Here is a 72,089-nt window from a genome sequence, read left to right as displayed (position 1 = left end):
ATACAGTTGGAAAGCGAAGCTTAAATGAACTGTAAGTAAAGCATACCTCCGCGGGGGTGATGGTATCGAAGCATCGGCGGAAGAAGCCGAACGTCTCCCGTGGTCGCCGGGTGCATCTCCCGTCGAAGCGACTCGAGAAGGGAACGGCCAGGGGAGTCTCCGCAACTGGCACGGGGGCAAGCCTAGGAAAGTAGGCGTAAACCCACAACTGCAAAACAGATGTCAGTATGACCGGCAGAATAAAGCAGAAATAGCAGAGCCGTGTGTGGTGCAGTGTATTGTGTGCAGTGTACAGTGTGAGCAGTGTACAGTCAGTGTAAAGCAGAATGTATGTGTGTGCCGTGTGTACAGTATACAGCAAGTGTAAAGCAGACTACAGTGTGTGCAGTGTACAGAGTACAGAAAGTACGAGACAGAAATGAAAAAAGTGGGGAAGAAATGTACCTCTCAAGCCCGCCAATAGCCTCCGAGCAACTGGCCGCTGCCGCGAGAAGCTGAGCTCATATATCCATAAAGGGTGGCCAGAGCAGCACCACCCCAGTCGTAGTGCAGGATGTCCCGGACGTCCACCAGTGCGCTGAGAAGACAGAGAGGCACGGTGTTCGCCCGATCGGCGAAGATGGTAGTCCCAAACAGGAACATGAGGAAGCTGCGAGCATACCTCTCCTCGTCCTCTGGGGTCATCTGCGCCTACTCCTCCAACGCGGGCTGGACCCGAAACTGGACCTCAAACCAGGAATATCAAACGAAACCTGGGCGAGCTAGGGGTGGCGCCTCCCCCAGTAGATGGACCTGAGCGGCGGTCCACTCATCCATGTCTGTGTCAAAAGGGATCGGATCCCCCCCTACCCCGATGCCAGTGAGCATCGAGAAATCATGAGGGGTCATCGTCATATCTCCTGCAGCAGAGAAATGAAAAGAATCGGTGGTGTCCCACCATCTCTCCGCCAGAGCGGCAATGAGAGGTCTGCATGTGGACAATCTGGAGAGCCCTCGGCAGAAGGTCCCGAAGCCCGCTCGGTCTACGATGCGTCGGACTGTGTCAGGGAGCTCATCATACCACTCCTGCGCACCAGTATTCCCATACCCGCGAATGGTATGGGAACCCTCCTATAAACAGAAAATAACGGTGGCAAGACAACATTCAAAATGCAGTTTTGAAAGGACAGATATAGCATGTATGCAAGTTTGTCAGTTTCAGGCAAATACCGGGTGCCGGTGTGCTTACAGTGAAATAATACGTGTGCTGTGTCAACGTGCTTGGGTGTTTCAGAACAGATATAGCATGCATGCAGGTTTGACAGATTCAGACAAATACTGGGTGCCAGTGCGCATACAGTGAAATACAGTGAGTGCAGTGTGTTTGAGTGATTCAGGGCTAGTGCAGTGTGTGTGCATGTGTCAATCTCAAGCAGATATCAGTTGTATGTATGTTTACAGTCAACTACGGTCTACGGCATATCAAATTCAAGCAGTTAAAGAGTACAACTAACTATGACAGTTTTTGTATCCTACATTGCGGAAAGTAAAGCAGAAGACAAAGAGCTACCTCGAAAGTGCCGAATGAAAGGTGGGAGGTAGGCTCACGTAGCAGTAGCTCAGGCGCCACGTGCCTCTCGAAGCTCCGGAACTGACGCAGGCCGTCGGGGGGTAGAACATGGATCGCCGGCTGGTAGGTCGCCGGGTCGAACGGGTGCTCGCTCAGTGGTAGGAGCTCGACCCCAGGATCCATCTCGTGGTCCGGGGGAGTCCCGCCACGTGGAATTTTGTCCGCCATGTAGAGAATGGTGTGAAAATGGTCGGGAAAAGGAAAACCGGACCGGAATACGAAGAGTCAACCGGAAAGTCAACTCCTGAGAGGGTCGGAAAAGGCCGGGAAGGCCGGAATGTGAAAAGGCACGGAAATGAAGAGGAAAGTGAGGGGAACAAACCCCGAAAAGGCTAGAACGCCAAACGAGGCACCGAAACGAAAATGTGATTGGTGGAAAATGTCCGAAACGCGAAGGAAATCGCAAATCCGACGACAAAACGAGCGTAGAACGCGAAGAAACGGGCGAAAAACGAGAGAGAAACACTCTAGAGAGAGAGAGAGCAAGAGTTTTCGGCGGTGGAGAAGTGAGCAAATAGGGTTTGAAACCCTATTTTAAAACACCCGAGGTGAAAAGTCAAAACTGCCCCGCATCAGCAACTGTTTGCCGGTCGGCAATGTTTTGTGCCGATAGAATTGTTTTTATGCCGATGTCCAGCCGGTGGCCTCCCCCTTCGGCCGGTGGGGTTCCCACAGCCTTGTTTAGGCCATTTGAGTTGTTTTGGGTCTTCATAGCTCAAGAAAGTGCAAGAAAGTGCATCTCCGACGCTCAACCGGCTTCCGTTCTGACCGCGGGCCGTGTCTCCAGTGCGTGGCACTCGAATTCGTGCAAGGTGTATCCTTTTTGTATCCTTTTAAATTCAAAAGTTGCCCCATGTGTGTTGCGCGAGTTCATCACACTACTTCGGTGCATTACATCGCGCTGTCATGCACCACACATTTGCATTGTTATGCACGTGTTACATGCATTGCAACATGCACCCCTTTGCATTGTCGTGCACATTTCTCATGCATCATCATTGCATTTCCATTCCATGCATTGTCATTCATTCCAGAACACGTGCGTTGTTGCGCATTTAAGTCTTTTTTTTTTTTTTGTGTATCTCAAACTGTCGCACTGTTTTGTGCATTTCAAATTGTCGCTCTGTTTTGCGCATCGCACTGTTTCGTGCACCTCACTTGCATCTTGCATGCATCCATTCGCGCTATCTTGCGCACGTCGGTTGTACTTGTTAGTACATTGCATTGTTTTGAATACAAAACCGGCTTCGCGTAGCGTATAAGTCCAACTTTCAAAATCGGCTTCGCGTAGCGTATAAGTCCAACTTTCAAAACCGGCTTCGCGTAGCGTATAAGTCCAACTTTCAACCGGCTTCGTGTAGCGTATAAGTCCAACTTTCAAAACCGGCTTCGCGTAGCGTATAAGTCCAACTTTCAAAACCGGCTTCGCGTAGCGTATAAGTCCAACTTTCAACCGGCTTCGCGTAGCGTATAAGTCCAACTTTCAAAACCGGCTTCGCGTAGCGTATAAGTCCAACTTTCAAAACCGGCTTCGCGTAGCGTATAAGTCCAACTTTCAACCGGCTTCGCGTAGCGTATAAGTCCAACTTTCAAAATCGGCTTCGCGTAGCGTATAAGTCCAACTTTCAAAACCGGCTTCGCGTAGCGTATAAGTCCAACTTTCAAAACCGGCTTCGCGTAGCGTGTAAGTCCACTTGTATCATTTTGCATCTTATGAGACACACGTATCTCATTTGTTTCATTTTGCATTCCGTGTGGCATGTGTGTCACACTTCTTACATTTTGTGCACGGTCTGGCGAGACCTTAAACACGTACGGTCTAGGAGACCTTAAATCCTTGGAAGGTGCAAGACCTATAATGCATTGGTGTGCACACTATTGCTTTGTACATATCTTAAGCCGCGTGTTGTCGCGCATTCCATGCAACATGCATCGCTTGCATCATCTGCATTTCAAAAAAAAAAACAAAAACAAAAAAAACATGCATAGTCATACATACATTTTGCACCACGGTCTGGCGAGACCTTAAACACGTACGGTCTAGGAGACCTTAAATCCTTGGGAGGTGCGAAACCTCCGGTGCATTGATGTGCACGTTTTTTTATTTGGCATATAAGTCCATTTGCATCAACTTACATTCCATACGGTATGCGTGCCTCATTCTTGCATTGTCATGCATATTGCTAACAATATTGTACCTGTTAAGTTTGCTTTCTTTTCAGGAACGATATTGTATGTACGGTTCATTTGAGGCTGGAGCGACCAGACGAACCGAACAGGTATTCAGCGGTCTGGCGAGACCTTAAACACGCACGGTCTAGGAGACCTTAAATCCTCTAAAGGTGCAATTCCTTTGGTGTTTGTCGTGCCCGAACGACTTTCGGTAGTCTGGTAAAGCCACCTGCCTATGTTTGCGATAAGTTCCTAGAAGACCAACTGGGACGGTGGAAGCTAGAGTTCGAACGGCTTATGCCTAGAACGCAAAGGTTCGGGAGTTCCGAGACTAAAGTCTGGTTTAAATACCCAGAGGTTTACCCTCGGCTTGAAATCTGTATGGAAGCCCCATAGGTTGAGGCGGCATGTCTACGCCTCAATTCTGGATACTGAACCAACCTAGTATATCACCCTGTTGGTAAGATAGGGAAAGTGGCAATCATAGTCATTGCATCATAGTGCATTGTCAAGCATTTCCATTGTAGCTTGCATGCATCCATTGCATTTTCCCCAGTAGGTTGCATTGCACTGCATTGTCATGCATGTTGTAAATATCCATTCCATTGCATATTTGTAGATATTGCATTGTAGATTGCATGCATTCATTGCATCACCTTCCATCCATGGCTTGCGCCTTTCCAGGTTGAGCTTGGTCCGGTATGTGCCCTTACTTTTCATGTTAAAACACAGTTCTGCATGTGTATCGCGCCGATTCCACGCTGATATGTTGGTTGAGGGTTGCGACACCTTTTCTGTGTTACACATGGCCCGTATGTGTACATGCCTTTCCTAGGCAAAATTTGGTTTGGCTTGTATGCCATATCCATTGTATCAATATCCACTCCATTGCATATTTGTAGATATTGCATTGTAGATTGCATGCATTCATTGCATCACCTTCCGCCTATGGCTTGCGCCTTTCCATGTTGAGCTTGGTCTGGTATGTGCCCTTACTTTTCATGTTAAAACACAGTTCTGCATGTGTATCGCGCCGATTCCACGCTGATATGTTGGTTGAGGGTTGCGGCACCTTTTCTGTGTTACACATGGCCTGTATGCGTACATACCTTTCCTAGGCAAGATTTGGTTTGGCCTGCGTGCCATATCCATTGCCATCTTCCTAGCATATTCATCCATGTATTACATTGTAGTGTAATTTTTGCATCCGGCATTAGGATCGTAGTCCTTTCTCCAGCGGGTCGTTTCCCCACTTATGTCAATTCCACCCAATACTTGTTCTTGCGTCTGTCTACAATACTCATAGTTCAGTTGACCGTTCTTTGGTAGACAGACTTGTTATCACCATCAATCTATTTGACATAGGTGTGGTTTCGAACCGTTCGTGATTGGATCACGATTCAAATGCTTTCCATGTAGTTTGCATTGTTTCAATTACATTGCATCTTCATTTGCATTATTTATACATTGTTTTGTATATATTGCATATCGTTTTGCATCCATTTTGCATTGTCATGCATGTTGCTAACGATTTTGTACTTGTTAAGTTGTTTTCTTTGCAGGCACGATATTGTATGTACGGTTCATTTGAAGCTGGTGCAACCAGACGAGCCGCACAGGTATTGTATCCTCCGAGTGAGACGTACAGAGAATTCCATAATTCTCTTACATCCTTTCTGCATTGTAGTGTAGTTTGGTATGCTAGCTTAAAACAGTCGCATGTTTGCATCGTTACAGCTTTCTTTGCATGATCATGAGTTATGCTCGGCTTCGTGCATTGTCTTGCATTTTGCCCCTGCCTTCGGGCGCATACCTTGATTGTCTTGCATGTTTGTCTAAGTCTTCGGCCTTGTCAAAAATGGGTCGTCTCTGGGCTTTGACATTCACTCCCGTCATTGTTATGACTTTCGAGTTCTGTCAAAGAGGGGCAACTGTAGACACCCCATTTTTGACCGTCCTCAAGACTTGGACGTCACCGTTTGAACACTCGGTGATTATCCATGTTTGTGTTCGTTTGGAGTTCCCGGAGGTCTCGGCTCGCGCGCCTTGCCTCAGGATCCCCGAACTCAACCGTTTAGTGTCTAGTTTTGCACCAAACACTTGCATCTTGCCTTTGAGAGGCAGGGTGAGGCTTGTAGACCATCCCCACCCACCACCGGCAGTGGCTAGAGGCCACCGGCTGGTGTTTGATGCCACCGGCAATGTAGTTTGCCGGCCGGCACTATTTGTTGCTGGTCAGCACTATTTTGTGCCGGTCGGCACTCTTTTTGGCCAAGATGGCATTTTTGGCTAGCCGATTGCTGTTCATCTGTTTTTGCAGATATTTTTAGACAGCTGTCTTGCTTTTGCTTTCCTCCATACACGTGTGTGGAGAGATCTCCCTCTTGGAAAGCTTGTCTTGTAAGCTTTACAAGAGAGATAGAGAGAGGCTCTCTCTTAGAACAAGAAGAGAGGACTTAGGTTAGAGAGAGAGATTTTTTGGGAGCAAAAGACAGCCATTGTTGAGCTCTTGTTCTAGGGTTTGGGTGAGATACGTTTTCTATCTCTCTTTCCCTCCCATTTGTTCACTAGGTGCTTTGTGTCTTACTATTGCACACAAACACCTAGTGTTTCACCTTCCTCTTGAAACTAGGGTTCTAAGGGCTTGTTCTTGAGTTTCTTGACTGGTTTGGAGCCAAAGGAGGCCATTGGAGCATCATTTGTGAAGGAGGCTTCAAGGGTGAGAATCTAGTCCCATTTTCTCCCATTTTTGCATTGATTTTATACCCATCTTAGAGCTGTTTTTGTGCTTATTGTATAACATAAAAAATTTCTGTTTTTAGGCCCTCTTTATTGTTTATTAAGAGTGTTTTGTTGTTTGAGGGTTGTTGACCACCCTTCGGCCTTAAAAGGCCTCATTTTTGGGCCATTTTGTGCTAGCTCCGGGATTTTGGTGTTGGGGTCTCTTCACCACTGAAATCTTGAGGGATTTCAGTGGTGAAGATGATGCCTTGAAGTCCCAAGAAGGAAAGGGCCACCCCCTCTCCTTGTTGTCCTTGAAAAGGGCATATTTTGGCCTCTTAAGGAAGCCTATGCTTGAGTGTGTGTTGAGCATGTTTGGTCTGTTTTTCATGCTTATATACCTATAATATAACATGATTTTAAGTTGGTTTTGGAACTCCATGCATGCTTAGCATAGTTGCCATGTAATGCCGTATTTATGCCTTAACATGTTTTAGGTTGTTAGCCTTTGTTGGAGCATGTTTTAGGCTTGCATTTGTCAAGATTTTGTGCTTATCTTGACATGTTTTAGGTCTGTCCCTAAGTGTTTGGGTTGATTTCGGCATGCTTGATATAGCTCCTTTGTATTTGGGCTTGTTAGCCTTGAGTATGTGCATGTGTAGCATGACATCTTTGCATCGAATTGGTGATTTAGAGTCCCTCTATATGCCATTTCAGTCCCATTTCCATGCTTGTTTGATTGCCTTGCATGCCTCTTTAATGCTTTGGAAGCATGTGTTGCATGCTCCTTGTTTTGACCATTTGTGCATGCCTATGTTTTGAGCCATTTAGATGCCATCTAAGTGGTCTTTCGGGCCTTATGTTATGTGCTAAAACTCTGTTTTGGGTCAATAAGCTCATACCATGTTTAGTCTTGTAAGTGTATTTCAATGCTCCTTGGATTTGCTTTGAACACTTAGACTATTTGTTGCATGTTTAGCTTGATTTGTTGCTTGGTTTGGCACCATGTATTAGCATGATTTTCAGAGCTTATGTTGCATGCTTTTAGCCCATGAATGTCTCTTTCAAGTGTGCTTGAATGTTGCTTGCTTTGTGCCTACGTGTTGGGTCTTAACATGTGTGTGTGCATGTGTGCTTAGCATCCATTTTGGGCATTAATGGCCACTGTTTTAGGCCTTATTAGAGCTGCCTAATTCATGTATAAGCCCATCTTGCCATCTATTTGCATTGCCACATGTATGCTTGCATAATCGCATAAGTTCATTGCCATGCCATGTTGCATTCCTAGCTTGTATGCCTAGGTTGCATTGCATCTTGCATGCATTCCTTGTCCCTTGATATGGGTGATAGGGATTGGGAGTTTTGTTTGATTGGTTTGCATTGCATTTGAAACCAAAGCTGCATACTTGGTTCTTTGGGCCATCATGCATGGGAATGCGTGATTGGTGGTCCGAGAATCGAGGCACATGCCCCTTTGAGTCATTATCACGATAAGGGACATGGTTGGTGCATACATGCCTTGAATTGTGCTGCCATGCCTTGTTTTGCCCTCTGTTGCTGTGAGTTGCAGGTTCTGCAGGCTTTCTTTGCCGACCGGCAGTGTAAGGTGCCGGCCGGCAATCTTTTCTCTGCTGACAGCTTCAATTTTGTGCCGATGGCCACATACCAGTGCCGGTGATGATCCCACTCAGCCGGTGGTACTCCCCAGTGCCAAGGGATGTAACCCTGAGGTTTTGACAGCCTCCAGAGGAGTGAAGGAAGGAAAACAGAGGCAGCTTGTGCATGGCGGCGCGCTTCTCGAGGCGGTTTACTGTTTTTCTTAGTCTATTTAATTTGTTAATTAAATTAGGCAATTTGTAATATTAATTAGCTTGCGTAGTTAATTAATTTGTAATATTTATTCGGTCCCTCCGAGCGAGGGCAAATCTGTAATAAGTGTGCGTGAGTGTGTGCATGTCTTCCAACCTCACGTCTTTCTTCCCTTTTATTTACCTGCTTATGATGGTAGATTAGGGCATGTTTAAATTCAGCATACCTTATGCTATACATGCGTGCATTCATGCATTTTGTATTACATGCATTAGGCTCGGTACATCACGCTAACTGCATTCGTACTTCAAATCAAAAAGTGAATATGTGATAATTGTGCATTTTCACATGACATGTTTAGGATAGCCGAGCCTATTCTAGCAACATTTTGTATGCGATGCATTAGACACTTAACATGGACTTGGATCATGTATGTTTGCTAACGAGTTCTTTGTTTTGGCACGGAGTACGATGTAAGTATTTCCACTTTAGCATATCGCATGAGTGTGAATGTTGCCATGATAGCATGGTTAACATGTAGCTAGATGCTTATGTATTATAAACTGCTTGAATGCCTGTGGGTGAAGGTTGGATTGTTTGAGTTGGAAGAACTCATTGAAATCCGTGTTTCAGCCTACTTGCGAGTAGCAAATTCCAAAGCATTTTCAAAACGAACGGATATGCAATGTCTCTTTCCAAATTAGGCAATCTAGTCTATACTTGTTTGTTGCGCGCATAACGTAGTAATTCTAGGCTAATAATTGGTTTAAGAACACATAAAGTTTTCAAAAACGGATATCACGGTTAGTAGAGGCCAGTCTTCAGACCGGGCGAAAGGGGGTGCTCATAGCTGACCTTCCCCGATCGTACCCAAGCTCCCGAGCCGAGACAACTCCGGTGATGACGGACATGTGGCCTTCGGCACCGAGTCAGGGTTTCCTAAATTTTCCCATTTAAAAAATATTTAGGTGGCGACTCTGTATCTGGCAAAGCAGTCCATGTTTGGCACTACTTTTTCAAAAATCTGTTTCTCAAAACGATTTGCCAGATTTGGACTCTTTGGTTCAGATTAAGAACCGTGACACAAATCGAGAGTCCGAACTGCAGCGAGTCCCCCCCCTCCCCCCGCGGGCTTGTTACAGGTAACAACCTCGATTCGTAATTATCCCATAATTCATAATTAAGGATGCTAATTAAGTTTTAAGAAAGATATTATGTGTTAATTGTGCATTTTGTATGTGATTTGCATTCCTATTTATTAGTCGTAGGAACATTTGTTCTGAATTCTGTTTTGTTATGTTAATTGAAGGCCTTATCGACATCCAAACATAAAATTGACTGCGTTAATGTGTTAATTTGAATTTTTAGAATTGTATGGTAAGTTTAATTGGAATTCAATTCGGATCCAAATAATTAGAATAAATTAATTAAAATTGAGTGGGATTAATTACCCTTAATCACAATTAATTTACCTAAGCTAATTGGACCTATATAAGGCCAATATAACTTCTAGAACACAATCTCATCACCATTTTTGAGCTCAAAAACGTGTAGAAGAAGGAAGAGTGAGAGAGAGAGAGTTCAAATCAAGGGGGAAAGAGTAGATTGAAGAGAAAGATTAAGGAATTGACTTGGAAACTCAAGGAATTTGCTACATAAAGTCCAATTAAGGATTTTAGGTAAGAATTTAACTCATAAAATATGTATTTAAAACATCAAATATGGGAATTCAAGTGAATTAAGAGACTAGCATGAGAAATAAGTTAAGAATGTAGAATTTGAGATCATCACAACCTTGCATGCATAATTCATGAAGTTTGAGCTTGAATTCCACCTCATATCTCACATGCATGGAATTATTTTTGTTAAATTTTGAGAAACCAATATGGTTTTGTACAAAACATCTAATTTGTTCATGATTCAAAGAGTTTGAACTCAAAACAATGCATATAAGTGTTAGACATTAAGTTTAAGGCTTGGTTTTAAAGAATTGACATGTTTTTGATTTTGCGAAATGATCTTCAATTCATGATGTTACACAAGCTTTCAAGTGTTTGTCCCAAGTTTTACCCTAAAAGAATGAGTTTAGATGTGTTAAAGTTGAGTTTTGAACTTAGAACACAAATTTGGAAATTCCAGGGTTCGCAAAGTGTAACGCCCCAATTTTCATACCCACATGATAATACAATAATCATGGTTCTTTAAAGTAAGACTAAACGTAAATCTTCGCGCTTGCAATACATGATACAAATAATCCTCATGTGATACTACATTCACCTCAAATCAAGATAACATAAACAAATAAATACCCTCATGGGTTTACAAGTTTCCAAGGCTTAGGCCCGGTTACACAAATCGGTTATTCAAACCCACACAAGTATAACCCTTGGCTTACAAAGTAGAGTCACGCAAAATGAAAGCATTGTGCTCCCTTTACACACACACTTCCACACCCTTAGTTAGGCAAAATCACCACATCATTTCCTGCACAAAAATCCCATAGGGTGAACATAAAGCCCAGTAGGAAATTCCTAACAAAGTATATACATTTTATACAAGTCTCAAGAGATGAATGCACATGCCATGCTATGTCTTGTTGCAAATAAATCACATCTTCATCTTTTGAAAATCATCATGCTCAATGATGCCATGCAATACCATTGTTCAAAACTTAACAATTTAATTCATGGGGCGGTAAATACAACTCTGGTAGTCCCTAGGTACGTGTCTGCAAGTAGTCTATACAAGTGCTACCAATTTGTCATTTTTACCGGTATTAACTAGAAGGCTCGACACCTATTCACACGGGTTTTTCGGTCCTTCACCTGGGACACTCAGGCCAACTTATCAATTTCATCTACACCACCTTTCAAGACTTACCACCGTATTTACCCAAAAAACCATTTCATGAAAACTTGTTTCACGACATTCTTTTCTCAATGCAAGTTTTCCAATCAAAATTTCAAAGCTTCTCATTATCAAACAAATTGATATGCAAATGTAATGATAATCAATGTAATGTAATATTTCTTCCATGTTCAATTCTTCCACACAACCTTACCATTGTGATAAAAAATTCCAATTCCTCTTTCCAATGCCATTTCACAAGATGAATATATATATATATATACTTATATTTCAATTCATCCAAGGGATAACATATTTTCTACACTTTGAGCATTCTCAACAACTTAGCCATTTCAAGACTATAACAACATTTCTTTGCTTTAGAACAACATTTCCAAAATCACAATTCTCATACTTCATGAAACTCATAATTTATTTGAATACAATTACGACTTTTACAAAGCATTCATTAATTTGATGTCCAAGGTAAATATGACCTTTTCTTCCATAGTTTTTCAACATCTTTCACAAACCCCAATTTTTAGGTTTTCTCACCAAAATCATTCCTCTACAAAATACTTGAAGAAATCTCATCAAAAACATCATTCATCGATCAATATAGTTCGAAGCCCTCAATTTCTATTTTAAAAGAAACAAAAGTAAACCCACTTTCAAAATCACTTGTCTCTTTGAATCAACAACCAATTTTTAAAAAAAGCTATCAAAGGAGGGTTTCGAAAATCATCTAGATCTTGCAAAAAAACATATATATAACTCAAAGAAAATCCTTACCTCAAGTATTGAAGAAGAATAGAGATGAAACCCCAAAATCAACGAGGCCCAAACTCAATCTTCACCGCACACAAAGAAGCCCTTGAGATATTAACCAACTTTGATGAAGAACTTAGATCTAAATCCTAATGGATTTGAAGAAATCAAAGATCTTGAGAGGTTTTTGGTAAGAAATGTAGAGAGAAGGAATAGATGTTTTTAGGGAGCGAGATATATACAAAAGTGATACAACTTCAGCCCAAAAAGAGAAGAAAAGAGGAAAATTTCCGGATCCACCTACCTCCCGCACGTGCGGAGCCTACTCTCATAGGTGTGGTGTGTGCTCCCGCACATGCGGCCCTTTTCCCTCGCACCTCACTCCCGCACGTGCCTTTTTAGAAGTGTGCAAGCTGTCATACCCTGAAACATACCCTCCTGTTGGTGCGGCCCCTCTCCGGCACATGCGGCCCAAGGCCCCGCACATGCAGCCCTGGTCCTCAGTCCAGAAACCTATCGGTTCAATTCCTGACGCTCCGGACAGACCTCGCACGCTCCGGAACAAATGAAACTCAACACCGGGATAAACAACAAACAAGAACTTTTGAGAAAAATATTTGAACACAACAACCTCAAACAATCAACAAGACTCCAAGTCGAAACCAACACTATAACAAGTGTAAACCCGAAGGTAAACAGAGAGGAACAAGAAACGCACAACAAAACCGGTCGTCACAGCAAAGTTTGCTCGAGCGAAGGAACTATTGCTCAAGTGTACATTTCAAGCTCTTAGAAGTTTTATAGAGTTTGATGGTTGGCTCAAGCGATTGAAAGATTGCTCGAACAACCACCCTTTATTTTTTATCTTGGCTCGAGCGACCAATATGTTTGGCTCGAGTGTAAAATGAGAGCTCCTAGTACTTTTACAGACTTTGTAGACCTTTCAAGTGACCAAAGTTGCGCTCAAATGAACTGCCCTATTTTTTGAAATTTTACAAGTGTTTTCAAAGTACATTTTTGCATCTTCAATTCATCTAAGGTATTCTTAAGACATGATTTAGGCTACATTAATGGGGAAATGAATTAGAAATACACCAAGAAAGAAAAGTGATAGGTTAAGTGTTACCGAGTGTGTGTTTCAATGTGTATTTGTCACGTATTTGTGTAGGTCACATGCCGTAGTCCGTCTGATCTGTCTAATTCGTCTAATTTGCTTCTGGAGCTATCTGTGAGTAACAACTCTGTAAAACTATGTTTGACTCTAAGTATTTTCTAAACAATATGATATGATCTATTTTTTTGAAATGCTATTTTATGAATCATGAATGATTGTCCAATTCTCTGAAATGTATTCGTGGCATTCTTAGTATCATGTGATATTTGTCATTTGTTACTTGGTACTAGGGTTTTCACGTGGGTTCCATTTATGGAACTGGTTATGCATAACCGCTTATTTGCTCTGCATATGGGTCTTTATGACCATCTTCTATGTATATAGGTCTTTATGACCAATCTGATATGTTAGCGTTAATGGATGTATCACATATAACTATTTGTAAATTCTGAATACGAACATGAATTAGTTTCTGATCTAAACTCTGATTTCTGAATCTGTATGGACATTATTCATAAAACCTTTACTTTATTGTTATTCACTGGGCTCCAGCTCACTATTTATATTATGTAGGTGATAAAGCGCGTAACCAAGCTTGAGATTTCTAGTCTGGATTTGTTTCTGTCAAACCAACCAATGCGCCTCACGTGGAGGTTCCTTGAAGTCTTTGTGTTCAATGTTATGTCAAGTGAACAATTTTTATTTTCCTACGTCTTTTCGACAAGTTTTTGGTTATCAGTATTTGGATGACGTAAAGATGATCTGTTAATATACATATAAAGTTCTTAAATTTTCTGTTCCATATAAGTCTGCATAGCTCTATGGATAATGTATGTTGATATTTGCTTCAGCTAGCCCCTTATATTATGAATTTGTTTTAGAGGCCTTCGGTAATCTTAGGATTAATGGCCGATTACGATACTAAACCTATAGGGGTGGGTTTGGGTCGTGACATCCTCTTATTGGGGTTTCCAAGAAGACCAACGTCTTCCATTGTTTTCTTGCTAGTGTCACCAAGGTCAGTCTACTTCTTTTTTACCATTACTCTAAATTAGAAATGTTCCACTAGGCGTGCCAATCAATCAATAAAAGCCATTCGACGGAAAAAATATATTAGACTTAGGGTTTGAGTTCTATGCCTTAAATATATTAAAGACTTCTTTAGAGGTACAATAAAGAAGAAATATGGTGGAAACAAAATTGAATTTGTATTAATTAAGTAAAATGTCACTTATTACAAGTCACATAAACTTTAAACAAGAATAAAAAATTGAAAAATACACTGATCGACAGAGAGAAAAAGGGAAAAAAGCTATCACTAATCTACTCCTAAAATTATTAAGTTAACTACTCTTAAAATAGAAGTTATGCCTAATAATCTTGATATGTGAGTTGTGTTGGATTTTTTTTTTTCTTTTTTGAAACCTTATCTTTTATACTGGTATGGCCACCTTTTGATGCAACCATGATCTTTCTTGATTTTCTGCTTCATTTTATCCATATCCCTTTGTTTAGGAACTGCCTACAAACTCTACTCTAACTTGGTCTTCAATCTCTTGATTTCAGCAATGACTCCAACTCACTTGCAATAGCGAACTCTTTTGGTTTTTCCTGGAATTGATTTAATTCTTTAAATGCCACGTCACCATGCTACTTCATGCTATACTACTGGCACATCTGTCATGCCAAGCCATTATTCCTATCGATAGGTAATTTCAAAAATTAGTGTCAACGGACTGAAAGTGCTTTAATTATGACAACAACACGGCAAAAAATCACGACTTGCATATTTTAAAGAGTATGTATTATAAATTGTACCCATAAAATTTTGTAAAATTTACTATTTAGTGATAGTTATACAAAATTATTACATATTCATGAAAAAATTTATAATTATAATTATTAATATTTATAAATTTTATCACTTATTTGTAACTATTTTTCCAAAAAGCCCCCACTGAATTTGAAATTTTTTCATAAAATTTTTCTCTCTCATACTCTTGGTTTTTATCAATTTTTTTTAAACATCATAGTTAATTGGGTTAAATTAAAAAAAATAAAAAATTAGAAGGATAACATTAAAAACATTTAGAAAAAAAAAAACCCAATGTGTGAGTCTTGTAACAAAATAAATTATGAATTTTTAATTTTATCAATTTAAACACTAAACTTTTAAATTGCTTTTAATTTAAACTATTTGTCTATTTTTATTAAGTAAAATCGATGAAAAAATAAATATTTTAGTCATTAAACTCAATGAAAATGATATTTTAGACATTTAATGTATTATCATATTGAATTTAATAACTAAAATATTCATTTTCCATTAGTTTTACTTAACAAAAAATAAGTAAATGGTTTAGATTGAAAATAAATCAAAATATTAGAATTTAAATTGACAAAATTGAAAATTCAGGTTTTATTTTGTTATAAGGTTAAAACCTTGATTTTTTTTAATTATCCCAAAAATTTAAAATAATAGGCACCAAAATTAACACAATAAACAAATTTAGATGGATCTACATTTAGAGAAGAGAATGAAGCTGGGATTGGGGTCATTGTTGGAGATTGCAATGGGGAAGTGATTGCTTCTATGGTTGAAGAGATTGGAGTTTTTGATGGTCATTTAACTGGGGGATTCTGTTTGAACCAAAAATATGTTTTAGTATGCCTAATTTAAATTCATAAATTTAAATTTTTATTATATCATAATATGAATTTACTAATAAGAACAACACACATTAAACCTTAAAATATTTTTTGTTCCTTCTCATGGTACACTTTAATCACTTATTCCTATTATAATCTTTGTATCTTCTTCTCTAAGAGATTAAAGTTATTTCTTCTTCTTCATCCTCCCTCCAAAACTCCAATCCACCCTACCAAAACTCACCATTATCATCAACATCATTATTTTTTATTATTTTGAAACCCTAAACCCTAGAAGAAAGTTTGAACAAAATCAGATAATGAATGAGAGTAATAATCAAAATAATTTATAACAAACAAGTATGAAAGTAATACTCAAATAAGGGAATGCGGAGTTAACAAGTAGGAGGGAAAACCAGAGAGAATGCGAAGCACTGAAGCATTAACAAACAAGTATGAAAGAAAACGCAGACCTTGAAGAATAAAAAGAAGAAGATGATCAAATATTACATTATTTGAGAACTACTCTTTTTTGTTAGTGCATGATACTTATGTGCTTATAAGTTTAATTTTTACTTTTTCATGAGCATTCTTGTGGATAATTTATAATGTAAAAGGCTTTCTCTCTTTTTTTTTTTTTTTCCTGTATTGAAATGTTTTATAATACTTATGTAAAAGTTTGATTTTTTTCTGTATTTATAATGGTTATGTGCTTATAATTTTTTTTTTGTATTTGAGAATTATTTTCTGTATTGAAAAGTTTTTGAAATAATTTAGTTTTTTTAGTTTGTTATTATTTATTATTTGGGTTTACCTTGATGGTAGTTTAAAAAAATAATATGGTGTAATGGGAGTAAAATAAAATTTTAAATAATTAAACAGGATGTAATTAAAATTAAGAGTATTTAATGATTTTTTAGGCATAAATAGAATTCCCCCATTTAACTATGTTGAGACAAGGAATGGACATTAGCGAGCTAGCCTGCCATATCCAGCCCTATTTTTTTTACGGCTTGGTGGGACATTTTGATCGAAAAAATTAGGATAGGTTAATATTTTAAGTCCGTTTGATAAATGATTTTGTAATAACCCTCATTCTTGTCTTAGTCACGTTCATGTGCATTTGCATGATTTTGTCTTGTTAAGCTTGCATTTGTAGACTTTGACTTGTTTTGCCTAAGTAAAGGTCCCTGTCTTGTTTTGTGCTTATGTGATTTCCCTAAGTGTTGCTTGCATGCTTTGTTTCTTGCTTGGTGTGTTAAGCCTAGGTCATCTCAAGCCTAGGTCATACCTTTGAGCTTTTACATCTAGGCCATTGCACGCCAACACCTAGGACCATCTTGGAACCGCTTTGGTTGACCTCCACCTTCACCCTGGCATATTGGCCGAGATGTCATCATCTAAGCCGAGGTGTGCATCACCTAGGCTGAGATGTGTATCATCTAGGCCGAGATGTTATCATCTAAGTGTCCTAGATCTTTGATCCTTGCACCTAGTGATCTTGTTCCGGGACTAGTATGACCTAGACCAAGGTGTGGCACATCTAGGCCAAGGTGTGGCACAGCTAGGTCAAGTGTTATCCTTCCTAGCCGAGATCATTGAAACCTTCTTGCCGAAGCCTATGTCCTAATCCGAGATCATTGCCTTGTCAGAGTACCCATGCCACCTTACTTGTTATACACACTTTGTCGTGCTCTTGTCTTTTGATTCTGGCACCTTTCTGAGGAGATCCAATCCAGTGATCCCACGTGTCCCAGCAGAGGGTTAAGCCAGCTAGCAGTGAGAAACCCATATCATTTGTCATATCTTTGCCTTTGAAGACAGAGAAGCTCTAGGAAGAGGAAGAGAAGTTCTTAGAGTGAGAGAGCTAGATTCCAAGCTTGATCCTTAGAGTTTGAACCGTTTGATCCGTGATTTGAGGTTAGAGTCTTGATCTACTCTTGGTGTTCTTTATGTTCATATGATCACATTGCATAATCTGGTATGATTCATGAGTCATACATTGATTTAAAGTTTGGTTTTAGAAAGAGAAAATGATGTTCTTGTGTTCTTCAAGAAAAGCCTTGTTTTGATCTGAAAGTTTGTAACAAGTCCCATGGTTTTGTGTTTGTTTTCATTAAAACTTCAAGTATGGGTACCCAGGTCCATGTTCTTAACTCATGCCTTGAAATCTCAGATTTTGTAATAACAAGTTATGATTTTTGCATTCATGTTCTTCATGTTCTTCAAGAGAAAACCCAGATTCCCACACTTCATTTGCCTAAATGTGGTCACTGAGACCCACTCTTGCCTAGATCTCACGCCTAGGCCAAGCATTGTATCTCACTTTGGCCTACCTTTCATGATCACTTGCACCTTAGCCTATCTTGCATGCACACCTAGGCCGACCATGGTACACCCTTGCTGGCACCTTGTTACATCTCGGCAGGCAGCCACACACCTAGGCCTAGGAGACCATACCTCGGCCAAGCGGTGTGGGACCTCGGCCAAGACCTCTTGAGTTCACCCAGCTAGGCCATTGTGGCCTAGATAATCTCTATGCATCCATTCCAGGACCTGGTTGGTACCCAGCATGTTTTCCCTAGAAGAAAAATAGTGTTTTAACTCCCAGCACATGTTTTTCTTTGTCTTGACTTGGTTTTGGAAAGAAATGCTAGGATCATTTGCACTCATGTAAAGCTTATTTTGGGAATGCATTTCATATCCATCTTTGAGCATCTCTTCTTGTCTTCTTGAAGTGCATTCAATGGGATTTATTATGTACTTGTAGGTCTTGGACTCTTGCCTTAATCCCTACACCCGAAGAGCTATGTGAGTGGTAATTTTTAATAAAGCTATGTTATAATGTTTTGATAAAGCTTTGCTTTGTTTTCGCTTTGGAAAAGTATTTGATCAAGTATGAATGATTATCCATTAGTTTTTGTATCAAGTATTATGTTTGTTTTGATGACATTCTTGGAAGGTCCTTTCGTGCTAGGGGACGTTAAGCCTATGTAGCACCTACGTTGAGATATCTCTTTGCCATCGACGGTCATGTACGGATGGTACCACCAACGGCATTGTACGGGTGGGTAACGTTTTGCCACGACGGTTTTTCGGGTGGGTTGTCTAACCGATTCCGGGTCGGCCACCGACGGTCATGAACGGGTGTGCTTCAATTCCGGGACGGTTATTCTTTTGTTTTGTCAAGAATGTCATCCTTTGTATTATGTAGATGTTAGTAAACATCCTAAGAAGCTTTGAAAGACTTTGATTGATAAACTTGATTCATCCCATGTTTTGTTACAAGCTATGATATGTATTGTTTTCATAAAAATCTCGAATATCATTCATTCAAACCTTTATTACTTATACCATTCACTCAGTATCCAAGCTCACCCTCTCCTTATATATATGTAGGTGACGAGCAAGAAGGTGGTGACGCCTAGATGTTATTTGCAAGTTGTTTTCGGATTCATGTTTTGCTAGCATCTTGAAGATTATGCTTCTTAGTTTGTGATTCATGTCGTTTGTATATTTCGGCTTGAGAAGCCTTTTGATCAAGATGTAAGATGTATTTTATTTTGTATTCAAGTTATAAAAATCATGTTAAGACGTATGTCATTTCATTTGATCTATGCACAACTCTTATGGACTACTTAGATTTAAATTTGCTTCCGCACATGTAAGCCCCATATGTATACTCTGATTGTGTGAATCTTTGTAAGTTGGCCTTTGGTAATCTCAGATTACTAGCCATCATGGCATCATTCTACTAGGGGGCGGAATGGGGTCGTGACAGATTTGGACTTGGAATTTAAGCATGCATTCTAATCCAGTCCGACAATAATAATTTAAATATTTATTTTATCCTTTTATTATTGGGCACTCAAACCAAAACTTCAAAATTAATTTTTTTTTTTTGGGTCAAAGGTGCAATTGCAGAAATAGTTTATCCATAAAGCCCATCTGAAACAAAATGACTAAAATACCCATCCATATTTACCAATCAAGCCTTATCTCTAACAAATCAAACAATCCATCTCTTACTCTTCCCGATCTAAAGGGTGATTTGGCATCCCCTAAATAATCCATCATTTTATCTTTTTTTCATCACATCACCGCACATCTTTTTGTAATCATTCTAAACAATCCCTAAATAAGCCTTAGGGGCATCGTTTCTGCCACCACAGCCAACACCTTCCCTCCGCCTCCGTGTCTACCTCCGTCATCACTGCCTCCTCTTCAACACCAACACCCCCACCGTCACTGCCCACCATAGTTGTAATAACCCACATTCATGTCTTAGTCATGTTCATGTACATTGCATGATTTTCTCATGTTAAGCTTGCATTTGCAGACTTTGACTTGTTTTGCCTAAGTAAAGGTACCTGTCTTGTTTTGTGCTTATGTGATTTGCCTAAGTGTTGTATGCATGTTTTGTTCCTTCCTTGCTATGTTAAGCCTAGGTCATGTTAAGCCTAGGTCATGCCAAGCCTAGGTCATGCCAAGCCTAAGTCATGCCAAGCCTAGGTCATGTTAAGCCTAGGTCATGCTGAGCCTAGGTCATGTTAAGCCTAGGTCATGCCAAGCCTAGGTCATGTTAAGCCTAGGTCATGCCAAGCCTAGGTCATGTTAAGCCTAGGTCATGCCAAGCCTAAGTCATGCCAAGCCTAGGTCATGTTAAGCCTAGGTCATGCCAAGCCTAGGTCATGTTAAGCCGAGGTCATCTTAAGCCTAGGTCACACCTTTGAACCTCTTACACCTTGGACCATCTTGGAACCGCTTTTGTGACCTCCACCATCACCTAGGCATATTGGCCGAGATGTTATCACCTAGGCATCCGAGATCCTTAATCCTTGCACCTAGTGATCTTGTTCTGGGACTGGAATGACCTAGACCGAGGTGTGGCACATCTAGGCCGAGGTGTGGCACAGCTTAGTCAAGTGTTGTCCTTCCTAGCCGAGGTCATTGTCACCCTAGTTGCCGAAGTCTTGTGGTTAGCCAATGTCACCCCTTGCCGAAGTGCCATTCCGAGTAGCTTGCTAGATACGCCTTGTCAGGGCCTTGTCTTGTCAATCTATCACCTTTTTGAAGAGAACCAAACAACCGTTGCCACGTGTCCGAGCTGAGAGTTAAGTCAGCCGGCAGAGAGAGAAACCCCTCATTTGTTGTATATTGTTTTGAAGAATAGAGAGAGAAGCTCTAGAAGAGGGAGAAGAGTTCTTGAGAGAGAGTAGATTTCCAAGCTTGATTCCTAGAGATCCAACCGTTAGATCCGCGTTCTAAGGTTAGATCCTTGATCTGCTCATGATGTTCTTTATGTTTATGTTATTGCATTGCATGATTGAAAATGATTTGTAAGCCATGCATTGCTTTGAAGTTCGGTTTTAGAAAGAGAAAATGGCATTCATGTGTTCTTCAAGAAAAGTCATGTTTTGATCCGAAGGCTCATGCCTAGATCCATGTTTTTGTGTTTGTTCTTGCATGATTTTCAAGTATGGGTACCCAGGTCCATGTTTTCGAACTCATGTCACGAAATCCCAGATCTTGTAATAACAAGTTATGATTTTAGCATTCATGTTCTTCATGTTCTTCATGCCCATGTTCTTCAAGGATGAAACCCAGATTTCCAGGCTTCATTTCCCTAGGTGTGATCACCGAGACCACTCTTGCCTAGATCACACACTTAGGCCAAGCATCGTATCTCACCTTGGCCTACCTTGCATGATCACTTGCACGTTAGTTTATCTTGCACGCACACCTAGGCTAACCACTGCACACCTAGGCCGACCATGGTACACCCTTGCCGGCACCTTGTAACACCTCGGCAGGCAGCTGCATACTGAAGCCTAGGTAATCACACCTCGGCCAAGAGGTGTGGGACCTCGGCCAAGACCTCCTGAGTTCACTCAGCTAGGTCATTTTTGCCTAGATCATTTCTGTGCATCCATTCCAAGACCTGCTTGGTACCCAGCATGTTTTCCCTAGATGATTTCCAGCATGTTTTCCCTAGATGATTTCCAGCGTGTTTTCCCTAGATGATTTCCAGCATGTTTTCCCTAGATGATTTCCAGCGTGTTTTCCCTAGGTATTTTCAGCATGTTTTCCCTAGATGATTTCCAGCATGTTTTCCCTAGGTATTTTCAGCATGTTTTCCCTAGATGATTTCCAGCATGTTTTCCCTAGGTATTTTCAGCATGTTTTCCCTAGATGATTTCCAGCATGTTTTCCCTAGATGTTTTCAGCATGTTTTCCCTAGGTATTTTCAGCATGTTTTCCCTAGATGATTCCCAGCATGTTTTCCCTAGGTGTTTTCAGCATGTTTTCCCTAGATGTTTTCAGCATGTTTTCCCTAGATGTTTTCAGCATGTTTTCCCTAGGTATTTTCAGCATGTTTTCCCTAGGTGTTTTCAGCATGTTTTCCCTAGATGATTCCCAGCATGTTTTCCCTAGGTGTTTTCAGCATGTTTTCCCTAGATGATTTCCAGCATGTTTTCCCTAGGTATTTCCAGCATGTTTTCCCTAGATGTTTTCAGCATGTTTTCCCTAGATGATTTCCAGCATGTTTTCCCTAGATGTTTTCAGCATGTTTTCCCTAGATGATTTTTAGCATGTTTTCCCTAGATCATTTGCATTCATGTGAAGCTTGTTTTAAGAGTGCGTTCAATAGACTTTGCCACGTGTTTGTAGGACTTGGACCTTTGCCTTGATCCCGACGCCCCAAGAACTATGTGAGTGGTATTTTTAATAAAGTTATGTTATAAAGTTTTGGCAAAGCCTTGCTTCGGTTTAGAAAAGTATTTGATCAAGTATGAATGATTATCCCTATTTTGTATATCAAATACTATCTTGTTTTGATGACATGTCTTGAAAGTCCTTAGCTGCAGGGGACTATAATGCAACTGCACTCTTGTCTTGAAAGTCCTTAGTTGCAGGGGACTATAATGCAACTGCACTCTTGTCTTGAAAGTCCTTAGTTGCAGGGGACTATAATGCAACTGCACTCTTGTCTTGAAAGTCCTTAGTTGTAGGGGACTATAATGCAACTACACTCTTGTCTTGATATGTCATCACCCCATGTATTATGTAGATGTTACTTAACATCCCAAGCAAGATTTGAAAGGCCAAGATTTGATCGATGAACTTGATTCATCCCATGTTTTGAACAAGCTATGATATATGTATTGTTTTGACAAGAACCTTGGAAATCATTCATTTAACCCCTTTATTACTTATACCATTCACTGAGTATCCAAGCTCACCCTCCCTATGTATATATGTAGGTAATAAGCAAGAGGTCGGCTTCGCCAAGATGTGTGTTTTGTATGCTTGTTTGGTCGGCTGTAAGGATGTCGGCAATCCTGAAGATCATGTTCCATGTTTTGTATTTCATGTGTTATATTTATGTCGGCTTGAGAAGCCTTTTGCCAAGATGTAATATGTACTTTTGTATTCAAGTTTCAATGCTATGTAAAGATGTATGCCATTCCATTTGACTTATGCACTGCTCTTATGGACCACTTGTATTTGAATTATTGCTTCCGCATTTGTGAGCCCCCTATATAAATACTCTGATTGTGTGTGAATTTTGTAAGTCGGCCTTCGGTAATCTCGGATTACTGGCCATCACGGCACCAAACTACTAGGGGCGGTTTGGGGGCGTGACAGAATGGTATCAGAGCACGTGTTCCTTATAGTACGTTATTCACACACTTTGAGTCCTAAAGAGCATAGGATGTCCCTTAGAAGAATGTTAGGATTGCATCATGTTGCTTGCTACTTGACAAGGTGTGCATCATCTCGGCATGAACATTTTGTTACATCGGCATGATCATGTTCCCTTGCATACATGTTCATTTGTTCATTTTGTTTAAGTGTCACATCCTGCATATCCCCAGCATCATGAGAAGAGGTAAAACCCCAGCTAGCCGAGGTTATCTCGAAGACCGAATAGACAGATTGGAAGAACTGGTTGAAGGTTTGACACGCGAGTTAAGGCAGGTAAGCCAACAGAACACTGACATCGCATCCACTCAGGCCGAGCAGACGGACGACCGACAAGCAGTACCACCTCCACCTCCTCCAGTACCACAAGTGCAACCACAGTCAGCCTCGTATGGAGATGGCACATTGCTCAACATGCCGACGTATTTCAGAGCATTGGACAAGGCCATCCTGACAGGAACCAACTTGAACAAGAGTCAGAATTTGGGGGAGAAACAGAAAAAGAGGCAGCACTATGACAATCGCAAGGTACCGTTCAATGCTAAGAGGAAGGCGAACATGGGCAGTTCCAGCAACACAGAGCAAGAAGGTAATAGTAAGCCGACATGTACGAGTTGCAAGAGGCGACATTTTGGAGTTTGTTATTGGGCAACAGGAGCGTGTTTTGAATGTGGCGGAATCGGTCACCGTGTGAAGGACTGTCTGTGGGCAAAGGCTAGAAAAGATAAGAAGAAATGAGAACTTGACATCGGGAGCCGTTTTGGGGACAAGGTAAGTTAAGTTTGGGGACCAAACTTCTTTAAGGAGGGTAGACTGTAATAACCCACATTCATGTCTTAGTCATGTTCATGTACATTGCATGATTTTCTCATGTTAAGCTTGCATTTGCAGACTTTGACTTGTTTTGCCTAAGTAAAGGTACCTGTCTTGTTTTGTGCTTATGTGATTTGCCTAAGTGTTGTATGCATGTTTTGTTCCTTCCTTGCTATGTTAAGCCTAGGTCATGTTAAGCCTAGGTCATGCCAAGCCTAGGTCATGCCAAGCCTAAGTCATGCCAAGCCTAGGTCATGTTAAGCCTAGGTCATGCCGAGCCTAGGTCATGTTAAGCCTAGGTCATGCCAAGCCAAGGTCATGTTAAGCCTAGGTCACGCCAAGCCTAGGTCATGTTAAGCCTAGGTCATGCCAAGCCTAAGTCATGCCAAGCCTAGGTCATGTTAAGCCTAGGTCATGCCAAGCCTAGGTCATGTTAAGCCGAGGTCATCTTAAGCCTAGGTCACACCTTTGAACCTCTTACACCTTGGACCATCTTGGAACCGCTTTTGTGACCTCCACCATCACCTAGGCATATTGGCCGAGATGTTATCACCTAGGCATCCGAGATCCTTAATCCTTGCACCTAGTGATCTTGTTCTGGGACTGGAATGACCTAGACCGAGGTGTGGCACATCTAGGTCGAGGTGTGGCACAGCTTAGTCAAGTGTTGTCCTTCCTAGCCGAGGTCATTGTCACCCTAGTTGCCGAAGTCTTGTGGTTAGCCGATGTCACCCCTTGCCGAAGTGCCATTCCGAGTAGCTTGCTAGATACGCCTTGTCAGGGCCTTGTCTTGTCAATCTATCACCTTTTTGAAGAGAACAAAACAACCGTTGCCACGTGTCCGAGCTGAGAGTTAAGTCAGCCGGCAGAGAGAGAAACCCCTCATTTGTTGTATATTGTTTTGAAGAATAGAGAGAGAAGCTCTAGAAGAGGGAGAAGAGTTCTTGAGAGAGAGTAGATTTCCAAGCTTGATTCCTAGAGATCCAACCGTTAGATCCGCGTTCTAAGGTTAGATCCTTGATCTGCTCATGATGTTCTTTATGTTTATGTTATTGCATTGCATGATTGAAAATGATTTGTAAGCCATGCATTGCTTTGAAGTATCGGTTTTAGAAAGAGAAAATGGCATTCATGTGTTCTTCAAGAAAAGTCATGTTTTGATCCGAAGGCTCATGCCTAGATCCATGTTTTTGTGTTTGTTCTTGCATGATTTTCAAGTATGGGTACCCAGGTCCATGTTTTCGAACTCATGTCACGAAATCCCAGATCTTGTAATAACAAGTTATGATTTTAGCATTCATGTTCTTCATGTTCTTCATGCCCATGTTCTTCAAGGATGAAACCCAGATTTCCAGGCTTCATTTCCCTAGGTGTGATCACCGAGACCACTCTTGCCTAGATCACACACTTAGGCCAAGCATCGTATCTCACCTTGGCCTACCTTGCATGATCACTTGCACGTTAGTTTATCTTGCACGCACACCTAGGCTAACCACTGCACACCTAGGCCGACCATGGTACACCCTTGCCGGCACCTTGTAACACCTCGGCAGGCAGCTGCATACTGAAGCCTAGGTAATCACACCTCGGCCAAGAGGTGTGGGACCTCGGCCAAGACCTCCTGAGTTCACTCAGCTAGGTCATTTTTGCCTAGATCATTTCTGTGCATCCATTCCAAGACCTGCTTGGTACCCAGCATGTTTTCCCTAGATGATTTCCAGCATGTTTTCCCTAGATGATTTCCAGCGTGTTTTCCCTAGATGATTTCCAGCATGTTTTCCCTAGATGATTTCCAGCGTGTTTTCCCTAGGTATTTTCAGCATGTTTTCCCTAGATGATTTCCAGCATGTTTTCCCTAGGTATTTTCAGCATGTTTTCCCTAGATGATTTCCAGCATGTTTTCCCTAGGTATTTTCAGCATGTTTTCCCTAGATGATTTCCAGCATGTTTTCCCTAGATGTTTTCAGCATGTTTTCCCTAGGTATTTTCAGCATGTTTTCCCTAGATGATTCCCAGCATGTTTTCCCTAGGTGTTTTCAGCATGTTTTCCCTAGGTATTTTCAGCATGTTTTCCCTAGGTGTTTTCAGCATGTTTTCCCTAGATGATTCCCAGCATGTTTTCCCTAGGTGTTTTCAGCATGTTTTCCCTAGATGATTTCCAGCATGTTTTCCCTAGGTATTTCCAGCATGTTTTCCCTAGATGTTTTCAGCATGTTTTCCCTAGATGATTTTCAGCATGTTTTCCCTAGATCATTTGCATTCATGTGAAGCTTGTTTTAAGAGTGCGTTCAATAGACTTTGCCACGTGTTTGTAGGACTTGGACCTTTGCCTTGATCCCGACGCCCCAAGAACTATGTGAGTGGTATTTTTAATAAAGTTATGTTATAAAGTTTTGGCAAAGCCTTGCTTCGGTTTAGAAAAGTATTTGATCAAGTATGAATGATTATCCCTATTTTGTATATCAAATACTATCTTGTTTTGATGACATGTCTTGAAAGTCCTTAGCTGCAGGGGACTATAATGCAACTGCACTCTTGTCTTGAAAGTCCTTAGTTGCAGGGGACTATAAAGCAACTACACTCTTGTCTTGATATGTCATCACCCCATGTATTATGTAGATGTTACTTAACATCCCAAGCAAGATTTGAAAGGCCAAGATTTGATCGATGAACTTGATTCATCCCATGTTTTGAACAAGCTATGATATATGTATTGTTTTGACAAGAACCTTGGAAATCATTCATTTAACCCCTTTATTACTTATACCATTCACTGAGTATCCAAGCTCACCCTCCCTATGTATATATGTAGGTAATAAGCAAGAGGTCGGCTTCGCCAAGATGTGTGTTTTGTATGCTTGTTTGGTCGGCTGTAAGGATGTCGGCAATCCTGAAGATCATGTTCCATGTTTTGTATTTCATGTGTTATATTTATGTCGGCTTGAGAAGCCTTTTGCCAAGATGTAATATGTACTTTTGTATTCAAGTTTCAATGCTATGTAAAGATGTATGCCATTCCATTTGACTTATGCACTGCTCTTATGGACCACTTGTATTTGAATTATTGCTTCCGCATTTGTGAGCCCCCTATATAAATACTCTGATTGTGTGTGAATTTTGTAAGTCGGCCTTCGGTAATCTCGGATTACTGGCCATCACGGCACCAAACTACTAGGGGCGGTTTGGGGGCGTGACAATAGTTAACTTAATGACGAGAGCGTCTTAGCTGTCGCCCTGGTGGCGGTGTCATCCTCCTCCACACCACGATCTGATGAAGTGCTCGATGGTCGTTCTATAGAGCTCTCATCGTAGAGTTCATAGCTACACTTCTCTTTTTTTGAATTCAGCATTCTCTTTCTTTGATCTCTTTTCTCTCTCATGTCTCTCTTAGGTTTGGAAGAGGCAGCGTCAGCGACCTTATAAAGAAAAAGGCAGTTGGATTTTGCCATTTTTGAATCTTTGATTAATTCTCCATCCCTCTATCGTTATGCTTAGATGAAGCTTCAGGGTGTATTGACGAGTTACTGAGTTGCAAATAAGTAGGCCAAAGCCTCAATGAATCTGTCGAGATCATATCCGCTGCATTGCCACCACAGAGCTTGTCTGGAAACACATTCAAGAAATCGCCGCAAGTGTCGATCGTGCTGCCTTTGCCTCAATCTCCATCTCCATCTAAACCTTGGAGTTTTGCTTCCACAGCTCCAAATCTTTCAACAATGGTAAATTTGACATTGGTGGTTGAAGTTCCTTAGTCCCCCCTCAAAGGGAAATGTTACCATTTAGGGCTCCATTCTCTCTCTCTCTCTCTCTCTCCCCATTTTGCTTGTTGCACAATAAAATACAAGAGAGTTGTGTTTAGACGACAAGTCTTATTCACAGAAAAATGAAATCAACTGCCAAATCCACTCTCTGTCTCTCTCTCTCTCTCTCTCTCTCTCGATCAATCTACAAACAGATCTGTTTTTTTTTTTTTAAGTTGTTGATGATGATGATGAAACAAATTGAAAATAGATTAACAACAAAATTTGACAGATTGCAACAGATTAATTTTTTTTTTAAGTTTGTCTTCTTTGATCCAATTTCTCCCTTTGTGTTGTGTTCATCATAGTTCTTGTTTCAGTAGAGAAATCTGAACACCAAAGCAAACACAACCATCAGAGAGAAGTTTGGTTTGATTGCTTGCAAAATTTATGCAGATATGAAAATTTTGTACAGATAAAATTTGGATAGAAAATTTGTTGTTGAAGCTGTTGTTGATGATGAAATAGATTGTTGTTGTTGATGATGATTGCAAAATATATATATATATATATATATATATATATATATATATATATATATGTGTGTTGCAATAGATAAAAGAAAATTAGTTCAAAATTTGAATATATAAGTACTTGGCAGTGGCTTGGTGTATTTCAATAACAAGATTTGAACAGATAAAAAAAATAACAAATAGAATTCAGGGGGAAAAAAATTAAACAAATAAATTAAAATTTGAACAAATAGATATAAATTTGAATAGATAGAAAAATTTGAACAGAAAGAAATAATTTGAACATATAATTTTTTTTTATAAATAGATAGATATAAATTTAAACAGATAGTCAATGAAAAGTCAAACAGATAACAAAATGTCTAAGAGTAAAATAAAAAACAAAATGTTCTTCAAGACTTCTCATCAAACTATTTCACAAAGCTTGAACCTCTCATTAACAAAAAAATATCTCTTTCACCAATTAATCTATTTCTCAGATTGGATTTATCACCAATTAATCCATTATTTTTTACTTTCCTAATATTAAACTGCTAATGTCGCATTTGGTGACTGTAGTGTGTAATGAAGTTAATTTTGCTTGAACACAAAAATGACCTGAAGTGATCTAAGCGTCTATTGTGTTTTGGAAGAGCTTGACAGTCAACAAAAACTTCATTAGTTTGCAGACTATCTTTCTTGAAAGTATAATGTTTTTACTAAGCTGCAGGAAGTCTATAGAAAAATTCTAATGTTGGGTCAATCTTTGCAAAATTATTGCCCCTCCAAAAGGAGATGTTATGAGTTCAAGCGCCATGTGGTGCGCTGGGGCGATCCCTTTCCCTTAGATTTAAGTTAGAGTAGGTTATTACAAAATAAAAAATTTATTTGCCAGTTTCGATTAATGATCCACACCTCAACACATGAGAGAAGTATAGACACAGATACGGACACATACACAAATGTGGATGTCGACACTAATTTGGCCACAGATATGGGACACAATAATTTCAAAAAAATGAGGACATAGACACAACGATGACATGGCAATAAAACTATTTTTAATATATTTTATTTGCTATGTAGATTAATATTATATCCGCAAACAATTAAAATTAACACACAAAAAAACTAATTTAATATAATAATTGAAAAGAAACTCACTCTTAAATTAACTCTTATCGTATGCCTTCTTTTTTTAGCATTCAACATTCAACCAAAAGCACTAAAAAAGGATGGGGGGAGAGGGGGAGGGGAGAACGAGTTGGCCTGTCCCCAAAAAATATAATTAAATAAAGGGATATACCACGTGATGTGTCTCATATGTGTCCCTATCATGTCCATGTGTTTGACACTTATACGATACGAGTTTTAGGCTCATTTGGCAAGTTGGTTAAAAGCCAGCTTTTGGCTTTTAACCCATTTTGGGTCATATCACCTCTCACATTTTTTATCCACAAAAATGCAAAAAATTCAAAAAATCAGCTTTTAACCAACTTCCCAAAACACCCTAGAGTGTTGGTGTTGTGAGTAGCTCTCCTGAAGATTCCATCATCTCTATATCTCTCAAGACTGATCCAAACAATTCATCTTGTAGTCCTCAAAGAGAACAACATATATATAAATTAGTTTGATTGGATATTGATAGACATACTAATTTATTGTAATTTATTTTATAAAGTAGACAATTTTAGTATAAAATCATATTTACCACTCGTTTCATAAAACAAAACATGATTGGTTAGTTTGTCTATCAATGTCTAAAGAAGCTAATTTTTTTTCCGATATATATATATATGTTGTTCTCTTCAAGGACTACGAGATAAATGGTTTAGATCACCATTGTGGGCCTTGTGAGGCCCATGAAACAGAGTCTTGTGGGGCATGAAAATGATGTAGTAGTCTTAAGAGATGCTCCTATTTGTGCTTTATAGACATGAGATTTGTCATATTGTCTACTAAAAGTCAATACAAAAATATTGAGTCCCACTATTTTAATAAAGAAAAAATCAAGTTAGGGCAACATATGGACTTGTCCCGAGGGCTAAAAATTATTTTCCCTCCAAAAGAGCATCATTCCTACCATTTATGATACACCAATCATTCTAGATACACAAAACTAAGGGTGAAAATTTTTGACCCACAAGGTAACATGAATCAAATAGTATACAAAGTTCGAAGGTTAGGCTTGACTAGTTTGTACATTAAAACGAATATGACACCACATAATAAGGCGAATATTAAATGAGTTTGGTTAATGTCTAACCTGCGTAACACGATTGACACTAATAATCTGTTTAATGAATGATTAGATACATTTTAATAATATTTCCTCTAAAGGATGCCATGATATTTTTGAATACCATATCTTCATCTGACTGATTAAAAAATATATAAAATAGGATTATATATATATATATTTTTGTTTTTTAATTAAGATAATCTATTTTTGTCTGCTGTGTAGAGTCAATAGAGTAAAAAAATATAAGAATAAGATACAGTTTTTGTAACTTAGGAAAATAAAATTGAGATGAAATTAAATGTTTCTATGAATAATTTCATCTAAGGTTGGGTTTTTTTGAAGTTCAAATCGAAACTTGACAGTCATGTTCGGGCTTGTGGGGCCACTGTGGGTCATATTTCAATAATCCAAACCATTCATTTTGTAAGGTCTTCCATGTATATCATTCATGAAAAAAAATTAAGTCAATTCAATAATCGTAACATTTAATTTTATCATATTCATGTCTAAAAAAATGTATTGACAAGTATAATTCTTAAAATAAATCGTCTATTTATGGGGTCTGACAATGTGTGGATCCCATAGTGGTGTATTAAGTGACAATTTGTTATCAGTTCTATACGTTGTATGCTAATTCTAGGTTTCCCAGATTTACCCAGCTGTACACGGGTCAAACATGGCATTGTGAATAATGAGCATAGATTGTGTCTTTGCCAAAAATAGAATTCCATAAAGAATAGGTAAAAGCTAACTATAAGATTAATAATTTTGCAAAGGAATAGAAATAGGGAAAGTGTGAAAATGAATTCATTTTTGGAAAACCAAAGAAGTCTTTGATTCAATATGTTAGCTGACAATAAAGTTTGTACCTTGTAAAATCTAAACTGTCCAACATAAAGTATGTGCATACATAGGTTCCACGTAGAAAAAGAAGGGCCACATATATATAGCAACTCTATCTTTTACCTATTTTGATTTGGTGAAGTGGGAACCAGTAGACATGAATGAGATTGTGACAATAACTATTATCCTGACTGTTAACAACCCTAAAAGTCACCAAGACTTATTCAAAACCATCAACCCAGGTAGATAATTCAAACCTATGGGACCTAAAATTTTTGATAAAATATTAGCTAAAAATGAAAATAACCAAGTTCAACTCTTGATACTATATTAGCTTTCTTCTCAAACCTAGCAAACTGTTAACCAGAACAATAACAACGGTTGGATATTGTCTCAAACTCGTTTGTGTCACATGAGGGATCTCTCTCACCTGATCATGTAGTGAAGAAAAATCTTGAAACGGAGAATTCCATGCCCATGGCAGCCACAACTTCATCAAACCATCCATACAAGAAAAATGGGTTATTGTGGCGTTTATAAAATAATGTTTTTATAGCGTCACTAAAATTTTACTTTAGCAACGTTTTAAAAAGCTGTGTATTAGGAATGGACAAGTTTTGGATGTCTGGTAGCTATGGTAAACGAAATTCAAATGGAATTTAAAGGGTCATTGTTTTGTCATTTCCCTAGTCTCTCTCTCTCTCTAAGTGTGTTTGAAATTCATTTATTCTCACATTGCTTTGAGATCTAGACTCTATCTCCATATTAAATGGAATATCGCTCGTTATCTTCGTCACTTTATCAGATTTGGAACGGCCAGGCTTGGCAGGTATTGTTGGGCCCGTGAGGTCTACCATGGGTTCTATTTCTATAATTCGAATAAGTCAATGCATAAAACTCATTGAATACTTTATCCCACGTTGATTGGATATCGATAACTATTTAATTAGATTCAATTTTTGTCAATAATTTATTTTGAAAATTTTATTTACCGTTGATAGAAAATATAATCTAATCAAGTAACTATCGATATCCGATTAATGTGATATTTTACAAGGATAAAATACTCGATGCGTTCTATATATTGAATGGTTTGAATTATCGAAACAGGACCTATGGTGGGCCTCCACGGGCCAAACAGCACGCTCCAGTCCAATCTCAGATTTAAGAGAAGCCTGACCCATATTGGAAATGGCCATTACACCAAATATATCATTTGTTTATTCACCATCAATTTGTCTAATGGTTACAATTTTCTTTTGGTTGCATTGTCTTCAATTTACAAATTTGAGATGTGTGCAACCTTTGATGTTTCTGTTGTCGATTCTTCCAAATCTGCATTTTTTTTTTCGGTAGTCAATTTCCAAATCAAAATTTGTGTGTGTGTGTGTTTGAAAGTGTTTTTTTCTGTTTTTGTCCTCCATTTGTTGTTTCCTAACTAGCTTTGGGTCTTTATTTATTTCACTATTTGCTCATTGATCTCTATATATTTGGTGTAAACTGTAAATGTACCTTTCGTGGAATCCTTGTATACTATTATTTGGTCTTGTGGTGATATATGCAACTTGGGTTTAGAGAAAGTTTGACATCTTCATTTGATAACCTATTGGGGGTATGCTTCCATATTTTTCACTTCCATATTTATGCAATTAGTTGTTTAAATAGTGGCAACTAATAATGCTGGAATGGTAAGTATTGTCTCAATGGCGTTGAATTTTTGTTATCTTTTTGCCCCCCTTGGTGCATTATGGGGTTTGAAGTAATATGTTTGTTTAACTTTTGGCCAAAATTTAAAGGTATTTATTTAATTTTTCAGTTTTCTAACCCATTGTTAGATATCGACCTGGCCCAACTTTTTTAAAGTGTCGTGTTACTTATTATAAGGTATTCCAACGTTGTTTTGACTATAATAAATTACACACTCTGCCTCAAAACAAACACAACAAAAACCAACCCCTTCTCTCCCCCTAATTGATATTTTGGATTGTGGCATTTGCTCTTTTGTCTACACGACCACTTGAAAGCATTTGAATTGATCTTGGTTTCAATTGGAATACCCTAGCATAACATAATGCACAAACTGGATGTTTCATTTTGTTTCTTTTTTGTTTCTTCCGCTTGATCTAATTTCTTTTATGGTTGCATATAAAAATACAAGAAACTAATTGATTTTCTATGGCTGAGGAAAAAAGAAAGGCATTTGTAGTAATAAACTCTAGCTAATTGTTTTTATTGGATAATGTGCTTGTGTTTATTCAATTTCATTTCCATGGTTGGTGGGACTTATCTGGGAACTAAAAGCTTTTCAATGGAACTATGCTTATGAGTAGTATTTGTATTCTTTGCGATTGCAAACATGGCTACTTTAGAGGGTTCTCAATTTGATGCTTGTCAATATGTTATGCTGAAATGAATGTGATGCAGAATATAAGAAGTTTGAGGAAGACTAAATTCAAAGAAGCAACAATATTTGGAAATTGGAATGGTTTCAAAGCGAAATCGATAGGAACCATACATAATCATGTTTCTAATATTATTATAATTCTATTTTATGGTTATTTTCATATTTTCTAAGATTTTTAGGCGAGGGGTATTTTGGTAATTTTATATTTACTGACATGGGTTGTATGGGTCGTCTTGTGGGTCAAATTATTTAATTAGTGTTTATTTTTGTTTCTTGTTTGGTCTTAAATTAGTTTTAGAAATTAAAGATATTTTAGTAGTTTCCTATTATCCCAAGTAGGCAACCCAAGAGGGGGGGTGAATTGAGTTATTAAAAAATTTTACAATATTAAAATTTGTAAAAACAATATTCAGAACTTTAACAAATAAAAGACCGAATGATAATTATCCATATAAAAGTAAGAGAGATAGGGAGAGAAAATCAAATACTAAGATTTATAGTGGTTTCAGCAAGCCAGGCTTGCGTCCTCTCTCCAAGGGATCTCCTTGAGAATTTCTTTACTATCAAAATGAATTAATACACCACCAAATCTTCACCAAGCTTTTGGATTTTGCATAGGACTTACTCTTATCTATTGAGTCTCACTCAACAATAAATGCCTTACCTTTACAAAAATCTCTTACAAAAATAATGAATAACAATAAGTGGTACTTAAACCCTCTTTTATAATAATTCTCTCACAAAGAGTAGATATGAAAGTGTAAGAACAAAAACTACACTTAGATCTAAAAGTGAAAGAGCAGAATACAATATTCTCAAAATTTTAGAGCACATAGAAATTTTTTCTCTTCAAGTTCTTGATTTTTCTCCACGCACAACACTTCTATTTATACCAAAAAATATGCCTGTTGGAAGTAGGACACTCCTTGCTGATGTCATGGATTACATGGGCACGTTCCTTGAAAGTAGATATGAAAGTTGCTTGTCCGCTCAAGTAGCCGCTTATGCGCTCGAGCGGAGAATGTTTGGTTCTAGAAGTTTGACTTGTGTGCAAAAGTACTAGAAGTTGGGATTTTATGCTCGAGCAAACTTTCTTGTGCTAGAGCGAGGTCTGCTCGAGCAGCCATTCCTATGCTCGAGCGAAGATTGCAGATTAGTTTTCTATAAATATGTAGTTTCATCCATTTTTAGGGTTACGGCTTCCAGATATTCTTCTTGGATATTAAGGTTTATATCTGGGGCTATTTTGCTAGTATTGTTTGATGTTTGATTGAGTATTCAACTCATGGTTCAAAAAGTATACATCAAAGGATTGTTTGTTTATTCTATACAAAAGAGAGTGTTCTTCTTCAGTGGATTCTGGAGAATTCGGGCTTGAAGCTTTGGTGGATTTTGGGGTGGCTCATCATCGTGGATTTGACATCGGCGTTATGGAATCCATGTTGGGCAAGACGATTTCGAGGTGAAGACCGTGGTGGAAGAGAAATATAGGGGTCGGTTCAATTCGGATGTAGATTCGCTAGGTAATTGAGAGTACACTTATGTAATTCTTTTTGTCTTCTTAGTAGATTGCTTTGTGGCTTTTGTCCGTGATTTTTTTTATCACAATTGGAGGCGCTCCAATTGTGGTTTTTCCACGTTAAAATCGTTGTGTCGATTTGTCTTGATTGTTTGATTGCGATTATTATTTACAACTTAAAATTGGTACATAATCACAAATCAATATCTAGGGATTTCTAGATTTTTCACTTAATGTTCTAGATGGTCCGAATAAATCAATAGATAAGAGTTGAAGCGGTTTAGTAGTTGAAACGATATTTTTTGATTTAAAAGAAACTCTAGTTTGTTTTCCAAATTGACATTCATCACAAAGTCCGTCTTTTTCAAAAACAATTTCTGGTAAATCAATGACTAACTCATTTTTTGAAAGGTCGAAAATTAAATCAAAATGAGCATGTCCAAATTTTCTATCGCAAAGCCAACCATTATCATTTATAGCAGATAAGCATTTAATATTAAAATGAGAAGACAAATTATGCAAATCAAACACATATATATTCTTATGACAATAACCTACAAATAAAGTTTTTTTTCTACGGTGTTCTCAATAGTGCAATGAGTTTTCTCAAAAATAACTCTATACCCTTTATCACATAATTGACTAATGCTAAGCAAGTTATGTTTTAAACCTTCAACAAGTAAAACATTTTCAATAATAAGAGAAGGATTTTTACCAATACTTCCTACACTGTAACGCCCCAAAAATAAACTCACATAACTATTACATCAACCACTTCCAAAATGAGATATTGCTCAAATTCATTTGCATGGTTCCAATATTTATTAAATCACAACAAATAAGGCCCTCAAGGGCTTACAAGTTCCAAGGCAATAGCCTGGTTACACATAATGGTCTCTCGGACCCAAACACATTAGCCCTTGGCTTATAACAAATATCACAACAAAATAAGAGTCAAACTACTCTTCCTCAAAACATCTCCACGTCCTTAGCTTGGCGGGGTCACCACATCTTTACCTGTACCAATTCCCATAGGGGTGAGCATAACGCCCAGTAGAGATTTCTCACAAAGTATATATAGTTATGCCAATTCCATCAACGTTAAAAATGCATATGTAATGCCATGCAAGTGCCAATAATGAAGGAAAATCTTATTTTGATGCACTAGTTCAAAATCATCATGTTCTCAATAATATTCAATGTACAATTTAAATTCATCATGTTCTCGATAATATTTAGCAATCTCATCAATTTCAAACTTCCAATATTTAAATCAACAGGGGCGGTAAATACGACGCTGGTAATCCCTAGGCTGGTGTCTGCAAGTAGTCTCTACGAGCACTACCAAACTGTCATTTTTACCGGTATTAACTGGAAGGCTCGACACCTATCCGCGCGGCTTTCAGGTCTTTCACCCTGGACACTCAGGCCAACTTATCAAATTCATCTACACCCCCCATCCGGATTTACCAACGTATTTACCCCATACCCATTTCCATTAGTTCTCATTACAATATAATCCTTCTCAAGTAAACATGATGAGAATGCAACAATGGTAATAATTCACTTCATAGACAATGGTGATATTAAATCAGATGGAAATGAGAGGCAATAATTAATATCTCATAACACTTCTCTATTTACAAAATGGCTTAACAACAATAATAAACAATACCTTTCTCACTTTCACAAATACGTTTCTCATTTCGCAAATAATCATGTGTCTTCAACACACCATCACAATTTCTCAACAATGATTCATCACGATCAACCCTTTCAATATGGCCAGCATGTCATCTTTCACTTTATTTTTCCATTTCATTAATATCAAACATTTTTACATTATCTATGGCACTCAACAACTTGCCATCTTACAACTCTACACATATATACATTTATCAATGGACTTCAAAAATGGACCTCCATTTTATACATACATCAAGAAATTGCTATAAGCAACTACATCATAAAATCAATGCTCATTCATCCATCAATCACAAGAAAAGAAGAACTTCCACAGGCCTTTCTACTTTTTAAGAAAATTTCCAATTTCTAGGGTTTTTATTAAAAACAAAACTCCATCATTTTTTTATAGGAACTCCATCACACCATTTTCCATGAGTTTAATAGAGGAAAACCCACAAAATAATAGTAAAAGGTTGAAATACAAGGTCACATTCAAGACCCTCTTCTTTTTGAAATCAAAATCAAAGAAACCAACTCAAAACTTCAAAATCCTTTTTAAATCAACATTAGTCTAGCAAAACTTGTATATATAACTCAAGAAATCCCTACCTTAAAGCTTGATGAAGAACAAGATGAGATGAAACCCTAGCTTTGAAAGATGAGAGTGAGCTTTGATTTCTTCAACCCAAATGAAGCCCTAGTTCTTGATCTCCAAGATTTAGAGGGAGAAGATGAAGATCTTGACCCAAGAATTTGCAAAAATCAAAGTGTTTTGGTGTTTGGAGAAGTTTTCTAGAGAGAAGGGGAAGAGAAATAGGGGTTTAGAGTGAGACGGGAATGTGTATAATGGATGATATATTCGGACCAAAATGTTATATAAAAACAGAGCTCGGACTGCCCGTTTGCCCGCTCGTGCGGCCTTCTCCACCGCTCGAGCGCCCCATCTTGACCGCTCGTGCAGCCCATTTTCTCCACTCGCGCGCTCTAGACAGAATGGAATTTCCTGGGTCTCATCCTCCACCACTCGAGCGGCCTAGCCTACCGCTCGAGCGGCCCAGCCCCGCAAGTGCGGCCCAAGCCTAGCCACCTAAAAAATTCAGCTTTGCGCCCGGCACTTCAGAGTCACCGGTGCATCCTCCGAAACAAGCGAAATTCAACACTGAACAGAAAAACACTAGAACTCCAACCTAAGGAACCATCCCGGACATTTCAAACCCAACGAAGGCACATGGAGAACGAAGCGAAGAAAGAAAGAAAGAGAGAGAGAGGAAAAGAACCAGGCCGTCACATACACCAATGACTTTACCCATACTATTGTTGCCGAAAGTCACATATCTGCCATCCTTTGGTTGGAGTGTGGCGAACATAGCTTTATTTGTAGTCATGTGCCTCGAACATGCACTGTCGAGATACCATCTATTGTTACTGGATTTTGTCTTGAAACGTACCTACAGAAAATTGATTTTTCTATTGGTACCTATATTGTCTTGGGTCCATAAAAGTTAGATTTTCATACTCTTGAAATGTCCTTAGGAACCCACATCATTTTTATTTTAGGAAAAAGGATTTCTTTTAACAGGACATGAAGGTGAAATATGATCTTTTATACCACAAAAATGACATGTGAGATGAGAGTGACTAGAAGATGCATGCACAAAATCATTTTTGGTAGTTTTTACTTTTGAAAAAGGTTTATATCCTATTCTAGCTCTATCAAAATATGATTTTGATTTTTAAAAATTTTATCTAAAGTCTCTCTTCCTTGAGTGAATTTTAAAAGAGTATTTTTGAAGTCTTGAATATTTTCTTTCAAAACAATTTGCTCATTTTTAAAAGACTCATTTTCTTCTTGTAATACAACTAATTTTTTATTAGAAGTTGAAAACTCTTCTCGAGTTAAAATCTCATTTTCCTTTTTCATTTTCATGGCTTTATTTTCTAAAGTATTTATCTTAGAAGTTAAGGATTCATTTTCTTTTCATAAACTTGAAATCACTTTCTTTTGACAGTTACTTTTCAAACTAAGTTTTATAAATTCAACATGTAATTCATCAAAAGCTGATTGTAATTCATCAAACGTAAAAGATTCGTCATTTACCTCATCTTCGTTTCCAAGTGCCATTAAGCATAGGTTAGCAACATCATTTTTGCAAACTTCGGTTTCTGAGTCACTTTCATCGCTATCTTCTCCCCATGCTGCAATCATGGCTTTCTTCTTGTCTTTCTTGAATTGTTTCTTAAGTTCCGGACATTCTGATTTGTAGTATCCAGGATTATTGCATTCGTAGTAGGGAACTTCAGATTTTTTGTGATTTTCTCCCTTTTGAAAATCCCTATTGTTAAAATCTTTTTTGAAAAATTTTAGCACGCCTTGTTTCTTTCTCACAAACCTTTTGAACTTCCAAGTGATGAATCTCATTTCCTTATCATCATCCGAATCATCTTCCTCATCCTCTTGATGTTTCAAGGTGGATTTGAAGGCTATTCATTTCTTCTTGTTGTTGTCCTCCTCTTCTTTTCCTTCTCGTATTATGAGCTCATACGTTAAGAGAGATCCCATTAACTCACCTAGACTTAGCTTTGATAAATCATTGGCTTCGGTAATGGCATTGACTTTTGTCTCCCAACTTTTTGGCAACGACCTAAGCACTTTTCTTACAATTTCAGCATTAGTATATATTTTTCCAAGAGAAGTTAAACCGATAATAATATCAGTAAAGCGAGTAAACATTTGAGGAATAGTTTCATCAGGCTTCATTTTAAAGAGTTCATAATTATGAACTAACAAACTGACTCTAGATTCTTTAACTTATTCGGTTCCCTCATAAGTCACTATAAGCTCATCCCAAATTTTTTTTTGCGGTTTTACATGTGGAAATTCTATTGAATTCGTTGGCATCTAGGGCGCAATACAACATGTTTGCGACTTTTACATTAATTTGGGCCATTCTAGTATCTAATTCATTCTACTCATCTTCAGGTATTGGTACCTTAAGGCCATCTACGGTTTTGGTAGGAATTTTTGGACCATTGCAAATAATTTTCTAAAATTCATAATCATTAGATTGAACATGTTTGGTCATCCTAGTTTTGCAATAGCTAAAATTTGTGCTGCTAAATAGTATTAGATGCTCGTCCCTCAGGTAAAGAATAACTAGGGGTTGCCATGATTTACTCTAAGACGGTTAAGTCACACAAATTAGAGTCTAGGCTTTTCCTAAGTAGGCAACCCAAGAGGGGGGGTTAATTGGGTTATTAAAACATCTTACAATATTAAAATTTATAAATACAATATTCAAAATTTTAACAAATAAAAGACAGAATAATAATTATCAATATAAAAGTAAGAGAGATAGGGGGAGAAAATTAAACACTGAGATGCATAGTGGTTCAGCATGCCAGGCCTACATCCACTCTCCAAGGGACCTCATTGAGAATTTCTTTACTATCAAAATGAATTAATACACTACAAAGTCTTCACCAAGCTTGTGGATTTTGCATGGGACTTACTCTTATCTATTGAGACTCACTCAACAATAAATGCCTTACCCTTACAAAAATCTCTCACAAAAATAATAAATAAAAATAATTGGTACTTAAACCCTCTTTTACAATAATTCTCTCACAAAGAGTAGATGTGAAAGTGTAAGAACAAAGGTTACACTTAGATCTGAAAGTGAAAGAGTAGAATACAATATTCTCTAAATTTCGGAGCACACAAAAAAATTTTCTCTTCAAGTTCTTGATTTTTCTCTACACTCAACACTTCTATTTATACCCAAAAATATACCCGTTGGAAGTAGGACGCTCTTTTCTGACGTCATGGATTACATGGGCACGCTCCTTGATTTCAAATAGGCAGCAAAGATTAATAATTAAAAAGATGATAAAAGCAAGACTAACTTTTTCGTTTCTTTTTTTTTTTTTTTTTTTTTCAAACATGAAGCCACCGTTTTTCTTTTGTAGGCAATTTGACCAAAATAATATAATACAAAATTCACAACTTTCAAACAAGCAAATGATTTGCTCCATCTTTTTCTTCTTTTTTTATTATAATATTTATATGTATGTGTGTGTGTGTGTGTGTGTGTGTGTGTGTGTGTGACATGATATAATCAATGTAGTGTAAAAATCTAATTGCTCACGTGATTTATTTTATTCATATTATATGCATTATATATAATATTCTAATCAAATATTTGCATATATAGCAAAATCTTTTTAAGTAATATTTATAATAGATCTGAACATATATACCCTTTTTAAATTTTTGTAGAGATTTTAAACTAAACATAACCTACCACTCCATGTGGATATATCACTTTTGTCAAAAGAAGACAACTTATCAATATCAAATTTATCAAAATAATACAATCAATCAATATCAAATTTGTCAAAAGATGAATAGTGATCAGCCTAATTTTTCAAAAACTAAATAGTAAAAAAATATATATTTATTTAAAAAATATTTAACAAATGTATCATACAATATATATTTTAAATAGATAATATTTTGTGTCAAATAATATGTATATTAAAAAAATCCAAATATTTTGCAAATAATATTTTAGACAGACATCATCAAAATTAAACAATATGATTAACATTTCCTTTTTTGGGTATAGTTAGTTTAGGAAGTCTCCTAATTCTATATAATTCTATGTAATGCCTATAATTTAATAGAGTTGATGTTTTATAAAAAGTTGAGAGCTTTGAAACTTCTTTATGAATTTTGTGATGCAATCAAACTCTAGATGTGATGCCTATGGAATCTAGGTGTGATGCATAGATCTATTTTCTTCTCTTCTTTCTTTTTTCTTTTCTATTACAATTTACTATTCTCGGATTACTATTCACAGCCCTCTAAAAGTGTACTTTTCCACCTTAACTTTATCCAATCACCCCCAAATCAACCCTACTCCCTTTCCCATTTAACCCCTGAAATCCTAAATTACTCATTGTTTAGGCCATCAAATAACCTCTGTTTTGAAAATCCAATGTTGTCCCTATTTGTCCTATATCAGAATGACAAGTAAGTTTCAGTCATTTGATCCCATAAACATTCATTGTTATTTCACTAGCAATAATATAGAATTGTTTCTTGTTTCTTATGTAATTATAATATATAAACTTTTCATTCTCATTACCATACTGCTGATGCCTATGGTATACCTTTTTGTTAAAAACTATAGCGAATTTTTATATGTTTCCTTGGCTAAATGAAAGGCCACAAGGTTCTATTATGGAGAATATGGCGATGTTTCAAACAAACCTGTTTTTCTTTGTTTTTGAATTATTGAACTCACATGATATGTTTGATGTGCCCTATCATAATTGACCATATGATTAAATTTAAAGCAAGCAAGGATTGGCCTATGAAATTTAGGAATTGAAATTTGATCATTATGTTTGTTGATAATAACTAAATGTCAATTGATGAAACTTACCTCAAATATCTTATTATACAAGTTCATTTATAAAAATATTTTTGGTACTTATAATAGCTTAGTTGGCGTTGTGACAATGCATTGAGGAAGTGGAATTTTGAATTTATAATTGTTTCATGTTTGGTAAGTATGATTTCTCTGTGTTTCTCTTTCTTAGGTTTTTGTAATTGGCAATCCCACTTGACAAAACTCCTATTGGTTGTAACTTTATTCGCTCTTTTGTTTCAGTAAGGATGTGAGTGTTTAGATGCGAATCCAACCCAAATTGTGCCTAGGTAGAGAAGTTTGTGATCTTGAACCTTTCATATTTGCCATTTCGCTGACTATGTATAGGTATCAAGCTGTTTGATCGCTTGAGTGGTCATTTGTGTGCTCGAGTAGTGAATAGGAGCATCCAGTATCTCTGCCAGCAAACTAAACTTCTAGGAAGCAAGTTTTACCGCTCGAGTGGTGAATGTTGCGCTCGAGCTATCAGCCTATATGTTTTCGCCTTTACTCACGCGCACTTGAGTGTTGAAGTGTGCGTTTAAGCTGTCTTCCTGAATTTATTTATTATAAAGTGCGTCGTTTGTTATTTTTAGGGTTGAAGCCGTCCAAATTTTGAGAAAGCAGAGCTACCAAGGTTTTCTATATTGGAAGGTATCTTTATAAGTGTTTCGTTGATGATTTGAGAGTAATCGGTAGATCTGCGAGTTTCATATTGGTATCATCAAGGGGTTTATCTTTAATCTTTTATTCACAAAAGAGAGAGGTGTTCTTTAGTGGATTCCAAGGAACTTGGGCCTAAAGCTTTGGGGGATTTCGGAGTGGCTTATCGTCGTGGATTCGACATTAACGTTGTGGATTCAACGTTGGGCAAGACAATTCCATGGAAAAGAAGGTGGTGGAAGAGACACATCAGGTTCGGTTCATTTTGGGCGTGGATTCGCTAGGTAATTGAGGGTACACATATGTAATTCTCTTTTAGCTTCAAAGTAAATTGTTTTATGGTTTTGGCTTGTGATTTTTTATCACAATTGGAAGCGCTCTAATTGTAGTTTTTTCAAAGTTAAATCATTTTGCGATTTGTTATTGATTGTTTGATTGGGATTATAATTCATTATTTAAAATTGAAACATAATCACGAATCAATATCTCGGGGGCTTTTAGTTTTTTCACTCTTTAAGTAATATCTTCTTACCAAAATGCATATTTGGTATGAACTTTTTAGAAGATTGTAGAATTTTAAACATCTTTATCTAGTGAATTGGTGACTTGCTGTTTTTTTTTTTTTCTTGTTTGCTATGTGTTGATATCATGGATGTTTGACACAATCTTTGTTAATATTTTTTGCGAAACTGTTGATTTAGCAAATGCTTTAGTGATAATATTGAATTTTTCCTTTCTTGTATTATTTGTTTTGTCACAAGTTTTCTTTTCTGTTATAGTTGATGCCTGCTTATACTAGGGGTTCTGTTGGAGGATCTGATGGGGGCTCTCAATTATTTATGGCTTCTCGGCACACATCAATGTTAGATAGTCCTCAAGAATAAGATATTACTAGATATAGATGTCATCCCTTTGCTATAGCTCATTATGGTGAGCTAATTCTGTGTATGGCTCTACTGCTTTGAGTAGTGGTTAACAAGAGGGTTGATTTTGCTTTGATTATTGTCTATTTGAAAACTAAGAAGAAAGCTAACAGTTGTCTATTTGAAAACTATGTTGTCAACGATTACTGTTTATTTGGTTAAGAGGATGTTAAATTGTTGTTATTCCCTTGATTTTTCTTTTTGTAGTTATAGAGTTTACTTGTTTTATAACTTGTGATTAGGTTGATAAGTTTTCCAAAAAAAGAGATTTGGTAATTTTCTTTTTTTCTTCAATGGGTTTTTCTCTGTTTACATTCTTAGCCCCCTTTTTTTGTGTGTGTGTGTTAGTTTTTACTTTTTCTTGGCTTGTGAACCTAACTGATCTTTTGGTTTTAATTGGTTTTGAAGCAGGTGATGACTAATTGGAGTTTTAGGACTATATGCAAGAAGTTTCTACAAGGATTTTATATGGTGTGAATACAAGAAATCTGCTTACAAGTTAATTAGGTCTTATCTAAATGTCTAAAAAGGTTGACTCAACTTACTACATATATAAATATATAAGAATAGTTTCTTTATTTCATCACCCTCTGTCCCCCCCCCCCCTCTTCCCAATCTTCTTCCATTTTGAGCCTAAAACAATGGATTATGTAGTTTCAAGACAATATTGGGTTTTGTAGGAATAATGGTCGCCCTATGATTTTTTTATTTTATTTTTCAAATGATCTTTTTTTTTTTTTTCTTTTTTTTTTTGGGTGAGAATTTTCAAATGACTTTTTGTTTTGGTGGAATACTAGAATTTTCTTTTTAAACCAAAAGGCTAAAATTGGTATGCTAAGGGTTTGGAAGTTCCCCCTCCCCCCCCCCCCCAAAAAAAAAAAAAAAAAAAAAGTGGCGTTTCTTGAAAGCGCCACTAACGCTGTGTTTGGTTGAGAGATTTGGGAAGGGATTTTGAAAGGGAAATGGAAAATGTGTGTGAAATTATGTGAAATATAGATATATTTTATTCACATTTCACATACCTTTTCCATTTTCCCTTCCAAATCTCTCCTCAAATCCTTCAACCATATATAGCATAAGTGTTGGATATGACATCATTAGTTAACAGAGACGGAAAGAAGGTGACGGGCGTTACAATATTAGGATATAGTAACTTTTTTCATAATTGTCGTTGGAAGATATTATTGATGTTTTGAAACGCCGTAAGCTTAATGTAGCAGCCGTATTTGTGATGTAATTTAGAAATGTCGCATCTTCTTATGGCGGTGTTTTTTCAGACCTAAGGCGGTGTTTTTGAAACGCCACTAAGAGCATGATTTCCTGCAGTGATACCACAGTTATACTATGTCATGCCCCAATTTTCTAGCCCAAATGATAATACAACAATCATGGCTCTTTCAAGGAAAACCGAATATAAATCTCCAAACTTACATTACATGATACAATAGTTCTTCATGCAACAATGCGTTAATCCAACAACAAGTAAAAAAACAAATAAATACCCACAAGGGTTTACAAGTTTTCAAGGCTTGAGTCGGGTTACACAAAACGGTTATTCAAACCCACACACATACAGCCCTTGGCTTACACACAAAGTCATAGGAAAATGAGAGTCTCATACTCTCAACACACATTTCCTCGCCTTTAGTTAGGTGGCATCACCGAAGCGGCTCCTTGATTGGTTCGTGAAATCTGAACTGAATGAGCCTGATGGTGGCTTTGAGTCTGCCTTGACCCTAATGCGCCAGATGCGCCTCCTAATTATGGGCAAGTCCTCTTCATATGCCCCGACTGGCCACATTGGAAACAACTAATCCCATGTCCCTTATTCTGAGGTTGACTCTGAGATTGATTAGGTGGTGGTAACATCAACTGCCCTCCTCCCTTCTGTGGGCATGCAAAGGCTTTGTGACCCAGTTGGCCACACTTGAAACAAGAAAAGCCACTCGGTGTACTCTTTCCTGAGCCCGCACTAGGCAGAGGAAAAGTAGATCAAGATTGCTGTGGTTTGGACTGGGATGAAAAGGTGCTCCTGCTCCTCATATTCTGCTTATAGTCTTCTTGTGGTTCCTGGCCCCTGAACCTCGAACCCCGAAGTCTCTCTTCCTCGACTTGAACAGTAATCTCCACCTACGCTGCCACCTCTTCATGATGGGCGTAGTTCCTAATCATGTTTCCGGCAATCTTAAACAAGATTTTAGTTCTCAAATTCTTTTCAAACTTGATGCAACAACGCTCTTCCGTTGCCACCAACTCCGGTGCAAACCAGGACAAACTAAAAAAGACCGTTTCAAACTCAGCCACGACATGTTAAGTTGTTTGAGGTCTTGAAACTCTTGCCTCAATCTCTCCCTAGCAATGGAAGGTAAGTACTTATCTTGGAAAGCAACCACGAAGGCTTCCCACGTTGGCTCCACTCTACCGTTGGCATACTTCCACCATTGACCTACATCTCCCTTAAGATAGTAGCTCGCTAAAGTCACCCTTAGCTCGCTATCATCAATGTGAAGCTTCTCAAATGTCTTCACCATTTGCTCGAGCCACTCATCTACTTTCTTGGGCTCGGGGGCTTAGCCTGCAAAAACTCCCTAGTAAGAAAACTCGCCCTTGACTCTATAGTGTTCTCTTGGGTTTGATTCTCTGCTCTCAACAAATTCATAGACTCCCTCAAAGCTCCTGCCATTTCCTGGGCTAGAGCTCCCAATGCGGTTTGACCCGCTTGTTCCACTTGTTCGGCCATATTAGCTTGGCCTGACTCTTCTTCTTGCACTGAAACCTCATGGACCGGTACCTCATGTACACCTTGGCGGGCCCTACCACGTCTCCCGCTTCTACCACCACGGGTTTGACCTCTTCCTGACATCCTATAAAGGACAATAGAAATAATTTAGCACACTAACCCATATGTGCTCGTAACTTGTCTCGCACGTTCGATCGCAACAATGCTATACTTTTCTCTACCATATAGACAATGTAATTTCACTCCACATAAGCACTTACTCATGCAAACACATACAGATTATTCTTTCATGATGAAATTCGTCCCACGAAAAATCAAGAATTCTTAGTAGAACGAGTATTGATCAAGTACCCTTCTAAAAAAACTTCAAGGAATGTAACAGGCACAAGCAACATCTCAAAAGTCCAATCCTATACCCATATAGTGACATAAGCATGTTATCACACAATCACAAAATGCATAACATCTTCCTATTATGCAACCTATCATGCAACATGAACCCATTGTGGTTAAACAACCACTTCCCACGAGCTCCAAGTATTCAAACCTGGTAGCTCTAATACCAAGTTGTCACGCCCCAATTTTCTAGCCCAAATGATAATACAACAATCATGGCTCTTTCAAGGAAAACCGCATATAAATCTCCAAACTTACATTACATGATACAATAGTTCTTCATGCAACAATACGTTAATCCAACAACAAGTAAATAAACAAATAAATACCCCCAAGGGTTTACAAGTTTCCAAGGCTTGAGTCTGGTTACACAAAACGGTTATTCAAACTCACACACATACAGCCCTTGGCTTACACACAGAGTCATAACAGAATGAGAGTCTCGTACTCTCAACACACATTTCCTCGCCTTTTGTTAGGCGGCATCACCACATCTTTTCCTGCACAAAAATCCCATAGGGTGAGCATAAAGCCTAATAGGAAATCCTTAACAAAGTATATACATTTTATACAAGTCTCAAGAGATGAAATGCACATGCCATGCTATGCTCTTTTGAAAGAAAATCACATCTTCATCTTTGAAAACCCTCATTCTCAATGATGTCATGCAATTTCAATTCTTCAAAACTTAACAATTCATTTTAAGAGCGGTAAATGCGACTCTGGTAATCCCTAGGTTGGTGTCTGCAAGTAGACTATATAAGTACTACCGATTTGTCATTTTTACCGGTATTAACCGAAAGGCTCGACACCTATAATCTGTCATTTTTACCAGTATTAACTGGAAGGCTCGACACCCATTCAATTTCATCTACACCACCTGTCAAGACTTACCACTGTATTTACCCCAAAACCAATTCATGGAAACTTGTTTCTCAACATTCTTTTCTCAATACAAGTTTTCAAATCAACTTTCAAAGCTTAATGTAATCAAATGAATTGATATGCCAATAACACAAGATGAATATAAATACTTTTATTCGAATTCATCATCCAAGAAATAACAAAATTCCTTTTTCTCAAGTATCCTCAACAATTAGTCATTTCAAGACTATTTCAACATTTTGAACAATAATTTCCAAAATGAACAATAATTCTCATATTCACTGAAATTCATCATTTATATTAATATAAATAAGAAATTTTCCGAACATCCATTTATTTTGATACACAAAATAAATATAACAATATCATTCACGAATTTTCAATCTCTAAATAAAATCCCCAAATTCCAAGTTTTCTCACCAAAACTATACAACTCAAATCTTTTGAAAGAAAACTTTCCAAAATCATCTTTTCTTCAATCAACAAAGATCAAAACCCATAAGATCATTTTAAAAGAGCAAGAGACAAACCCACTTTCAAAATCGCTCAACTTCTTGAATCAACAATCAATTTTCAAAGCTATCGAAATATGATTTCGAAAATCATATAGATCTTGCAAATATATATATATATATATATATAACTCTAAGAAAATCCCTATCTCAAGTTTTGAAGAAGAAATGAGATGAAACCCCAAAAATCAACAGTGTCCAAACTCGATCTTCATTGCACATAACGAAGCCCTCGAGAAGTTAACCAACGTTGATGAAGAAACTATGGCAGAACTCTAATGGATCTTGAGAAATCAAGGTTTTGATCCAATTTGGTGTAGGAAAATTTAGAGAGAAGGAAGAGGAAAGGGTTTTTAGAGAGAGAGAGACCTAACAAGAGTGAGATATACTCAGCTTAAAGAGAAGAAAAGACTAAAATTTCAGACTCACCTGCCACTGCACGTGTGGCGCTTCTCTCACACTTGCACCCCCGCATCTGCATTTATTGCAGTAGCTAAACAAGCCCTCCCATGTTTTCTGCATGTGCGGCTTAAGCAACTTCGAATGCATATTGTATTTTTGCTTCGGGGGCGTTGCCCCCTGGACCCCTGTGAGCTAACCGGGCAGCTCGATCCCTGACCTGCCTAGTCGAAGTGGCAAAACATGAAAGAAGGATCGAAACTGGGATCGCTACATACTATCTCTTTAGCAAAACCAAATTGTTGAAGTTTTCATTCTCTACGAGTATTAACAAAATGTTTCAATTGTTTGAGGTCATCAAACCATCCTGTCTCACTATCCCAAAAATTGTTTTAAGTCTTTCCTTTGAAATATAGAGAGTTTCAGTGAGTACTTTCTAATAATATAAATTGGAGTCCATGCCATATAACAGGAACAACACAAGACAGAACCTGCCAATACACGATGAGCCTGCCTGTACTCTCAAACTTCGCTAAGTTAACCATACACTATATGCTCAATTAAAGAGCTCTCTTACTAGAGACAACACACAAATTAAATGACCATATATTATTTTTTAGTGAACAACGTGCACAATAGAACAACTATAGCAGAGCAATAAAAGCAAGCGTAACTAATAAAAGAAAATTGAGATGGACATGAAGGCTCGTCAACTTTAACAACTCCTTCAAGCATCTAGGTGACCTTCCTCATTGTAGGCCTCAGAGATGGATCTTCTTGGATACACCAAATGGTAACCATTAGAAATCTCTCTAGCCTCTTCCAGTCGTTTAACGCTTTCATATCGCTTTCAACCAAAGTATCCAATTTTCCTTCCTGAAAGTAGTCACAAGCCCAACAAGTCAGAATTACTTTCTCTTCTTCACCAACCTCCAAATCACTGAAGCATTTTCGACAAGAAATGATCTCCAGTAGCAACACACCATAGCTATAGACATCAACCTTTGCAATAATTAGATTGCTGTTGAACCACTCCGTAACAACATACCCTTTTGTCCCTCTAATAGCAGCAGGATTGGTCTTACTCTGATTCAACATCAGAAGTTTAGCTAACCTAAAGTCAGAAATCCGAGCATTGTAATAATCATCCAGAAGTATGTTCAGAGGCTTTATATCACAATGGATGATCTGGGTACTACATTCTTCTTGCAGGTACACAAGTCCTCTGGTAATCCCCAATGCAATTTGGGTCATTTGGTTCCAACTTGGTTTCTTTTCCCCAAAGAGAAAGCTTACTAAAGTCCCATTGCTCATGAACTCGTACACTAAGCCTTCGTTTGGCATAGAAGGTTTTTAGGCTTTTTGGCTAAAATAATCACAAAAAATAAAATAGGCTTTTTAGCAAAATAAAACAAAATGTCACATCTAAACCATAATTATTTCATTTTTTTTTCACAAAAGTCAAAAAAGTCAAAAAAATCTATCCCAAACGAGACTTTTTAGCCCAAGACTATAGTCAAAAAGTCAAAAAAACTATAAAGCCAACCCATATCCCAAACGAAGCCTAACACCCGATGTTGTCCTTCATCACAAAATCCGAGCAGTCGGACCAGATTCATGTGATATGTCTACCCAATTACATTTACTTCAGTTTTGAATTCCTTCTCTTATTCGTAAGTAAAACAACAAAGATTAGTCTCCATAGCACTGTGATTGCCATGATGACTTTTTATGATTTTCTTGTGGTAGATGAGGAAAAAGCCCAAGCAAATAGCACCAATCAACATAGAGCTACCCAATAGAACTGATCCAACGAGAATTAACGTCCCCTGGTTCTTCTTTGTTTTTGGAATCGGAGGAGAAGGAAGAGTTTGCGGAGGAATCAGAGGAGGCTGTAATAGAGGAAGATCTCTTTTCCTAAACTTCATGAAAGCTTGACCATTAACAACACAGTCCTCTCTCCCAGTTGAAAGTGGCAGCTTCTTCTTCCAGCAACTATCTCCTCTCAAATGGCAACAGGCCAAAAACAGTCATTGATGCAAGACCTTTTGCACTACGCTTCAGTCACAGGTACCAACTGTTCATATTCAGATGTTGGCCAATCAGTATCGATTAGTATCTCAAAACCGTAGATATCTTCCGTAGAATTGATGTCATTTTCTAAACAGCTTTGTGCGAAATTTGGCTTGCAGCTTCTATACGTATTGATTGGATCAGGTAAGGAATACCCTGGCGGGCATTTGCAATATGGCCTCTCATAATCATTGAGTCTGCAAATGCTGTTAAACCCACAAGTCCCGCTGCCTTCGGTTCCATGAATATCAACACATATATTATCAGGCTTTGACCAAATATAAGTCCACTTCGTACCGCTATTGAAACTCTTAGGATGATAATATTGGGTGAAAATGCCATCAAAATTAAGAGTTGCTCTGTGATAATATTCAGTAGCTGGGAATAATATACCTTGTGGTGTGAGATTGATTCTTTGATTATTCCTTCTCAATATGTACATGGATCCTGTGTCGTTGAAGATCACTTGGTAACCAGAATTGGATGCATTGGAAGGATCATAAGCATCATAAGCAAAATTGGTAGTGATGTCTCTAGTATTAAGGACAAGATTCCCATCCTGGAACAAACAGAATTGAAACCTTCCCTTCGAGAAATTGGTCTCCGAAAGGCAAGAAAATATTACCCCACCGGAGTCCATAATCTGTGTAGGCAGCATGGTATCAGTTGGATTTTTGAAACTCTCCCATAGATTGACAGAATCACTGTGCACAAGTACAAAGTTGCCAGTGTCATTCATAAAACCATAAGCAACATTGTTGAGAATAGGTTTAGACTTCGACAATTCTTTGCCTTCAAGGTCATTGAGCACTAGTCCTCTGCCAACAGTTAGGCCTAGTTCAGATCCAATTGAGACAGGGACACCGTCATAACCATACCAGACATTGGTTTGGTCTGGTATTTGGTAATACCATATGGAAAGCAGGAAGAGATTATTTTCCTCAAGTGGTTTAAACCCAAATGTAAAAACACCAGAGGGTGACAGCCATAGGGTGTCGTTGTAATTTGCAGTGATAGATGTACCCACAGCCACGGTACCCTTAGTCTGAGCAACAATAGAAAATGGCAGGAGGAAGAGTAACAAGAAGAGGAAGAGTAGATGATGAGGTAGAGCACAAGCCATTGATTGATAGATCAAGCTCGATTTGGGTAGATGGGAGTGAATGAATAAAAAAACAAAGACCAAAAGTGTTCTTTTAGGCAAAGGAAAAGACTTTAAAGTCAATATGTACCTTTCAGCAAAGACTTCTATATCCATAGCATAATTTCAAAGGTATCCCTCCCGTCTACTTGGTCTTTGGTCACCATTCTTTAATATTATTACCCCAAAGAAAGGGGTAATAATTGTCATAATGTTGGACTTATTTACACCTGATACGCACAATACAAAAAGTCCATAAAATAAATTATCGATATTTATCATAATGTTCGACTTATTTTCGGGTGATGCTATGGTACATTTAGATGTACCATACATTTAGTTATGAACTTATATGATTTTGTATCATAACCAATACCATATTAGTCATAACTACCATCATATTAACTCATAACTTAGTTATATTCAATTATTTACTTATACCATATTACTTCATAACCAGGTCATAACTAAGTTATTTAAATAATTTGACTCTCAAATTAGGCAACCGGTGTAACCAGTTACCAAACAGAGCAAAGTAGCAGAGTAGTCCAAGAAGTCAGTTGGCCTCCCTCTCTGGCTCATGCTCTTGCTCTTGCTCTTCTCTTCTCCTCCCTCCTCTCTTCCACCATAGCCAAAGCTTCAGCCATTGCCGAAGACCACCAGCCCCATCAGCATCGGGGCCACCATTCTCTCAGTGTAGACATCTTTCTTCATAACCTCTCACTCTCTTGACGTCAAGAACTAGAGTTTCTTCCATTCTAATCGAATATTTTCAAGAGATATTTTCTGTAGCTCAGGTTTGTTTCTAACTCTAAACTTCATTTACATTAGGGCTTTTGATTTGAAAACCCTAACCCTTATTGAATATCTGATGTTAAGTTTGGTTCTCAATGAAAATTAACATCTATATCCAATAGCTGTGCCACTTTGATTTCAGAACTGAAGAATGAATATCTTATATTAATTTTTATTTTATCAGCTTTTTCCTCTGAAAAAGTTCAAAATTTGTAATCCAACTATTGGCTCTTTCTCTATCTCTCTTTGATTGTATCTAGAATCAGCAATGTCATCCCAAATCATCCTCTGTTATACCTTTCATAGCATAAACAAATAGTTAAAATAATGATAATGAACCCGCCTTTCGACAACTAGTCTAACTGGACATAAGAAATTTCACATTAACAAACAATATATGTCGGATATGCATGACATGTGCCGAAACATCCAACTCATATTTTCAAATTTTGTTTCCCAAACAAATTCTCTGTTCTTATGAGAAATAACATAGGAATAGATTCATCAAACAGAAAATTTTGATTAATTTCTTTTTGGAAGATTTACGATCAATTTGGCTCACTCAACGAAAATCAAAGTAAAATTATTAATTGCGCAATTCTAAAATTATTACTCCCTCAAATGAGTTTACAGTGCAAATTGTAACTGTTACTCCCACAAATGGGTTTTATAAAGTAACTTCCATATAACCTAAAATTTTGCATATCATAGTATTGTTTTCATTTTCAAAGTTTTGTAATTGTTTTATGTTTTCATTATTTTTTTAATCAGCAGTTTTATATGTGCTTGATTTCATGAAGTAGTACATATATTTATGTATTTAATTATTTGTGTTTTATATGGTCTTTGAAGAATTTCTTCAATTGCTACTAAATTAATCAGTTGAACATTTGCTTTTCAAGTGTTTCTCTATTCAATATCCATCATACTTGTAGAGCTTGGAAGGCTCAGCTTAATTAATTGGAGTTGAGTGAGTTGATCAAAGTGAGATTGGCTTTGTTGTTCAAGTATAATATGAAGCAAGTTGATTACTCTGTTATGGACTTGGTGTATAGACTGAAATCTATTAAGGATTGTGCTGGGTTATGGCATCTTGAATGGAAGCATTCTTATTGTGGAGTGCTTGTATAGCTTTGATGTGGGTGTAGGCTTGGTTCTTAGTTTTTCTTTGTTTGCTGAATTGGGCTGGATATGGTGCACTCATTGTCCAACCCATTAATCATAAGTTTGACCACTCCTATGTGACAAGGTCAGTTAAAATTATATGCATTTTTGCATATGAATAACAAAATAATCATTAACATATCAATTGTATAGACTTGCCGGGGCAAGTGTTCCATTAATCGAAGGAAATTTTAGTTGGTCTATAAAAGAAATTATATGATACAGTAATTTATGATCAAATCACAACCATAGTTTTATGTGCATATATATATATATGAAGACCCATGTGGTTTGCTGTTATCTTCACAGTCCAGCCTTTGTAAGGCTATCACTAATCCTTGTAATTGTATTTTTTTTCCATTGTTTTGAGTGAAAATTTAGTTGAAACCTTGATTTGGTGGGGAGCACTATAATCTGTTACTCATGATTTTTTGCTTCATCCTTGATTTATAGAAGTTTGATGTAAGTATTGGAGCTCATTGTTGCATATGATTGGTTAAGACACCACTAGGGTCTATCATATGTGGGAGACAACATGGGAATAGTCATTTGTGATTGGTTGAACCTGGTGGCACCATCCACACCCACTAACTTCTACGTTTTAAAACCATTTTTTCATTAATTGTGAATTGATAAATGATTGGAGATGCCCCAAGTTATTTTGAACATGTGGGGAGTAGAGCCCGCTTCATTGAAAGGGCACTTTTAACTGCATCTTTAGTGTTAGTCTGTTAGGTATGTGAAATGAAATATTGTGTGCATTTTTGTTTTTATCGAGTGCCTGTTCAAACTGTATCAACATGTCCCTTGTGCATTGCATTTTCATTTTTTTTCTTACTGGGATTTGGGATGTCCCTTTCAGACCTTACATCGTTTCATCTCACATATTATTTTTAAATTTTGTAGCTTCCCTGGAAAAGCTGCTGGTGTGAGAATAGCCGGCCAAGGTGCTCCAATAGAAGCTGCTCCAGCCAAGAAGGTTTGTATCAAAATCCTTTTTAGTTGTTTATTTGCGTGATCCTATTTTCTATACAGAGGGCACACATTCATATTTGGACTTTTTAAATACTTGTGTGACTATATGCAATTATGATCTTGCCATAATGTCGTTATTATAACTTAAAATAAGATGCTGACCTAGTGGTATTGTGAATTCATCGTCATTCCAATATTATGCTCGATGAGAGTTCTATGGCCCATCTTATTCCAATATTATTTTGTGCAATGGCGAGAACTACTTACTGCGTTGGTCTTCTGTTGAATTCGGTTCAGTTTGACCCTTTAACTTTGTTGAGCATTAGAGAATTGGTGTATAATTTAACATTTAAGTGGAGTGTTTGACTAAGGTGTACAATTTACTAGAGTAATAGATAAAGAGTGGTGGATTAAGGTGTAATATACATACACACACATATCTTAAGTAAGTTTCTCACTTCACATCTTTTCTTGATACACATATATCGCGAGGATGTTTCTCAGTCCGCATCTTTTCTAGATAGATAGATGAGGCTTTGTTGCCCTTATTAAGGTTCTCCTTGCCTCCAGCTCAACCTAGAAATTTTGGGCCCTATTCATAGTTAACCATAGCTAGTTTCAGAAATCCCCTGTGGCAATCTATATTTATTTTTTTCCTTTGGGAGTTTGCATGTGTAACTATTGATGCCTACATGTTTTGCCCATTGATTAGTGGCACTTGTTATTGTTTACAACCCTAAAGGTTTTGCGCTATTCCAAAATGCATCTTGTCGCCTTGGTCAGCGGCAGAATCTAATTGTTTTTTGTGGCTAGTTTTGATGGACAGTATTCATGTGCATATGTTATTACTAGTGGTGAGTGCAAATGCATGTGCTTCCAATTTTAAATATAAAATTTTGGATGGTTATATGATTGAGGGGCAATTTGATGAATGAGAAAAACCGTTTTTTAATAGTTTTTTGGCAATTTGATGAATGAAAAAATTGTTCGCAAGTTATTGACAGTTAAAGGGCATTCTTGGAAAAGAACAAAAACGTGACAGCGTTTACACCAAATGTAATAGAATAGCTTAGTTTTGTACAGTTTAATGGGAACAGTACCAACTAGCAACTGCCACTTATCATTGATGAAAGAATTCTTTCTATTTCTATGTGCTTTGTAAATTTGTGGGGTCACAATTGGAGAAAAATTATTTAGATTTTGGGTATGTGTTAATTTGTTAACTTGTTTGTAGCTGTTGGGTTACATTTGCCACTTGATGAATAGGGCCACACGATTTTTTAAAATCAAAAAGAAAAATGGAAAGTGTTCAATTGGAACATGAAAAACATGACTAGATTGGCGCTAGTTACTCTTCGGGGCAGAGGGGAAGAAAGGAGATTGTTTTAATTTGTATTTTGAGAATTATAAGTTGTTTTGTGCCTGTTGAATATGATATGTTGAGTAATATCAGCTTGGGGTGGATGATGATAAATTTAAATCTGTTATCTTCTGTAAAATTCACTGGGGTTGTGGTTGGAATTTCTGTCCCAAAATTAGTTTTTTCTTTTATTTCTCTTCTCAATGCAAACTTAGTGGCAATCAAGCAATGAAAGTGTGTTATGTCTACGATATTTGGTTTTCCATCTTTTGAGCAACATTCCCTGCAGTCCTTGGTTGAATCGTTCTGCCCATGTCAAGCCTTGTAATGATTTTCTATTTGTAGCTATTATGTTTTTTCATTTGGATGCTGACCACTATACAGGAAAATATATGCTCAATAAGTTTTCTTGTTGATTAGAGTGCAATAGCATTACTGGAAGATATTGTTGATCTCATCCGTGCTTAGAGATATTTTGTTATCCTTATTGCTGATACCAAAAAAAAAAAGGGAGTGGAATAAGCACTGGAAATGAGTCTAAGTCGATGTGATTGTTTTGTCAAGTAGTTTTTTAAATCTTCAGAACCATATCAGATTCTATTGCCAGCATTAACTCTTGTTTGTGATTGAACTACGTTTTTTCCTACTTCAGAAAAGATGTAGAAATCCACAGCACTTTGCTATTATTAATATTTTATTTCATGACAATAAAGACATAACCCCCAAGGCATCAAATGCTGCTGTGGCAGTGGCACTAACCATGTATATGAAATTTTCTCTGGTTTTTCCACACTTTTGTCTATGCTTTGAAGTCTTTCGTGTGTAGGGCTATGAGAGAGAAGTTTCAGAGGCTGCAAATGGTGTCTCAGATGAACTAAAGATTGAGAGAATTATACGGTTATCATGGGCTCTTGTTCATTCCAAAGAACCAGAAGACATGCAGCATGGGATAACTATGCTTGAAGATCAGAACCAATAAATTCAGTACTAAATAATTTTTCTTTACAGCAAGGAGTATATAGTTCTCATACAATTGTGATTTCAATCTTGTTTAATTATTCCACTTATTCCATTTAACATCCTCTTGTTGTTTACACTTTTATTTTACTCTCTTTGCCACCAATCTTCACTGTAACTATCACCTCACCCTGATCTTGTATGTGCATGCATGTGCATTGTTGTGTCTCTTTTTGTATTTTTTAACTTGATTTGTTTCTTTATTCATGGAAAAATGGAGAAAAAAAGGAACTTAACAGCCAGTGCACTTGCAAAAAGTTGCATGTTGTATACACATTTTTGGATGATTAGTTTAGGGGCCTGTAGACACCTCATTTTTGACCGTCCTCAAGACTTGGACGTCACCGTTTGAACACTCGGTGATTATCCATGTTTGTGTTCGTTTGGAGTTCCCAGAGGTCTCGGCTCGCGCGCCTTGCCTCAGGATCTCCGAACTTGACTGTTTAGTGTCTGGTTTTACACCAAACACTTGTGTTTTGCCTTGGAAGGGCAGGGAATGCCTTGTGAGGCATCCCCACACACCACTGGGAGTGGCTAGAGGCCACCGGCTGGTTTTTGCTGCCACCGGCAATGTATATTGCCGGCCGGCACTATTTGTTGCCGGTCAGCACTATTTTCTGCCGGTCGGCACTCTTTTTTGCCAAAATGGCATTTTTGGCCGGCCGATTACTGTGCATCTACTTTTGCAGATATTTTAAGACAGCTGTCTTGCTTTTGGCTCCCCTCCATACACGTGTATGGAGGGATTTCTCTCTTGGAAGCTTGTCTTGTAAGCTTTACAAGACAATAAGCTTCTATAAAGAGAAGCCTTGTCTCTAGACACTTGGTTAGAGACTTGAGATATTTTGGAGAGCTTAGACATCCATTGTTAAGCTCTGGTTTTAGGGTTAGGGTTAGATACACATCCTATCTCTCTTTCCCTCTCTTTTGTGCTCTAGGTGTTTTGTGTCTTACTATTGCACATAAATACCTAGTGTTTCACCTTCCTCATGAAACTAAGGTTCTAAGAGCTTGTTCTTGAGGTTCTTGACTGGTTTGGAGCCTAAGGAAGCAACAAGGTCACCATTGTTGAAGAGGTCTCCAAGGGTAAGAATCTTGACTTTATATTCCCCATTTTTGCATTGATTTTCTACCTATCTTAGAGCTATTTTCGTGCTTATTGTATAACACAAAAAAGTTCTGTTTTTAGACCCTCTTGATTGTTTATTAAGGGTGTTTTTTGGTTTGGGGGTTCTTGACCCCTCTTAGGCCTTGAAAGGCCTCATTTTGTGCTATTTTGTGCTAGTTTTGGGACTTTGGTGTTTGGGCCTCTTCACCACTGAAATCTTGAGGGATTTCAGTGGTGGAGATGGTGCCTTGAAGTCTCCAAAAGGAGAGGGCCATCCCCTCTCCTTGTTGTCCTTGAAAAGGGCATGTTTTGGCCTCTAAAGGGAGCCTATGTTTGAGTGTGTATTTGAGCATGTGTAGACTGTTTTTCATGCTTATATTTCCATAATATAACATGATTTTAAATTGGTTTTGGTACTCCATGCATGCTTAGCATAGTTGCCATGTAATGCCTTGTGATCCCTTAACATGTCTTAGGTTGTGTGCCTTTGTTTCTAGCATGTTTTAGGCTTACATTTGTGAAGATTTTGTGCTTATCTTGACATGTTGTAGGCCTGTCCATAAGTGTTTGGGTTGATTTTAGCATGCTTAGTATAGCCCCTTTGCATTCCGGCTTGTTGGCCTTAAGTATGTGCATGTATAGCATGACATTTTTGCATTGGTTTGGTGATTTGGGACCATCCACCATGTCATTTCAGACCTTATTGCATGCTTGTAAGCTTGCATTTGATGTCCCTTTAATGCCTTGTAAGGTTGTCATCTCATGCTCCATGTTTTGGTGATTATGTATCCCTTTGTTTTTGAGCCACTTAGGTGTCATCTAAGTGATCCTTAAGCCTTGTTTTAACATGCTAAAAATCTGTTTTTAGTTGTTTAATGCATGCCATGATTGTTGTGCTAAATGTGCTTCAAAGCTTCATGACTTGCCTTAAGTGTTTGGACCATGCTTGCATGCATTTGCTTATCTTGTTTAACATGATTTGGCATCATTTTATAGCATGATTTTAGAGCTCATGTTGCATACTAATTGTCCATGAAATCTCTTTTGTTTTCGAGTGTGCTTGAATGTTGCTAGCTTAATGCTTAAGACTTAGACCATAACATGTGCATGTGTGCATGCGTGTTTAGCCTCCATGTTTGGGCATTTGGCCTACTGTTTTGGGCCTTATTAGAGCTGCCTAAATCTTGTATAAGTCCATCTTTGCATCCACTTGCATGGCCCCATGTTTGCTTGTATGCTTGCATAAGTTTGTTGCCATGTCATGTTGCATCCTTAGCTTGCATGCCTAGGTTGCATTGCATCTTGCATGCATGCCTTGTTCCTTGACTTGATGATAGGAATTGGGCCTTAGTTTGTTTGTTTGGTTTGCATTTAATTTGGCATGAAAATTGCATACTTGACTCTTTGGGCCATCATGCATGGAAATGCATGATTGGTGGTCCGAGAATCGAGACACATGCCCCTTTGAGTCACAAACATGATAAGGGACATGAATGGTGCATATATGCCTTGAATTGTGCTGCCATGCTTTGCCTTGCCCTCTGTTGCTGTCAATTGCAAGTTCTGCAGGCATTCCTTGCCGACCGGCAGTATATATTGCCGACCGGCAGTAAACAAGCAGCCGATGGATTCATCTTGTGCCGGTGACTACACCACACTGCCGGTGGCAATTCTACTCAGCCGATGGTACTCCTCAATGTCCAGAGAAGCAGTCCTGAGGTTTTGACAACCTCCAGAGGAGTGAAGGAAGGAAAACAGAGGCAGCCCATGCATGGCGGCGCATTTCCCGAGGCGATTTACTGTTTTCTTAGCTTAAGTTAATTTGCTTAGTTGATTAGGCAATTTGTAATACTTAATTAGCTTGCGTAGTTAATTAATTTGTATTATTTATTTGGTCCCTCCGAGTGAAGGCAAATCTGTAATAAGTGTGGGTGAGTGTGTGTATGTCTTCCAATCCCCACTTCTTTCTTCCCTTTTATTTACCTGCTTATGATGGTAGATTAGGGCATTTTTTGAAATTAGCATACCTTATGCTATGCATGCGTGCATTCATGCATTTGTATTGCAGGCATTAGGCTCGGTACATCATGCTAACTGCATTTGTGCTTCAATTCTAATTTGAATACGTGCATCGATTAATCGTATTTCACATGCCATATTTAGGGTTAGCCGAGCCTACCTAGATTGTATTTTTACATGTGATGCATTAGCCATTTTTAACATGAACTAGGACATGCATGTTTGCTAACTAGTTTATTGTTTTGGCACGGAGTACTATGTAAGTATTTTAATGCTTTAGCATATCGCATGCGTGTGAATGCTACCATAACAGTATGTTTACCATGTGGCTAGATGCTTATGTGTTGAACTGTTTGAATGCCTGTGGGTGGAGGTTGGATTGTTTGAGTTGGAAAAACTCGTTGAAATCCGTATTTTAGCCTACTTACGAGTAGCAAATTCCAAAGCGCTTTTCAAAACCGAACGGATATGCAATGCTTATTTCCAAATTAGACAAACTAGTCTATACTTGTTTACTGCGCGCATAACATAGACAAACTAGTCTGTATCTGGCAAAGCAGTCCATGTTTGGCACTACTTTTTCAAAAATTTGTTTCTCAAAACGATTTGCCAGATTTGGACTCTTTGGTTCAAGATTAGGAACCGCGACAACAAAATCGCGAGTCCGAACTATAGTAGTGAAGGCCCCCCTCGCGGGGCGCGTCTACAGTTTCTGGCGACTCTGCTGGGGACTTTAGAGAGCTTGACTCGAACTCGTGATATCTTGCTTTGATTTCACTTATATGTTTCTTTGCATTGCATGTGCATTGGTGCGCCTAGGACACCGTGTTTGCCATCCGCCATTCCTGAACGGTTTGCCAGAGGCTTGTCTTGTCAAGGCATGACCATAAGGCTGACCAGCTATGGGCTTTGACAGTATGGGAACACAAACCCCGGTTTTACCGGGGCGTCCTTTTTGACTATTCGACCTAGTGCATATTCGGATCCATAGTGACCATTCCAAGTTAGGACAGGTTGCTTACCCGATGTTAGGTTGTTTGAGAACCGCTGTGTGCGTAGTGAAACCCTAGCTCCTGACAAAATAGGACAGGGAAACCCTATCCCAACATAGGGGTGTTTTGGTTCTCTTTACTTGCTATGTGCTTCTAGAATGTATTTCTACAGGGAAAGTACATGTCAGTTTGCAAGTTTGAGTATCAGACCTGAGGACACTAGTATCAGTATCAGTTATGAGAATCAGTTATCCGCGGGTATCAGGGTTCAGTTTTCGGGAACAGTGATTTCTGGGAACAGTGATCAGTAGTAGGGTATAGTTGTTTGGCTACACCCGTGTTTGATCAGTTTGGGCTGAAATGTTGTCTGTTTTTCCTTTCAATTCAGAGAGTCGGAGAGTTGATACAGAATAGCCAGTGTCTCCCCTTGTTGAGGCAGGACTTATGGCGACACAGAATACAGAAGAGATCGTGGTTATGACAACTGCATTGGATCAAGGGATCGCTCTACAAAGTGAGACCAACTTGGATATGCCATATCCGCCCAAGTCGCCCGTTGTGCACCCAGTCTGGGCCCCCCAGTTGTATCAGGCTCGTGAGCCCACCACCTTTGAGCTAATGGGGATGATAGGTGATCTCCAGAGGTCTGTGGCGGATTTCGCCTACGAAATGTCAGCTTCGCCCCCAGCGGCACCGTATGCCGGGAATTTCATACCACAGGAGCCCCCGCTGCTGGGGCGGATTGTGATAGAGCTCAGCCAGCCAGAGGTGGCTTCCAGCTACAGCCACGACATGTCAACAACAACCGGGCTTCGCTCTGAAGTAGCAACCCAAACCCTTGACCAGGCTGAGGCCGGAGGAAAAGATAAAATGAAGGCAGATGCCGATTCTATTGAACAACTGTTGTGGGCAGTCGAGGCTTTGAAAGCCGGGGGGATGAACAAGCAACAGATATCCGCAGTCGTGGCAAAGACTGTGGAGGACGCTTTCCCCACTCCATCGAGGGTAGTTCAAGCCAGTCAGAAAATCGGGATAGGCCCCGTCATGCCAAGGCAGTTCCTCCTATTCCCGCCCCTGCACCCGGGAAAGATCAGAAAGCTAAGGTGGCGCCTGCCGACCCTTTCGCCTGTACAGCTAGTAAGGGCACTCAAAAGTACCTGCCCCGAGGGTGCAGGACCTTTCATGCTCTCTACATGCCTTTGTCCAAGGCACTTCAGATCCTTGCCGAGAAAGGGCACCTTAAACCCTTGGAGCCTCGGCCTCTCCCAAAAAATCTCCCTGTAACGCATGATGCTGCTCAGTACTGCGCGTACCACCAGCAGACAGGCCATGCTACCGACAATTGCTTCCGCCTCCGTCATGAGGTGCAAGATTTGATTGATAACGAGGTTATCCTCCCGCCCACCTCAGCCAAGTCCGTTACCACTCAGCTATTGGACTTTGAGGACACAGATACTGCAAGTATGTAATCAGAAGATGAACCACCTGCGGGCGGCATCTGGATGTGTTTTGAATTTGGCGTCTGGCACGCATTTTTGAGTGGCTGTGAACGCTAACTTTGTAAATCTTGGCTTGGGTATCGAGTTAGTCTTTTGTTTTGAGTCTGTCTCGTTGTCTTGAGTCAGTCTTTTTGCTTAAGGGTCTGTCTTGTTGTATCGAGTCAGTCCCATTTGTATATAACACCAGGTGATTCTGGGGTTGTTGCCTCGAACACCGTTTTGTCTTGTAATTACCTGTTTTGGTTTTTGAGTCTGTTTCTGCCAAGGGGCCAGTTGCACCAACAAATCTGAATGAAACAGCTGTTGCTATCTCACTTTCATGCTTGCTTTCAGTTCAAGTGCCAGAGAATTTGAATGGGCTGACAGTACATCTCGCCTGCTCTCCCGCGCGCCAAGCTCATTGCATTAACCTAAGTTTTTCAAAAAAAAAAAAACCTTTTGAGCACTGCGGTGATAAAAACAAAGAGGAAAGAATTCCTCGAGTTTTGCAAAATTTTGATCATTTTGAGAGAAAGAGAGGCGTGCTAAGCCTTTTAATGAATGAAATCATGCTTGTCGGCGTGAGTACTGAGAAGGATCCTGGCTTGATCCAGATTGGTTCCACACTATCTTCGGCGCGAGCGATTTGTCGCTTTCTTAAAAACTTTCAAAAACAAATGTTTTACGCGGCCTTGTGAAGACCTGTGTGGAACCGCTCTTGAGATTGCGCAGCCTAGGATCGCTCTCAGCCTCAAGATTCAACCCGTTCGTTTTCAAACTTTGAACCCATTCAGAACGTTCAGAAAGTTCAACAGTCAAACGACATGTAAGGCCTGTATGGCCAGATCAGAAGCAGCCCTCGAGCAGGAGGCATCAAAGCCGAATCAAAACGAGTAGATCTCACCAGAAGAAGCTCGTAGAGCAACCATGATGGATTCTTCCGCAAATCATTGCAACAGCCGTTCTCCTAGACACAGAGAGGCTTCAATTTCAGGAACCATTTGGCATGGACTTGCTACACTTTTACCCTTTGAGAGGCTCGCTGGGCTGAAAACCCGGAAGGGTGACCCAGGCAAAAGTTAGAGCAAGAGAAAAATACAAAAAAAAAACAAAAAAAACATGCAAAAGAAAAGAAAAAGGAAGAAAACAAAAATGCAAAAAAAAAAAGAAGAGAAAAAGAAATGAAAAAAATTGAAAAGAAAAGAAGAACAAAGCTCGCAAGGTCGAAAACCCGCAACGGGCGCCTTGGCAAAAATTAGAGCCTAAAAAGGAGAGGATAATACCCGAGTGTACCTTAACCGGAACTACGTGAGGCTTGATTCCCATGTTTGGGATGCGTAGGCAACTTCATCATGAAGTCCAGCCCCCAACGCTGTCATAGCGTCTCAATCCATGCAATGGTTTCGACTCCATCCCAAAGTCTAGTCGCCAACACTTCTAAGGCGACTGTGTCCATATATTTGTTATGACCGTCTTCGTCATCGCCATGTCCAAGAGCTCGACCACCGCCAATGAAGATTGTCTGCGGACTGCTGCGGCATCATCCAAACAAGGGGCAACTTTCCGTTGCCACGAGCCGTCGTGAGCCGCCATTCAAACTAGGGGAAACTTTTCATTGCCTCCCGCCCCCTTCAAACCTGGGGCAATTTTCCATTGCCTCCGATCCGAGGTGCGCATCTCAAAGAGTAAGTTCCACGCCCGTTGAGCATTGACTGTTTGCAAAATAGTTTTTGAAAATTTTTACTAAGGTTGACTATTTTCTCGAAAACTATTCCATTTTGCAAAATTGGGCCATTGTCTTGGACTCAAAAAGGAAAATTTTCAGTGCTTACTGCCTGACTTGCACGGTTTTCAAATCAAAAATCGAACAAGTACGTTAAGCTGACTCTCATTTTGATCAAACTTGCTTTAGTAGAAAACCAAAACGAAAAGAATGGTTAAAATGATGAACTAGGGGCACAGTTGAGCTGGGCGTTCTGTCTCTCCCCCCCTGTCATCGACGTACTTGCCAGAAGAGCGCTCTGCCCGCCAGAAGAAATAGCCGTGAGCTAACGGCATTGGGCATGAACCCGCAACTTCCTATTCATTCATTAAACACCCCGGGGAGGGATAAAAATGAGAGAATGAAGAATGGAGAGGTGTAAGTTGAGAGAAAAGTGTGGAAAAGGGTCTTGAGAGAAAAACCAAGCTTGAGTGCCAGAGTGATGTGAGAATCACAAATCAGAAAGGGTGGGAAACAATACCCAGAGAAACTGGCTCCTCGTGATCAGAAATCCCCCGTCTTCATTTACGCGTCTGTGTGTCGTGTCTCTTTGATTTGGCGGTCTCATCTTTTGGTTTTAGTCTTTCCCGAGCGTGTCTCGTTATGTTTAGGTCGTGTACCTCTTTGTTTGAGTCCTCCCTGCTGTATTCAGTTGTAGGCTCGATACCCCGGTTTGAGAAACCCTTATTTAAGTTCAAAAATCGTTTATGCTCAGGATGCTGTGCCATTCCCTACATTTGGGCGAACCGAAAGAAGGAAGGGAAAATTTGGGGCGTCTGAGCATGTTTCAACCCTAGCTGGTTTCACCTTTGAAGGCCGTCTTGTCAGATTGGGCTGTTTTGTTTAAAGTTTGCTGTGTGCAGGATGAACCGAATGCTGTGTTATGGGCTGTATGCAGATTAATCCCCAGTAGAGCAAGGGCTGTGTGTCCAGAATCAGGCAGTGGGCTGCTTGGGTTATTTTGGCTATTTAGTTATCTGATTATTACAGTGCAAGTGTTCAATTTTCAGACAACCGATCAATTTCATTTACATCGAGGTGTAACATGATGGAATGCGATGCAATACATAAGATATGTAAATGTAACACTTTTTAAGCAAAAATTTGTTCATTTCATAATTTTTCTCGAGTACAAAGTTTTGAGGAAAACAAAATCTGCCTGTGACAGTACAAGGTAATCTAACTACCAAAGAAAAGAGGAAAAGTACAAGAAAGAAGAAAAATAACAAAAATCTGCATCTGTGTCGAGCACTCCAAGGGCCGTCAGTCTGTCCTGATCCTCTTCCTGGACAAGGGTCCAGGAGCATCATCAACATCGTCGTCAGAGCCCGAGCTAGAACCGCCTCCGGTCTCCTCCTCTGATGACTCGGACTCCGCCTCTGCCTCCGCCTCTGACTCCTCGTCATCGTCATCATCCGGGACTAGAGCTCGCGAGCTGCTCCCGACATGAACGCGCCCCGCCTTGGAGCGGGGGAATACTCGGCCCTCCTCATCTCTCTCCCGGGCAGGGACGGAAGGTCCAGCTGAAGCACCTCCTGCCATGGGAATCTGGAAAGGAGGCTGAAAAAGTACATAAAGAGAAATGTATCAGTATACTGTGAACAGTTTATCGAATGCAGTGTATGAGTACAGTGTCAGAATGCCGTGAGCAGTTTAACAGTGTCAAATGCAGTGTATGAGTACAGTGTATGAATGCCGTAGGCAATTTAACAGGGCAGAATGCAGTATATGCAGTGTGTCAGATGCTGTGAGATCAGTGTATCAGGTGTTGTGCCATGCATCAGATTATGCAAAGCAGTGTATGAATGGTTTGAGGCCAGTGTCAGAAGAACATACCGGTATGCTGTAGAGGGCTAGGAGGTCAAATGTCCGCTGAAGCATCCCTATCATCAAGGCATTCATCGCCAACGACTGACGGGTGTACTCAGAAGAAACCTGCAAAAGTATCAGATGCATCAATATTCTGTGGAATATCAAATAAACTGAAATGACATGACTGTACAAAGTGCAGTAATACATACCGGAGGTAAGTCGGGGACACCGACGAACTCGTGATTAGCTGGCGGAGGGGCGAAGGGGATCTGATAGGTCGCCCCACCCTGCCCCTGGAAAGTCAGTACAGCAGGCAGGGTGGGCCAGCCAGTCCCCCGTCCTCCCTGAGCTCCGCCCCTGCCACGGACTCGGGCCCTCCTCGCAGCCCCTACTCCAACTCCCGCTCCGGCCCCAGCCGCCGATGCCACAGGCCTGGCCCCCTCTGCTCGACGGCCGCCACTCAGAGGTCGCATCAGGTATGTCTGCACATACTCCCGGTAGTCGCCGGTGCCTCGGAAGCCGGCCTTCTCCCAACCGATAGTGTAATCGTCCAGCTGCTCGGTGGTGAGCCTCTCGGTCTCCCTCATGTCCGCAGGAGGGTGAACCGGGACTATCTGCTCAGGTAACCCTAGGGTCTGGTGTAGAAAACGCTCCCCCAGGTACCAAGCCCGACAGACCGGGCCCTCTAGCAAGATCCGGAAACGCGAAGTCTCCTCCGCACCGACAAAACGGTCCCGCGTCACCGCCGGCAATGGAGCCCACGGCCGCCAAGTGATCTGAAAGTGACATACAGTTTGTTATCTACTGTTTTTGAAAAATATAGTGGAAAAGTGAAACTTAAATGAACTGCAAGTAAAACATACCTCGGCCGGGGTAATAGTGTCGAAGTATCGGCGGAAAAAGCCGAAAGTCTCTCGTGGCCGCCGGGTGCATCTCCCGTCAAAGCGTCGTGAGAAGGGGACAACCAGAGGGGTCTCTGTGACTGGTACAGGGGCAAGCCTAGGAAAGTAGGCGTAAACCCACAGCTGCAAGGTAAACACCAGTGCATTTATCAGAAAAAGCAGAATATACAGAATAAAGCAAAAATGACGGAGCCGTGTGTTGTGCAGTGTATTGTGTGCAGTGTACAGTGTGAGCAGTGTACAGTCAGTATAAAGCAGAGTATGTGTGTGCCGTGTGTACAGTATACAGCAAGTATAGAGCAGACTACCGTGTGTGCAGTGTACAGAGTACAGAAAATATCGGACATAAATGAAAAGCGGAGAAGAAATGTACCTCCCAAGCCCACCAGTAGCCTCCGAGCAACTGAACGCTGCCGCGCGATGCCGAGCTCATGTACTCGTAGAGAGTGGCCAGAGCGGCGCCACCCCAGTCATAGTGCAAAATGTCCCTGACGTCCACCAGTGCGCTGAGTAAGCAGAGAGGCACGGTGTTCGCCCTGTCGGCGAAGATGGTCATCCCGAATAAGAACATCAAGAAGCCGCGGGCGTACCTCTCCACGTCCTCCTGAGTCATCTACGCCTCCTCCTCCAACACGGGCTGGACCCTAAACTGTACCTCGAATCAGGAGTACCGCACGGAGCCTGGATGAGCAAGAGGTGGGGCCTCCCCCAGCAGATGGACCTGAGCGGCGGTCCACTCATCCATGTCTATATCAAAGGGGATCGGATCACCCCCTACCCCGATGCCTGTGAGCATCGAGAAGTCGTAAGGGGTCATCGTCATGTCCCCTGCAGCGGAAAAGTGAAACGAATCAGTGGTGTCCCACCATCTCTCCGCCAGAGCGGCAAGGAGAGGTCTGCAGGTAGAAAGCCTGGAGAGTCCTCGGCAGAAGGCGCCGAAGCCCGCCCGGTCCACTATGCGTCGGACCGCATCAGGGAGCTCATCGTACCACTCCCGAGCGCCAGTGTTCCCATACCCGCGGATGGTATGGGAATCCTCCTGTAAACAGAAAATAACAATTGCAAGACAACATTCAAAATGCAGTTTTGAAAAAGCAGATGTAGCATGCGTGCAAGTTTGACAGATTCAGACAAATACCGGGTGCCGGTGTGCTTACAGTGAACTACAGCGTGTGATATGTCAGCGTGTTCGGGTGTTAGCGTGTTCGGGTGTTTTAGAACAAATATAGCATGTGTGCAAATTTAACAGATTCAGACAAATACCGGGTACCGGTGTGTTTGCAGTGAAAAATAGTGTGTGCCGTGTGTTTGAGTGATTCGGGGTTAGTGCAGTGTGTGTGCATGTGCCAATCTCAGACATATGTCAGTTGTATGTATGTTTACAGTCAACTACAGTCTACGGTATATCAGATTCAAGCAGTTAAAGAATACAACTAACTATGACAGTTTTGTATCCTACATTGCGGAAAGTAAAGCAGAAGAAAGAGAGTTACCTCGGAAACGCTGAAGGAAAGGTGGGAGGTAGGCTCGTACAGTAGTAGCTCAGGCGCCACGTGCCTCTCGAAGCTCCGGAACTGACGCAGGCCGTCGGGGGGCAGAACATGGATCGCCGGTCGGTAGGTCGCCGGGTCGAACGGGCGCTCGCTCAACGGTAGGAGCTCGACCCCGGGATCCATCTCGTGGTTCGGGGGAGTCCCGCCATGTGGAATGTCGTCCGCCATGTCAGGAATGATGTGAAAATGGCCGGAGGAAGGAAAACCGGGCTGGAATGCGAAGAGTCAACTGAAAAGTCAACTCCCGAGAGGGTCGGAAATGGCCGGAAAGGCCGGAATGTGAAAAGGCATGGGAATGAAGAGGAAAGCAAGGGGAACAAACCCCGAAAAGGCGGGAACGCCAAACGAGGCACCAAAACAAAGATGTGATCGGTTGAAAATGTCCGAAATGCGAAGAAAATCGCGAATCCGACGACAAAACGGGCGTAGAACGTGAAGAAACGGAGAAACGGGGAGAGAAAAACACTTTAGAGAGAGAGAGTGAGAGTTTTCGGGGAGAATTGAGGAATTAGGGTTTGAAACCCTATTTTAAAACACCCAAGGTGAAAAGTCGAATCTGCCCCGACTCAACAACTTTTTGCCGGTCAGCAATATTTTGTGCCGGCCGGCATTATTTTGTGCCGATGGATTTATTTTGCAGCCGGTGGACAGCCGATGGCCTCCCCTCCCGGCCGATGGTGTTCCCACAACCTTTTTTAGGCCATATGAGAAGTTTCTGGTCTTCATAGCTCAAGAAAGTGCAAGAAAGTGCATCTCTGACGCTCAACTGGCCTCCGCTGTGACCTCGGATCGTGGCTCCTGTGCGTGGCACTTGAATTTGTGCAAGGTGTATCCCTTTTGTATCTTTTTAAATTCAAAAGTTACCCCGTGTGCGTTGCACGCGTTCATCGCACTAACTTCGGTGCATTACATCGCGCTATTATGCGCCTCACAGTTGCATGGTCATGCATACTACATGCGTTGTAACACGCACCCCTTGCATTGTAATGCACATCCCTTATGCATTGTTATTGCATTTTCATTACTTGCATTGTCGCGTATTTCAAGACATACGTCGTCTCGCACACCGTCTGCATTGTCGTGCATCTCGAAACACGTGCGTTGTTACGCATTTAAGTCCATTTACATTTCGTATGGCATGCGTGTCACACTTCGCATCATTTCATGTTTTATAAGGCATGCGTGTCTCATTTGAATCGTTTGCATCGGCACGTGTGCCTCATTCGCATCGGCACATGTGCCTCACTCGCATCGGCACGTGCGCCTCACTCGCATCGGCACGTGCGCCTCACTCGCATCGGCACGTGCGCCTCATTCCCATCGGCACATGCGCCTCACTCGCATCGGCACGTGTGCCTCATTCCCATCAGCACGTGTGCCTCACTCGCATCGGCACGTGTGCCTCACTCGCATCGGCATGCGTGCCTCATTTGTATTGTCTTACGTCCCTTATGACCTGCATTGTCTTGCATTAATTGTGTATGCCAATTTCTTTACCTGCGTAGACCGCATGTATTACCTGCGTAGACTGCATGTTTGTAATCAATTTTATTACTTGCGTAGACCGCATATTTATTGTTCAATTTCTTTACCTGCGTAGACCGCATGTATTGCTTGCGTAGACCGCATAATTGTCCAATTTCTTTGCTTGCGTAGACCACATATTTATTGTTCAATTTCTTTACCTGCGTAGACCGCATGTATTGCTTGCGTAGACCGCATAATTGTTCAATTTCATTACTTGCGTAGACCGCATATTTATTGTTCAATTTCTTTACCTGTGTAGACCGCATATATTGCTTGCGTAGACCGCATGATTATTAATTTCATTACCTGCGTAGACCGCACGTCTTGATTGCGTAGACCGCATATTAATTTCATTACCTGCGTAGACCGCATGTTTTGATTGCGTAGACCGCATATTAATTTCATTACCTGCGTAGACCGCATGTTTTGATTGCGTAGACCGCATATTAATTTCATTACTTGTGTAGACCGCATGTTTTGATTGCGTAGACTGCATCATTGTTTAATTTCATTACCTGCGTAGACCGCATATTAATTTCATTACCTGCGTAGACCGCATGTTTTGATTGCGTAGACCGCATATTAATTTCATTACCTGCGTAGACCGCATTATTGTTCAATTTCATTACCTGCTTAGACCGCATGTATTGCTTGCATAGACCGCATGATTATTAATTTCATTACCTGCGTAGACCGCACGTCTTGATTGCGTAGACTGCATTATTGTTCAATTTCATTACCTGCGTAGACCGCATGTATTGCTTGCGTAGACCGCATAATTGTTAAATTCATTACCTGCGTAGACCGCATGTTTTGCTAGCGTAGACCGCATACTTGTCAATTTCATTACCTGCGTAGACCGCATGCTTATGATCAATTTCGTTGCCTGCGTAGAACGCATGCCCCACTTACATGTTTGTATTTTCACAGCATTGTTATGCTCCCCACTTGCTTTGCGTTGTCACGTATTTCGAGTACACTACTATGCATATTGCTAACAATATTGTACCTGTATAGTTTGTTTTCTTTGCAGGCACGATATTGTATGTACGGTTCATTTGAAGCTGGTGCAACCAGACGAACCGGACAGGCACGATATTATATGTACGTTTCATTTGAAGCTGGTGCAACCAGACGAGCCGCACAGGTATTGTATCCTCTGAGTGAGACGTATTGAGAATTGCATAATTCTCCTACATCCTTTCTGCATTGTAGTGTAGTTTGGTGTATGCTAGCTTAAAACTGTCGCATGTGTGCTTCGTTACAGCTTTCTTTGCATGATCATAAGTTATGTCCGGCTCTGTGC

The 72,089-nt window shown here is 39.4% G+C and overlaps 1 protein-coding gene, 1 non-coding gene and 1 pseudogene across 2 annotated transcripts; 1 reads left to right on the top strand and 2 right to left on the bottom strand.

The window, feature by feature from the left end:
• Window positions 1-46,721: 46,721 nt before the first annotated feature.
• On the bottom strand, window positions 46,722-50,972 carry LOC145807898 (G-type lectin S-receptor-like serine/threonine-protein kinase LECRK2; annotated as a pseudogene).
• A 160-nt stretch (window positions 50,973-51,132) lies between these two features.
• LOC145807377 (G-type lectin S-receptor-like serine/threonine-protein kinase LECRK3) lies at window positions 51,133-52,326 on the bottom strand. Its single transcript, XM_082905396.1, has one exon. It carries the CDS (start codon window positions 52,299-52,301, stop codon window positions 51,159-51,161), a length of 1,143 nt encoding a protein of 380 aa, XP_082761522.1. The 5' UTR covers window positions 52,302-52,326; the 3' UTR covers window positions 51,133-51,158.
• A 563-nt stretch (window positions 52,327-52,889) lies between these two features.
• Window positions 52,890-57,572, top strand: LOC114262192 (uncharacterized). The gene is made up of 3 exons (XR_014350550.1): window positions 52,890-53,116; window positions 55,185-55,257; window positions 57,440-57,572. It is a non-coding gene; the product is annotated as an uncharacterized LOC114262192 (transcript).
• The last annotated feature ends 14,517 nt before the right edge of the window (window positions 57,573-72,089 follow it).

The sequence above is a fragment of the Camellia sinensis genome, chromosome 14 (assembly GCF_055761805.1).
Source record: "Camellia sinensis isolate YWXY chromosome 14, ASM5576180v1, whole genome shotgun sequence".
Classification (NCBI taxonomy): Eukaryota; Viridiplantae; Streptophyta; class Magnoliopsida; order Ericales; family Theaceae; genus Camellia; species Camellia sinensis.
The sequence above is the reverse complement of the archived record's forward strand: the minus strand, read 5'-3'. Positions and strand labels throughout refer to the sequence as shown.

What these genes read in the sequence shown, in the direction of transcription:
- LOC145807377 (XM_082905396.1), bottom strand. Translation starts at nt 52,301, where the DNA reads ATGGCTTGTGCTCTACCTCATCATCTACTCTTCCTCTTCTTGTTACTC.